The following is a 72,089-nucleotide window of genomic DNA, read 5'->3' on the forward strand; positions in this document are numbered from 1 at the left end:
TATATATAATCAAAATCCTTAAAACATGCTAAAATTTCCTTTTGGTCCATGTTAAAATTGTTATTTTTAAAAGACATACTCCATAAAAATTTATAAATTATGTTTGTACTAATATCCCATTTTAAAAAGATGTTTTTATTTGAAGTAAGAAAAGAATAAAAGATTGAAGACAATATATATAGTTTTTTTTAAAAATATATTTTAAAATGTCATATTTTTATAAATAATTTAAAAATAATATTATTTAAATCAAAAATCCAAATCACCCGTTGCTGATTTTTTAAATAACTTCATCCATGAACCCAATCCAGTTAAAAATTATGGTGATTAAATATAAGAACAAATTTGAAAAGTAAATCATTTTTAGACTTCATTTTTCATTTATTTATTATTAAACACTAAAATTTAATATTTAATTTCTAGTTTATCAACCACCACTTTTAGTATATTCTAACGTTTTGTTTTTAATTTGTCTTTTAATGTCTTATGAATAAAAAAAATGCTACATGATGCAATAATTACAAAGTCATGTTTGGAATCTGAAAATGGAAAATGAAATAGAATACTTTATTTTAATTTCTATTTCTTTGTGAATATGAATAAATTTAATGATTTCAATTTTTGTATTTGAATGCACCTTGTAATATAAGGTTGAAATAATTTTATTTTTTTATTTCAATATTTGATAACACTTATACTAAGATTGAGAAAAGAAAGAAATAAATGATGATACTCTTACATATAATTTTAAATAATCTTTTATTTTAATTTAAAAAAATATCTTTTGAGAGGTTTTTTTTTGCTAGATAATAAAATTAAGAAAAATAATATTTATCCAGAAATAAAAATTAATCATAAAAAACTTATATAAGCATAATGAAAATAAATTGCTACTAAAATAATTTTTTTATGTTATTCCTATCACCATTTTTAAGTCATATAAATAGGAGAAACTATTTTTTAAAGTGGTTGTAGTTGTTAAACATTATATCTTATTAATGTTTTATAATTTTAAAATTTAATAATCATATTTGATAACAAATTTCTATCTATAAAAAACGTTTTAACCTGTGAAATCTTTTTTTTTTGGATATATTTGTATTTTTTAAAAAATTTATTACCTTTATATTTTTATTTTCTATTTGTAAAATTAAAGTTGTTAAAAATAAAAGAGAAGTATATGCCAACTTACATCAATTAAGAGGAAATATATTGAGCAAAAGAAAGAATTAAAAAAAAAAAAAGAAAAAAGATAGTGATAAGATAAGTCATGTATAAATTAGTATTGTGTGTTAATGGTTTACATTGTTAGATTGTAGCAAATATCTTCATTTTTTTTTAAAATACATTTCATGGTGGTGTATGATTTTTTTTTTCTTTTTTGAGTAAGCTTTTTTTTCTTTTTAATATACAAATATAGTTGTTTTTTTGTCGGTGAGATTTTGTTGTGTCGATAATTCAAAATAAATAAAAATTATTTATCCCAAAGCACTTCAAAACTAAAAATATTACAAGTATTTATTTAAAACTTTGATTTTCTTTAAAAAACAAAGTAAAGCCAATATGATTAAACAAACTAAATTTAAGGTAGTATGGTCTATAAATATCAAAACAACTTCAAAGAGAACATTAACTTATAATTTAATTAATCATAAGTTTAAATTCATGACTGTAGATTAAATTAATCACAAGCATGTAAAATTTTAAAAAATTAATTTGTATGCTATAACTTCATATCAATTCATGGAAATGTTTTTATAATTGAGCTTAAATTTAAGTTTAACTTAAATTTTAAAGTTGAGAAGTCAAATGATAAAATATTTTCATCCATTTTAGGAGTGGTTAGTTATTTTAATTTAAACCAATTTTTTAAAGTATTATTAATATTTATTACGGTAGGTAAGCACTTTATTTTAATCTAAAATTAAGGTTCGTATTGATCGCTCCCTTCATACTTCGCTCCCCCTTCATAGCTTCGACAACTCCAATGCGCCCTTCATACTTCGCTCCCCTTCATAGCCCTGACCAGGACACTCATAATCCTGACATTCCTCAACATATACTTCGACAACTCCAATGCGCGGATCCGCAAATAAATATTGACCTCCCTCCACAAGTAAGATCTACAGCCCATCTTCCTCAACATACTTTGACAGAATTCCTCAACATACTTCCTCTCTCTTACTTCGAACTTCAAAGTAAGATCTACAGCCCCAGCCCCATCTACCTTCGGGCTTCCTCTCTCTTCATGGCTAGAAGACCAAGGTATGCCATCTTCTCTCCTCTCCTGCTATTTTATGGTTGCCCAATCATGCCACACACATGATTGCTACTCTCTTCCCCATCATTTTCTTGCATCAAAAGCCTCAACGGCTTTTCCCTCATGCCCTTTTTCCATTTTGTTCGCCGAGCCACCTCGATTTTGTTTTTAATGCTCTCTAACTTACCTGACCCATTTGTTGAATTCAATCACTCTCTTTTTAAATCATTTCTTTCAACTTTTATGTTTCCCAAGTAACTCTGCTTGTCCCTTCATTTGATATATATATATATACCCATTTAAAAGTATATCTTAACCAATTAAAATTGTCTTTCATGTATGGTTTCAATAAAAATAATACCATTAGACATTTCACCCTTTTCCCTCAATGCTTTTCTACTCGTGGGTACTCAATTTTTCAAGCTTAGTTTTAAGTTAAATCTCAAAATAAAATTAAGTTATTATTTCAATTATTTGCTTCTCACATATACATGTTGGATGTTAGGTGTTTTATCCACTAAAACACTACTCTTCATATTTTTTTATGTACTTTTAATATTCTAAAAATAAAATTATTTTACATGAAACTGTATAATATTCTCTAAAATTAGATAAAAGGGTTGATTTGATCATATTTACTTAATTTTTTGAATTGATGCCACTAGTTCCTTATTTTCGTAAATCTAATTAAATTTTCTGTTTGTTTTTATTTTATTTTATTGTTTTCATGACAAAGCTTCATCAGTTTTCATCTTTTTTTCTTCCGATTCTAGGTTCAAATGTCCTTGCAAAATACAAAGGTGAGAATGTTCCTCCGTTTGCCCAACACATAGTTAAGTGAATCTCTTTGTTTGCAATATTTATATATTTTATGATAGTTGTAGTTTATGAAATCCTCAATGGTGATAAAACCCCCAAAATTGAAGACAGAAGACATTCCTTATGTTGGGTCATATTAGGTTTTTGAACTGCAAGTTTGTTCTTGTTGATCCTAATCCCATATTTTGGATGGCTACTCCTTATCATATGAATCATGTTCTCAGTGAAAACCGCATGCTATTAGGATGAAACATTTTACAACTTTGATATGTTCAAGATCAAGAATCAAAACAACATGAGAGATAGGGAAGGAGGGTAAGAGCAGTAGTTACCCTCCATTTAGAATTTGTTGAGTTGTTTTGGCCCATTGGAATAATAAATATTTTGTTCTTATAGTTTTTAAAGTGGTGTCATCCTATACTCTCGTTAGAAGTGTTGTTTTAATATTAGTTAAGTTATTAAAAAAAAAAAAAAAAAGGTAGTATCTTTATTTTTTTCTCTATATATTGGTAATTAGTCTTCCCCTTATCCATATTTAAAGATCAAATGCCCACCTGTCTAATGACAGGTTTCATTGTAAACATGGTTTTATATAATAGAATTATGAAATTAATTAATAAAATATATTGTCTGCATACTGTTTAGATAAGCCTCCCAACTACCTCTCCATAATATCATCTAAACATAGAAAGTATAAACTAATGGCAGTTGCTAATCTTTCCCATTCAAACACAAAATAGAACCAGGAAAAGGAATATTTAGAAGTTGCATTTTCTGTGTTCCCAAACAATAGAAAGTCCCATATATGGCATTTCACTTTCTATTTTTCTTCCCCACATTTTCTCATAACCCAAATTTCTATCTAACCTTGTAGATGATAAATGTATTTAGGGGAGGACCTTGAGTCATTTAACTATAACACAACACTGGATTCGGATAATTATTTCCACCATCACATACTCACTCCACAAATATAGGTATTAATTAATTAAATTTAGCATTGTATTTGTGCCTTCATTATTGAGAAGGCTTTGTGTATTTTCTTGGTTTATTATGAATTTCATTAATAACTTGCTTATTAAACACTCGTTTCATTAAATGTGATCATGAATCAAAGTAATTTCATTTTCTTGGCATCACAGAGCAAGATCAAGTTTCCGCATTGCATTTGAAGCTTATGTACTCTTCCTTTCAACGTTGGGAGTCTTCATCCAAGTGAAATTTCAAGCCAACAGTGTTTCCCCATTTGAAGATGCCACAATATCTTCTTTTGTTGTTGTTATTTCCATCTATATGGGAACAGTTATTGTTGGCAAGAAGTTTAAGTTTATTAGGCCCATTCAACTCCTCTTTGGCGCACTTGCCCCAATCTTATTATTGCTGATTTTAGTTCCAATATTTGGACGGATGCTGCTTGGTTTTTGGGTCATCCTTACAGTAAAGATGGCATGGGACTACTTACACCAACTTTGTTTCCATTTTTTATACAAAATAAGTCGTCTAGCACTCAACTTAATTGCTATGCTCATGACTCGTAATCCCATAATTGTAGAGGGATTACAAGAGCCTCCAGTTTAGACTCCATTTCTCCTAGGTTTGAAGCTCAAAACGCTCTAACCACTTCAGTTTTAAATTGTTGTCATATTTGTTTGGCACTTTTAGTCTTGCAATGAGGAATTTCAAGCTGTATGAATAAGATAGAATTGAACTCATATTCATTGATATTCAAGAATGTGTAATTCACATAAATGTTTTAGTTAGAATATATGCATCACCCTATATGATATATATACAACAAAAATTTAGTCCTTAACAAGTGTATGTTGGGTTCAGATTGATAATACTATTACCAGTATGAATATGAATTATTTATTCATGTTAACCATGTACTCACTTCCATCATCTATCCAATTCTATGTATATGTATGCTACTTGAATAAACTATTTTATCACTTTGACATGTTCAGGACTTAAAACAACACCAGCGATGGAGGCACAGAGGACAAGAGGAGCAGTTACCCCTGTAGGCCATTACCAAAGGAAGATTACGTAATTTGTCTTTTGTACTATCTTAGAAATAACGTGCTTCTATATTTAAAGGGTTACCCTAAATGTTCTCTATACATAAGATCAAATTCCGATATGTTTCGTTGTAAATATGGTTTTATATAATAAAATTATGATTGATTTATATAACATATTTTTTATGTATTATTTAGCTAGGCCTCCCAACTACCTCTCCGTAATATCCTCTGAACATGGGAAGTATAAACTAATAGCAGTCGCTAATCTTTTCCATTCTTACACAAAACAGAACACAGGAAAAGGTATATTTAAAAGTTGCATTTTCTGTTCCCAAACAATAGAAAATCCCATATATATGGCATTTCACTATCCACTTTTCTTCCCTGCATTTTCTCATAAACCAAATATGTAAACCTCTCATCCCAAGATCCAACCAAAATTGAAAAACGCTTGCAACAATCCTAGTAAAAGAGACACTTTCTTACAACAAAATGAAGTGCTGAAGGTTCAGCAATTAACTGAAACAAATAAAAACCAACCTCCAGAAAACACCTGCTTAATGGAATACTTGCAGAGACACTTAAGTTCCTCCTGGAGACACTCATCAACAGCGTTGAGGAAATCTTGTGTAATACCCATTTTAATTTCTACTGGTTTAGCGTATTTAAATCCATTAAAATAAAACCGAAGATCAGTGAATAAGACAGATTTGCACATCAACATTAAACCTTATAAGCTCACAACATTCCATTGGAACAACAACACAACAAATGTCTCTCCAAATTAACAACTAAGCTGCAGAAATTTTGGAGCCACTAAAAAGCACATCATCAGCCTAAAAACTCCTGACAAACCATTGCAATATTCCAAATAAATTTATTTTCGCTTTCTTTCCTAAACTTTGAAGACAACCAAACAAAGATCCCCAATTTCTTCAGCAATCAAAACCAAAAAACTCAACATACTTTTGCCCAATTTCGAAAACCCTACAAAAAATGAGATTCACTGACCAGAGATTATGGGAGATCGCCGCCGGCGAGATCTGGAGAGAAAGATCGAGATTGGCACTAGGACAGGGTGTTGACCACACTCTTAGCCCCTTTTCGTTCGGCTTCTCTCGGGTTCCCGTCCCTCAGCTTCAAAATGAGGCCAACCAGGGTGTTAAATGCATTTCATGGTAAGGATTTTTAATATATATATATATATATATATGTCTTTGACATTTTGAATTCAAAACTCAAAATATAAGAAATATTTACTTCTTTCATCTGCTTTCCATTCCTAGAAAAGTTTGAAGCGGCACGTTCATTCGCACAAGTAGTAAAGAAATAAAAATAAAATAAATTTATTATTATTTTGCATTTTACTTCTTTTCTTTTAAATAAAAAAAAAAGTATAAAACATAACACCTACAAATTTGATTGAAATATAAATTCTAATCATTTTCAAAATCAAACCTTGTAATATCTCTAGAAAAATTTAACCTCCAAATGATTTGATTTGATAATAATTATACATATTTAAATCATAAATTATACATAAAAATAAAATAAATTCTTTTTATTATTTTTATCATCAATTATTCACTTATTAGGAAATGATAGAAAATATGATAAAAGATTAGCTATGTTGCATACTTTTAAATAAAATAATAAAAATATTTAAAAAAAATTAATAATAGATGAGGAAGTTTTAGTAAATTTACAAGTTCATAAATATCAAGGTAAATAATAATATGATGGGAGAAATTGTTTTTAGAATGATTTTGGTGACAAAAATTATATCTTATTATTCATTTTCAATTTTAAAACTTAATAATAAAATTTGATAACAAATTTCTATCTATCAAAAAAAAAAATTTTAACCGTGAAATCTTTTCTTCCACATCTGTGTCTTTTTTTTTTTCTTTGATTATTGAATTAAACTGGACTATCTCTAATTCAGTCTCTGATTCCATGATTTGATTCAGATGGTGGAGGATGCACTGATGATATAGTCAGGATTCACGCGCTCAAATTGGACTATCTCTGATTCAGAGTGGCTCCACGCGCTCAAATTGATAGATAGAGATGGTAGAGTCAAATGGGATGGAAAATGGAGAAATTTGACTAGATAATGGATTGATGGATGTACAATACAAATATGAATTCGATCTCCCCTAGGACCCCTACAACCTACAGCCTGCAGGCCTTATTTCACTTACTGCTATTATATTATATTATATAGCAGTTGACTGTTGACTGTTGACTCTTGACAGTTGCAGGCATTAGCATTATATTATATTATATAGCAGTAATCTTAGTATCTTACATAACCCAAAGTCCGTAATTAATCACTAATCATTAATTAACATTGAGTGTAACCAATTAATTAAATAATTAACAACTCGTCCAACAAGCCCATATAGTGTACACTTCATATATTCTTGTGGTATTCGAGACTTGCTTCTGAAGGATTGGGACCACTTCTCCACTAGCCTTCATCTCCATCTCCATCTCACTCTCACTTAGTCTTAATAGGTTGAGCCTTAAAATAATGAGGAGAGCCAATCAGATTATAACTTGGGCATTAAGCCATTCCATGTGGGTGGAACCCATCTCATTTCACGCGCCCTATACAATCTCTAAGAATTCAGCGCCAAATTCTGAGGCCCTAGGATGATGACACGTAGCCCATGTTCAACCGGTCGAACGAGGCTTTTTCCACCCACTCCACCAGCTTCCCCCTTCTATCCTTGCCTACACCCAAGAGAACAAAGCATGTCAGTCACCTTATAATGCTGACCTAACTTGCAACCGCGGGAAGACAGGGAGCAACTTATTCATACCTGGGGCCTTCAATGACTGGTTGGGAGCGAACTGCTTGCCCGGATGCACCGTCAAGCCCGCCCATGGGCCCTTGACCAGCACATGTCCTCGGGCGGCCCCCTTGGTCGAGTCAAGAAGGCCAGTCACCAACTGAAGAAATGGAATGCTGGCGACCAAGCTATAGATATCATTCTTCCCCTTCTTGATGGAGTAGACGAAAAGGACCTCCAGTAGGGACAGGTCCAAGCTGAACAGCATGTCCAGAATGCTGCAGCCCATCAGTACCCGGACAACGTTGGGATGGATCAGAGCCGGGGGAATCTGGGTGTAGTGGAGGAATTGCTTGAAAAGTGAAGGAAGCGGAAGACAAAGTCCCGCATTGAACTGCTCCTTGGAGAAGCAAATGGAGTTGTCCCCCGACTTGGCAGTAGACATGGCATCGCCCTCCAGCAGCTGAATGGACACTCCGTTTAGGATGCTGAAGCAATCTCGAAACTCCTTCTCGTTTAGGAGCTCAGTACGATTGGCTCGCCCGCCCGAACCGCCTTGCCCGACCGCACCAGTCGCCTCTTTTCCCTTCTTCGAAGACATCGTCGATTACACAAAACCTGCGTTACAAGAAAGCATCGGTCAAAGCGCATTCGATGCAAGTCGCATCGTAAAAACCCTAAACCCATGAACCCTAACTCGAAGATTATAGCAACACCTCACAGACCCGCCAGAAAAACCATTCTCTCGGCAACCTCACATTCAAAGAAACCTATGAAAACCCCCAAAATACATCAGGAGCACCTTGTCAGTCCCCAGCGTAACCCGGCCTCTTCAAGACTCGGACTCTAACAAAAACTACCTATACCGCTCACTTCTACCAACCCAATCCATCCCCTCAAGGGCAAACAAACAACATCGCAAGCAGCAAGGTGAAAGAGAAAGAAAGAGTGAAATAGCAAACCTTGCAAAAATTTCTAAGGAAAGTCGAAGACCAATCGCCGCACTTTCGAACTTTTTCTGAAGAGTTTTTGGAAGCACTTAGGAGGCTGGAAGCAGAATGAAAAGTATCAACAGAGGGCCCTGGGCCCCTATTTATAGGAACAAAGCCTCGAGAATCCCCCCAAACGACATGAAACCTGATTACACCAAGTTCCGAAACGACACGCCAACTGGTAGAGTTTTCGAAGTCGGCGCGCCTCACTAGCTCCCACAACGAGAGAGCGCCACGTGCCATTGTTGTCCATATGAAAGAGAAATTTTGTAAAGGTAGCATTTTTATCCCGCCTTTTCTGACCGGGCCAGACATGCGATATAAAAGGGGGCATTGTGGGATCCTCCCTAAAAAGTGCCACGTGGCTCCCTCTCCCTTGGACACGCAAACGGCCCCCCTTGCGACATGTGGCATCGCTCATTCCACCCGGACGGAAATTCTCACTCATTCCACCCGGGCGGAAATTCTGCACGGCCGACGTTCCGCCTTCTCCGGATATTTCTCAGCCGGCGCCTGCCGCCGGATGAGAGAGAAGTGTGATTCAACTTCCCCGGACAGACATGTCCGGATCCTCTGGTAACGCTTATCCGGAGAACACCCGCAACCGACGATTCAGATTCCCCGGACAGCTTGGCTCGTCAGACACTTGCGACTCGCCAGATCCATTTCCGCCCACAATCAAAAAGCAAACTCCAACAATACTGACGACCAAGTCTCCTGAACTGTCACTCATCTTTAATGCAAGATACACTCGACAAGACATTCCCAAATCTTCTCAGATTGCTTGACACATCCCCGATACCTAAAATCATAAATTAAGGCGACAACCGCCGCCTGAATACCCCCCTGACAGCCGCCACCTCACACCAGAAACGTCATGATTGCTTCGCCACCCTATGAGCCGCAATCATGACGATGGGACCCGCTAGAACAACGAGGCCATACTCTCTGACTCATATATAAACTCCAAGGAGACTCTCAGGAAGGGAAGCATCCTTGACGAAAATCACGGAGCAACTCTTCCAAAGGAAAACTCTATTTTCCAACAACTTCCAAAATACTAACTTAATCATCGGAGGGTGTGTCTGGACAACCCATCCGGACATCCTTTTTACAGGAGGAATGAGGAATTACTACAACGCGTTGATCGAGATTCTGTTGCTGGTGATTACTATTGCAGTAGGGGAATTTCGCCATCAACAACAAGCATACCGGAATTGATTTCTATCCAATCTACTTTTATAAGGCCCAAATATATTGCTTACCTGCAGTATAAACGTATCTTCAATGGATTGTGCTTATATGATGTTCAAATGTTCTGTACATATGAGGGTTTTTTGCTTCTTAGAAATAAATTTTAACAAAATCTGATCAAGTAATTAGCTTCTTTGCATGTCAAAGTGCTTGTTGGGTCGTCATATGCATAGCTATAAGATGTAGGACAAGAAGCCTTGAACATGTTAGAATACTCTGTTGGCTCGCAGGTTTCAGGAGTACTGTAGGCTCTAGAGCAACAGTACTCAAGTTTGTTGAATGCCATGCATGCACTGTTACAAGCTACAACAGTACCATTCCTTAGAACTTGCAGGTCCTTGGGGCATCTGTGATTCAAGTCTGAAACACATGTCACTGCCTTGCACTCACCAGACCCACTGGAAGGGAATATTGACACTGGCATGTTGTATCCATCAACTAGGCTAACATCATAAAAATCTACAGGGCTATCGAGGGTAAACTCTGCAAGTGTTGCAAGTGGTGCACCGCCTGCCCCAACACATTTTAGCACACCACCACAATCACCTCTGACATAGTTTCCCTTTCCTGAGTTGTCAAATGAACAGCTACGGGGGCCCCAAAAATGGCCTAACCACCCTTGTGAGGCATTGATATCTACCGATTGACCTGGTCTTAATTCAAGCCCACCATCCATTAGTTGAGGTTTTCCAGATCCAGGTGTGATCCCCGGCCATATAGTTTTCCTCCATCTATTTGGTAGTGTGAAAATCGCCGCATCAACACCTAAGAAGAATAAAGAACATAATCCAACATTAATACTTGTATTTAGATGTGTAGATCAACCAAGTGTCACAGGAAATGGAAAGTTAATTAGTGTATCTGCTAGTACCAAAGACACAAAAAACCAAGAGAAGGTGAATACATGACAATGCCATTGGAGAGCATTGAATGTAGGTTGTGGAATTTGATGTCTCAATTAAAAAAAATGACTCGAGATTTATATAGGGGGAGGATCAGCAACACACCACCCTTAAAGGGGGGTGAGCTAGTTTTCTAAATTAAGGTGTGGGGGTGAATCTCTGTTATGATATGTGTTCTATTTTTCATAGTGATATAAAATAACAGATTACCTAGATTCTGTTTTGAGGGTCAAAACTGCCCTGAATTTAGTGTACTTGATCTAATCAAAGTGGCTAGCCAGGTCTTGTTATTTAGAACAACAAAAGAAGCCTAGGATTTTCCCTTTAGAAATGGATGTTTAGAGAGGTGATCTGTTGCCATCTGGCCTGCCTTTGGTTGTTGGATTTTTGAGGGTTGTCTTGGCTTGAATTCAATATTTCTAACCATGCACTTGGCAGAAATCAAATGTCCTTTTTAAATTTAGAATTGTAACCTTCTAATGCCTGTTGTTTCAAAGAATGTGCAGTTTTAAAGGTATCTACGATATAATGTTTTTAGAATGTTTAGGCTTTAACGATAAGCCCATCTTGATGAAGTCTTTCTGGTTTGTACAAAAGATTGAATCCCCAACTCCATTGAGGACAAAACCTCATGTGGCATGCTTTTTTCTTTAGACCAATAGGGAATAAATGTTTACAAACAATTTAGGTGTAATGGAGTCATCAATTTGATTGGAAAAACTTTTCAAATTTGTTTTGGTTCTACTCCTTTCGTAAGCATTGCTTATTCTACTTAATTGTAATCTTGGCCTCAAATTAAAGAGCTTTACTTATTGTATCGTATAAATCCTAATAACGACCTTTTTTAAACAAAAGGTTGTCTAACTCTAGACAATGAACATTAAGGGTTTCCAAAGTTGGTTTAAATTATTGTCTTTTCCTTGGAACCTTGTGGGAAATGGTGAATCAATAGACTTCTGGAATGACTATTGGTTTCCAACTAGGTGATATGATTCGTAGCAGAGGCTCTGGAGTCTTATAGTCAGCCTTGGCTGATCAGCCAATAACATACTATAAGAAACTATGTCTTGTTATATATAATTCATTATTAGTCATGGAACAACTGTTCAGATATAGCTAGAAAGCATTGAAACACTTGGGACATAGATGATAATAGCATCCGTTGTAGAATCAAATACCCAGATAAGTCCCTCAAAAGGGTTACAATTAACTATGGGATGACACATGAATGAGTGAACCATGCTCAAGGACATGCCTGGCTAGAGTGCATATCAACTTAGCCCCATGTCCAACTCCACCAACCTTCTAATCAAAGCATTGAACAGTAGCAATCATAGTATGCATCAAACTAGATACCAACAATGTCCTTGGGCAGCCTCTCGCACCGCCAAATGGGACAAAATTGATGTTTTTTCTTTAGTGTTTGTTCAAAATCCACTTGTTCTTTTGAGGAAACCAAGAACACCTCTAGTGGAACTCATTAGGATCATCCCATTTCTTACAGTCTTTCATGCTAGCATAGAGATTTATCGCTACTGCAGTTTTTTCAGGTATATATATATATAAACTAATTATACAATTTTGCAGTGTTTCTCCTTGTCACAGGTCATGGAAGGTACAGTCTAAGTGTTTCTTTCACAACTGCTTGCAAGTAGGGGAGGTTTGAGATATTTGGTTCTGGTGGCAAGTTTAGGAAGTCAAATCAATTTTATTACTGCAATTGATATATTTTAGGAAGGTTCATATCTTCTTTTCTGTTTTTATTTTTTAGAGATATTATTTCCTAATCTTCATGACAGATTTTAGGGAATCAGTTCCTATTTTCCATCTACCTTAACTGTACATATCTATGTAGAGACTCATTCGAATCAATATACAAAATTCATTTTTACTACAGATTCGTTAACAAGTCTAGTGCCTCCAACTACTAAATCTATTTCTTCTCTGACCTTGAATGCATCAGGATAGTTAATGAACTTTGCTATTGCCCATTGCATGCTTCCTGCTGAGGTATCAATGCCTGCATCAAATAGATCCTGGCACAATGATAGTCTATATGAGATATGAAGTAGATCAAGCTAGTGTAACTCAGTAGTGTCTAACTTGAAAAATCTGGGGAACATTTAGGATCTATTTTCTCTCCTCTTTGCTCAAGGAATACTTCCCAGAGCTGAATATGCTCTTTTTAAAAATTCCAAACTCCAATTTCTTGAATGTTGTTTTAAGTAAAAGCTTAGAAAAAGGTCATTTGGAAGAATATGGTGCATAACTTGATACTTCAACTTGGAAGCTTGATCTGTTTTGAACCGTGTAGATCACTTTCAGCGGTTGAGTAACTTTTGAAGTTTGAGGTTTGAGGTTTTGAGCTTTCCAACAGTATTCTAACAATAAGTTACATCTTAATCCTTAGGAAAGCAGAGCAAAATTAGTAACAAAAGATAAAAAGTCTGCATGTATGGATGGTGGTGTCCTACACTTCTTAGGTGTAGCTAGGTTCCATTGTGATGATGGTGCAAATCCCTTGTACTTCGCAAGTGTTGAAAATTTTCAAAATTTCAAAATAAATATAATAATAATTCAATGTTAAACTAATGAAAAATGAATTAATATAAACATATCTTATAGAGCTGTTACTGAATTAAATTTCAAAAATAAAAATAAAAAATGAAAAATGAAAAATAATAATCCAATATTAAATTAATGAAAAATAAATTAAGATAATAGTTGCAACTAAATTAATATTAGTAAATAATATTAATAAATTTAAAATAAATTAATATTAACTAAATTAACAAATTTCCAAATTTGGGGGTAGCATGTTAAGTTTTAAATAAAAAATAAATTAAGATTGTTGCAATTTAAAATAAATAAATAAAAACAAAATAAATCTACTAGAAATTTCATATTCTTTTGTGTCATAACAAGCATTGCACTAACTTTTTAGTTTGTACTTATTTTTATGAGGGAGCTCTTCTATCAAAATATGATTAAGAAAACGTGTGTTTACACAAAATAACATAGTGATCAAAATCTTGCTATTTATAACATTTGTCTATTCCATGGTAGTTGTCATTGAGAAAATTTCAATCTCAATTCACATACTTTCTTACTATTTTGAGCAATATTAGATTTTTAAATCAACTCTCAAATCTCAAACCACAAGCTATTTTCAAATCTATACTCATTTGGAAATAGTTTCAAAACTATCATATTTTAATAAATATTTTATAAAAAAAGACGTTTTTTTTTTTTTTTAATCAAAATCCCTTGTTTAATATGTTCATCTATTTCCACAGCAGGAAGTCAACAATGGTGACTGGCGACAAGAAAGGTAGGAGTCCCACCAAATTCCATCCTTAAGTGGAAACAATTGAAGGCGTAACCATACATCATTCATGGACATGTGCCATTATATAAGAACTTTGCTCTTGTTCTTTCTGCTTTCAAATTTTTTATAAAAGCACGGTGGTTTAAAAAAATAATTCCTAGCCTACCGTGCAAAAATAATTCCAAATTTATTTTAATTTTTGTTAATTAAGAAATAAAAAATAAAAATCATATTTTCAAAAGATAATTTCTAAAATTTCTTTAGAAAAAATTTATTGACTAAAATAATAAGAGATCTGTCAAAACAAAAAAATAAAAATAAAAAATAAAAAAGCAGACACGAGGAAAAAAGAAAACATGTCATTAAAAAAATTTGTGGGAGAAATTCTCTTAAGGGACTATTTCTATAAAATTAAAAATAAATAAATAAAAAGGAAAACATCTCTTCAAAAGTGGATTTTCAAAAATTTATTTTTCAATAAAATTAATTAATTTTAGTTACTAAATTTAATATATAAAAATAATTATAATTATTGGGATATTTATCAATAATAATATTTATAAAAATATAAATTATTTTTAATATTAATATTAAAAAATACTATTTTATATTAAGTTATATATTGATTTCAAAAATATTTTGGTATTTATCTCTAAATTTATTTTTAAATTAATTAAATTAACTATAACTATAAATAGAAATTAATTTAGTTTTATATTATTTTTTATTTATAAGATAAATAATATTATATATTTACTTTTTGTTTCTTTCACTCTCAGATTTTAAAAAAAAAAAATCTATTGATAATATGAAAATTGAGTTTTTAAAAAACTAAATTTATTATTAAATTATTTTTAAATTTATTAAATAATTATTTAATTTTAAATTTTAAATTAATTTTATTAGATAAATTTTAAATTTAAAAATATTATTCTTTAATTTCTCTCTAAATTTCTTCTTTCTCTTAAATTGTTCTTTTTTTTCAAAGACGATTTTAGTTTGTAATTCAAAAAATTTTAAAAATCTTTTTTTTAAGAGATGTTTTTCACCTATAATTTTTTTAAAAGATGATTTTTATTTTTTTTTTCTTAATCAATAAAAATTATAATAAATTTAAAATTATTTTTTATAATGGTAGATTAGGAATTATTTTTTTTTTAAAGTACCTAACTTATATAAAAATGTCCTGCTCCTTTCTCTCTCCATCCAACGAAGGCACTAATGCTCACGTGTCTATTTCAAGACCAAAAGAGATGCCAACTTACATCAATAAAAGATATATTAAACAAATGAAAAAATAATTAAAGATGAAATAAATAACTTATTAGTTAGTATTTCACGATTTACTTTATTAGATTGTAGCAAAGATTTTTATTTTTTATTTTTTATTTTTTTGTCTATAGGGTTTTTAAGTTATAATATGATTTTTTTTTTTTTTTTGAGTTAACTTTCTTTTTTGTTATATAGTTATTTATTTTTTGTTTCTCATATTGTGTTACGTGTAGTTTTAAAAGAAATGAAAATTACTTATCCCACATCGGTTCAAAACAAAAAATATTATATATATTTATTAGAAACTTTTATTTCTTTAATAAATGCAAACACAATCAATATGCATGTAACATCATCATCCCCTCTCCCCAGACTAAGACGCTGCCCAGAGTGCAAGGCTGCCCGACTGCCCAAACGCTGTCAGCCTTTGCACTCTGGGCAGCGTCGGGCAGCCTCTTAGTCTGGGTAGAGGGGATGATGATGTTACATGCAGTCGGATGTTACGCCATAAGTCGGGTTTGGCTAACATAAAGTCGAATGCAGTCGATAACATAAGTCGGGATGATTAATATAGAAGTCGGGGGCAGCGTTTGGCTAATATAAAGGAAGAGACATACGTCGGGTTTGGCTAATAACATAAGTCCGGGTTTGGCTAACATAAAGTCAAATGCAGTCGGGGTTTGGATAACATAAGTCGGGATGATTAATATAGAAGGGGTTTGGCTAACATAAAGTCAAATGCACTCGGGGTTTGGATAACATAAGTCGGATAACATAAGTCGGGATGTTTGGATAACATAAGTCGGATAACATAAGTCGGGATGATTAATATAGAAGGGGTTTGGCTAACATAAAGTCAAATGCACTCGGGGTTTGGATAACATAAGTCGGGATGATTAATATAGAAGTCGGGGGCAGCGTTTGGCTAATATAAAGGGAGAAGAGAGCAGTCTGCGTTTCACTACAGACGTTTGGCTAATATAAAGGGAGAAGAGAGCAGAAGAGAGCAGTCTGCGTTTCGGGGGCAGCGTTTGGCTAATATAAAGGGAGAAGAGAGCAGTCTGCGTTTCACTACAGACGTTTGGCTAATATAAAGGGAGAAGAGAGCAGAAGAGAGCAGTCTGCGTTTCACTACAGACGTTTGGCTAATATAAAGGGAGAAGAGAGCAGTCTGCGTTTCACTACAGACGTCAAAGTAAGAGTCTGTAAGAGCTACATCTGCGTTCCAGACTTCTTCATGGCCAGACAACCACGGTATGCCATCTTCTCTCCTGCTATTTTATGGTTGCCCAATCATGCCACACACATGATTGCTACTCTCTTCCACACAATTGCTGCTCTCTTCCTCATCATTTTCTTGCATCAAAGGCCTCAACGGCTTTTCCTTCATAACCTTTTTCCATTTTGTTCCTCGAGCCATCTCGATTTTGTTTTTAATGCTCTCTAACTTACCTAACCCATTTGTTGAATTCAATCACTCTTTTAAATCATTTCTTTCAATTTTTATGTTTCACATGGTACCTCTGTTTGTGCCTTCATTTGATACATACCCATTAAGTATATCTTAATCAGTTAAAACTGTCTTTCATGTATGGTTTGAATGAAAATAATACCACTATTGACATTTCACTCTTTTTCCTCCATGCTTTTCTACTTATCGCTACTCAAATTTTCAAACTTTAGTTTTAAATTAAATCTCAAAATAAAATTGAGTTATTATTTCAATCATTTGCTTCTCAAATATAATGTTAGGTCTTTTATCCATTAAAACACAAAGCACTACTCTTTATATTTCTGATGTATTTTTAATATTCTAAAAATATAGTCGATTTACATAAAATTGTATAGTATTTTTTAAAATTAGATAAAAGGATTAATTTAATCATATTTACTTAATTTTTTGAATTGATGTTACTAGTGCCTATTTTCATAAATTTAATTGAATTTCCTGTTTTTTTATTTATTGTTTTCATGATAGAGCTTTATCGATTTTCATCTTTTTCCTCGTGAATCTAGGTTGAAATGTCCTTATAAAGTATGAACATGAGAATGTTCCTCCGTTTGCCTATGCGAATCTTTTTATTTGCAATATTTATATATTTCATAGTTGTTGTTTATGAAATCTTCAAATACGATGAAAACCTCAAAATTGAAAACAAAAGACATTTCCTTATGTTGGGTCATATTAGGTACCTGAGTGGAATTCTAGCTGCAACTTTGTTATTGTTGATACTGATCCCATATTTTGAATGGCTACTCATATGGATCAAGAATCAGTACAACACGAGAGATAGGGAAGAAGAGTAAAAGGGGCAGTTACACTTGGTTTAGAGTTTGTTGAGTTGTTTTGGCCCATTGGAGTAATAGATATTTGGTTCTTGTAGTTTTTAAAGTGGTGTCATCCTATACTCTCATTAAAAGTGTTGTTTTAATATTAGTAAGTTATTTTAACAAAAGATAGTATCTTTGTTTTGTCTCTATACATTGTTAATTACTCTTCCCCTTATCCATATTTAAAGATCAAATGCCCACAAGTTTATGACAGGTTTCATTGCAAACATGGTTTTATATGATAGAATTATGCAATTAATTAATAAAATATATTTTCTACATACTGTTTAGATAGGCCTCCCAACTACCTCTCCATAATATCATCAAAACGTAGGAAGTATAAACCAATGGCAGCTGCTAATCTTTCCCATTGAAACAAAATAGAACCCAGGAAAAGGTATATTTAGAAGTTGCATTTTATGTGTTCCCAAACAATAGAAAGTCCCATATATGGCATTTCACTTTCTACTTTTCTTCCTCACATTTTCTCAAAATCCAAATTTCTATCTATCAAAAACTTTTGAACTGTGAAACCTTATAGATGATTAATGGATTTAGGGAAATTTAGGGAAGGACCCTGAGTCATTTAACTATGACACAACATTGGATTCAGATAATTATTTTCACCATCACATACTCCACAAATATAGGTATTAATTAATTAAATTTAGCATTGTATTTGTGCCTTCATTATTGAGAAGGCTTTGTGTATTTTCTTGGTTTATTATGAATTTCATTAATAACTTGCTCATTAAACACTCGTTTCATTAAATGTGATCATGAATCAAAGTAATTTCATTTTCTTGGCATCACAGAGCAAGATCAAGTTTCCCCATTGCATTTGAAGCTTATGTACTCTACCTTTCAACGTTGGGAGTCCTCATCCAAGTGAAATTTCAATCCAACAGTGTTTCCCCATTTGAAGAAGCCATAATATCTTCTTTTGCTGTTGTTATTTCCATCTATGTGGGAACAATTATTGTTGGCAAGAAGTTTAAGTTTATTGGGCCCATTCAACTCCTCTCTGGCGCACTTGCCCCAATCTTATTGTTGCTGATTTTAGTTCCAATATTTGGACAGATGCTGCTTGGTTTTTGGGTCATCCTTACAGTAAAGATGGCATGGAACTGCTTACACCAACTTCGTCTCCATTTTCTTTACCAAATAAGTCGTCTGACAGCCTACTTATCTGTTGTGTTCATGACTCGTAATCCCATATTTGTAGAGGGATTACAAAGGCGGCCTCCAGTTTAGACTCCATTTCTCCCAGGTATGATGCTCAAAACACTTCAACCACTTCGGTTTTAAATTTTTTTCATATTTGTTTGGCACTTTTAGTCTTGCAATGCGGATTTTCAAGTTGTATGAATAAGATAGACTTGAACTCATATTTATTGATATTCAAGAATGTGTAATTTACATAAATGTTTTAGTTAGAATATATACATCACCCTATATGATGTATACAACAAAAATTTAGTCCTGAACAAGTGTATGTTGGGTTTAGATTGATAATACCATTACCAGTATGAATATGAATTATTTATTCATGTTAACCATGTACTCACTTCCATTATCTATCCAATCTTCTATGTACATGTATGCTACTTGAATAAACCATTTTATCACTTTGATATGTTCAGGACTCAAAACAACACCGGCATTAGAGGCACAGTGGACAAGAGGAGCATTTACCCCTATAGGCCATTACCAAAGGAAGATTATGTAATTTATCTTTTGTACTATCTTATAGAAATGATGTGCTTCTATTACCCTAAATGTTCTCTATACATAAGATCAAATTCCGATATGTTTCGTTGCAAATATGGTTTTATATAATAAAATTATGATTGAACTAATAAAACATATTTTTTTACGTATTGTTTAGCAAGCAAGGCCTCCCAAATACCTCTCCGTAATATCCCCTGAACATGGGAAGTATAAACTAATAGCAGCTGCTAATCTTTCCCGTTCTTACACAAAACAGAACACAGGAAAAGGTATATTTAAAAGTTGCATTTTCTGTTCCCAAACAATAGAAAATCCCATATATGGCATTTTAGTATCCACTTTTCTTCCCCGTATTTTCTCATAAACAAAATATGTTAACCTCTCATCCCAAGATCCAACCAAAATTGAAAAACGCTTGCAACAATCCTAGTAAAAGAGACACTTTCTTACAACAAAATGAAGTGCTGAAGGCTCAGCAATTAACTGAAACAAATAAAAACCAACCTCCAGAAAACACATGGAATACTTGAAGAGACACTTAAGTTCCTCCAGACTCCAAGAGACACTCATCAATAGCGTTGAGGAAATCTTGTGTAATACCCATTTCAATTTCTACTGGTTTAGCGTATTTAAATACATTAAAAAAAACCGAAGATCAGTGAATAAGACAGATTTGCACATCAACATTCCATTGGAACAACGACACAACAAATGTGTCTCCAAATTAACAACTAAGCTGCAGAAATTTTGGAGCCACTAAAAAGCACATCATCAGCCTAAAAACTCCTGACAAACCATTGCAATATTCCAAATAAATTTATTTTCGCTTTCTTTCCTAAACTTTGAAGACAATCAAACAAAGATCCCCAATTTCTTCAGCAATCAAAACCAAAAAACTCAACATACTGTTGCCCAATTTCGAAAACCCTACAAAAAATGAGATTGACTGACCAGAGATTATGGGAGATCGCCGCCGGCGAGATCTGGAGAGAAAGATCGAGATTGGCACTGACCACACTCTTGAGTCTCTTTTAGTTCGGCTTCTCTGGGGTCCCCGTCCCTCAGCTTCAAAATGAGGCCAACCAGGCTGCCTTTATTATTGTATTATTATTTTCTTTGCCACGAGATGGGGATATTTTCTCAATTCAAAGCTTCCAAGAAGTTCTCAAATTGTAGGTGTGTACAGTTGTCAAAAGTGTGGGGAGTGTAGATTGTTTGTTTGCTGTTGAGTATTAATGTCTCCATTTATTGTTACATGCTAAAAAACTCACTCACTATTTTATTTAATTTTTTAAAAAATAATTTTCAAATATCTCAAAATATCAAATTTTGTTATAATAATTTATTACGTAATTACTAGAAAATTAAATATTTAGATAATAATTTGGATAACAACTCTGATATATAATATAAGAATTTTTTTTTTATTTATTTGTATTTCATTATGAAGATTAATTCATTAATTTTTATTTAATTTATGAAAGAGTTCCAAATCCTATTTTTTTATTTTTCAAAATTAATTGGAATAGTTAATTACAATGGAATTTTTTTCTAGTGTGAATCGTGTTTTGAAGTTCTAATTAAAAATTTTCATTGGAATTAAGTATTGATAGTTTGTTTTGGTTTTATTATAGAATAAGAAGTTGAATTTTAAAAATTTATAAGAAATTCATTTCTAATCTAAATTTTGTCATTTTTAGGAGGAACCTAAAGAAATTTATAGAAGTTAAATTTCATGAAAATTTTATGAATTGTAAGATGAAAATAGTGAGTGTATGGTAAAATTTTGATTTTGGTTATAAAAATAAAATCTATTTCAGCCATATTGGTTTTTTGGGATGATAATTTTACTAATTTATAGTAAATTTATTTTTCATTTTAATTGTACAAAATTTAGATAATTTTAACTAATTTTTGAAACTAAGGTTTTTTTTTTTTTTTTTTTTGGCGTTGTTTATAATTATAACAAAGTTAAAAATTGAAAGAAAAAAAAAAGAAAAAGAAAAAGGACAAAGCGATGTATTTTCATGTATCATATCAGTTATGGAAACCAATAATTGGATTTGCAACATTGGCAATTTTTAAATATTTATATAAAAAAATTAATTTTAATATCTTCTAAAACAATGAAAATTTAAACAATTACTTTTATAGGAGGCATTTTTTAAATTTAAAAAAAAAACATTTATACAATGAACCTTATACGGATCTAACTTACAATATATCGGCATAATATAATATTTAATATATTACTTTAAATAAGGTATACACAAGTTTATAATACAATATTTTTTAAGAGGTATTCTAATTCACAACTACGGTGATTAAATAAAGAACAAATTTGGAAAATAAATAGTGTCTAGAAATTAATTTTTTTATTTATCACATAATTGAATACTAAAATTTTAATATTTAATTTTAAGTTTTATTAAAACATATCCTTTGTGTTGTCCTCCAATGATTTAAAAATAAAAAGAAAATGCTAATTGGTGCTCTACTGTCACCTTCACTGGTACCTTATGCAAGGGTATCAAATGCTTATAAGTGATAGAAAAAAAATAAATAATAAGAACAAAATGTATTCATTGTTATTATTCTGTATTTTGACTCTATTCACCTATTAATGTAAGATAAAAAAGATGATAAAAGATTATCTATGTTACATAATATCTATCTATCTTTATTATTTTAAATTAAATAACAAAATTAAAGTACTTAAAAATTATTTTTTATTATTTTATGTTTTACCTTTTTTTTAATGGAAAAAGACCATGAAACAAAATACTTATAAATTTAATTGAAAAATAAGTTACAATCATTTTTGAAACTAAATTTTGTAACATCTTTAAAAAAATTTGGCCTCCAAATGATTTAACTCCTATTACAAATATCTTTCTTAATTAAATAATTTGCTATTCTATTTGTTTTCTTATAAATAGGATGAAATTATAAATATTTAAAAAATGAGATAACTTTCAAATATCCTTCATTAATAATATGATAAAATTAGAAATATTATTATTTTTATTATAACAATCCATTACTATTATTCTTGTTATTATTTTTATCATCAATTATTCACTTATTAGCAAATGATAAAAAAGATGATAAAAGATTATCAATGTTGCATACTTTTAAATAAAATAAAAAAAATGTTTAAACAAAAAAATAATAATAATAGATGAGGAAGTTTTAGTAAATTTACAAGTTCATAATAACATCGAGGAAAAATTTGGAGTGATTTTGATAATAAAAATTATATCTTATTATTGATTTTCAACTTTAAAACTTAATAATAAAATTTGATAACAAATTTCTATCTATCAAAACAATTTTAAACTGTGAAATCTTTTCCTCAACATCTTTGTGTCATTTTTTTTTCTAAAAAGCACATCATCAGCCTAAAAACTCCTGACAAACCATTGCAATATTCCAAATAAATTTATTTTCGCTTTCTTTCCTAAACTTTGAAGCGGCACGTTCATTCACACAAGTAGTAAAGAAATAAAAATAAAATAAATTTATTATTATTTTGCATTTTACTTCTTTTCTTTTAAATAAAAAAAAGTATAAAACATAACATCTACAAATTTGATAGAAATATAAATTCTAATCATTTTCAAAATCCAACCTTGTAATATCTCTAGAAAAATTTGACCTTGAAATGATTTGATTTGATAATAATTATACATATTTAAATCATAAGATAATTTCTAAATATCTTTCATCAATAATATAATAAAATTAGGAATATTATTATTTTTATTATAACAATTTATTACTATTATTCTTTTTATTGTTTTTATCATCAATTATTCACTTATTAGGAAATGATAGAAAATATGATAAAAGATTAGCCATGTTGCATACTTTTAAATAAAATAATAAAAATATTTAAACAAAAAAAATTAATAATAGGTGAGGAAGTTTTAGTAAATTTACAAATTCATAAATACCAAGGTAAATAATAATATGATGGGAGAAATTGTTTTTAGAGTGATTTTGGTGACAAAAATTATATCTTATTATTGATTTTCAATTTTAAAACTTAGTAATAAAATTTGATAAAAAAATTTTATCAATCAAAAAAAAATTTAAACCGTGAAATCTTTTCTTCCACATCTGTGTCTTTTTTCTTTTTTTTTTCCTTTGATTATTGAATTAAACTGGACTATCTCTAATTCAATCTCTGGTTCCATGATTTGATCCAGATGGTGGAGGACGCGCTGATGATATAGTCAGATTCACGCGCTCAAATTGGACTATCTCTGATTGAGAGTGGCTCCACGCGCTCAAATTGATTGATAGAGATGGTAGAGTCAAATGGGATGGAAAATGGATAAATTTGACTAGATAATGGATTGATGGATGTAGAATATAAATATGAATTCGATCTCCCCTACAACCTACAGCCTGCAGGCCTTATTTCACTTACTGCTATTATATTATATTATATAGCAGTTGACTGTTGACTGTTGACTCTTGACAGTTGCAGGCATTAGCATTATATTATATTATATAGCAGTAATCTTAGTATCTTACATAACCCAAAGTCCGTAATTAATCACTAATCATTAATTAACATTAAGTGTAACCAATTAATTAAATAATTAACAACTCGTCCAACAAGCCCATATAGTATACACTTCATATATTCTTGTGGTCTTCGAGACTTGCTTCTGAATGGAGCTTGCTCCACACAGGGTTGGGACCACTTCTCCACTAGCCTTCATCTCACTCTCACTTAGTCTTAATAGGTTGAGCCTTAAAATAATGAGGAGAGCCAATCAGATTATAACTTGGGCATTAAGCCATTCCACGTGGGTGGAACCCATCTCATTTCACGCGCCTTGTACAATCTCTAAGAATTCAGCGCCAGATTCTGAGGCCCTAGGATGATGACACGTAGCCTATGTGTCTAAATGTTACGTGGGGACGACGTTGCTCCACGGTGGTGAGCAACCGGGCAAACTCTCCTTCTAGAAATCTTTGCGATGATTATCGTGTGTAGTCGCGGACTATACAGCAGTGGATTATTGTATTGACAAGTGATAAGGAAATTAAGATGTAAATGGAGGACATGATTTGGGTTCAGCATATTTGTTGGGCCCAATTAATGTGAAGATGGGCTGGACGTTGGGCCTCCAGTCCAGTTAAGCTGAGGGTCAGCCCATATATGAACTACAAAGCCTACAAGGATGAAAATAACGTGGAAGAGGCAGAGCATGGGCAATGACAAGTAGCGGTCACTAGCCGCTAATATCAAATCGTCCATTAGAAGATGAAGAGGAGCAGCAACCTACTAGTACCATGAAGGCAAAGGTGGAAGAGCAAGAGGAGTTTCGCGGCCGCAAAGCCCTAGATTCTTCCGACGGCCCATCCACCCAACAACTCGCCAACTCCTTTCAAGCTCAAGGAGACAAGCTTTCCGAGGTACTCGCTGATATTTTCCTCTTTTTCCATTTTGTTCTTCTTTTCATCTCCGTTCTGTTTTTAATAATATTCAGACTTACTTAACCCATTTGTTTAATTCAATACTCTCTTTTTTTAGAAATCTTTATATATATTGTGAATTTTATTATCAACATGATATTTATTTTCTATTTATAAGATTAAAGTATAAAATTAAAACTGTTAAAAATAAAAAAGAAGTAAATCCCAACTTAAATTAATTAAGAGAAGATATATTAAGTAAATAAAGAATAAAAAAAGATTAATAATAAAATAAATTACTTATAGGTTAGTATTTAATAGTTTATATTATTAGATTATAGCAAGGACTTTTTTTTTTTTTGTATAGGGATTTTTAAATTGTAATATGATTTTTTTTTTTTTGGATGGAGTTTTCTTTATCATATATAGTTATTTGCTTGTCTTTATACTGTATTATCTGTTGTTTTAAAAGAAATGAAAATTATTTATCCCACATCTTCTTGAAACTAAAAATATTAGATACATTTATTAAAACTTTGATTCCCTTATATAATGCAAGTTCAATCAATATGCAACCATTGTACCCTGCTGTGATGGCCTTTTAGGACGGAGGGAGCAATAAGAGGAGGATACCTATTTTGGAACGACAAGGGTGGGGGAGGGAGCTCACTGCTTGATACTTATTTTGGAATGACAAGGCTGGGGAGGGATCTGGTGGTTCCAGATCAACCTCAATTGGTGCTACCCACTTTTAGGGAAAAAATCATCTCATCAAAATAAGATTTTAACTTACAAATTTTTTTAAAGAAATTTTAGAAACGTTTTTAGAAATACAATTTTTTTTGTTATAAATTTTTTTAAAAGGAAAAAAAATTATTTTTTGAAAAGATTATTTTAAAAGAAAATAACGATTTTTTAATTTTCTTTTTCTTACTTGATAAAAATTACAATAAATTTTTTTAAAAAATTTCTACTACATTAGTCTAAAAACTATTTTTTAAAACTACCATATTGATTGTAAAAAAAATCCCACCGTTCGATGACCACATTACAAGAAGTATGTGCATATATTGTTTCTTAAAACAGGGATGTAATAGTTGTGTGAAATGAAATGGATAGATCAATCATTACATAAGAAGAATAAATTCATGACCTAACTCATAGTTGTGAAAGGCGCGCCTAGGCTCCAGGCGGCTCAATGCCACCCTCCAGCGCCTCACTTGATTGCAAGCGTCGTCCCTTCATGGAGGCACTAATTAGGCACACAAAGTGTTCGCCTCCTGACCAAGCGCAACGCCACGCCTTTATCCTCATCCATTGTCTTCTTCTTCTTCTTTCTATTATTCTTCTTCTTTTGGTCATTTTCTCACCATCCGATGATGAGTTGTAGAGCAATAGAGGGAGAATGACAAGAGTTTTCTTTTTTAAAATTTTTTTAAGACCAAAACGACGTCGTTTGGTTTGTTCTTTTAAAAGAACATGTTCCAAATCAACGTTGTCTTTTACATTTTTTTTATTTAAAAAAAAGGCCAAAAACAATGTTGTTTTGGCCTGTTCTTCTTCTAAAACCCAATATATGTTTGTGTTTAGACTTGTAAAACAAAAAAAAAAAAACAAAAAAAAATGCCCTAGCCTCCTGAATAATGTGAAAAAAAAAAAAACGAAGAAATTGGGTAAAAATAGAAGAAAATTTTCGAGCACTTGATTATATTATATAAAAATATTTATGTAAAATAAGGTGTGTCTCACTTCACTAAAGTCTGCGCCTTAGGTGTGTCTTTACGCCTCAGGCTCTAGGAAGACTTTGCGCCTTGGTGCGCCTTAAGCTTTTTAAAACTATGACCCAACCACTCCTTTGTAGTTGCCTCTTGATCACTTACACTATTTCTTGAAATGGATGGAATGGTTGTGTGAAATGAAATGGATGGATCAATCATTACACAAGTTCTTGTGTTGTTTCCTGAAGTAGATCCATCCAAAATTCTTGACCCAATTGTTGGTGGTGAGCCAACCAAAGTCAAGTCTATCCAACTTCAAAAAAGTTAGGCGGACTTCTTCTCTGCACAAAAGGATGTCTGGACAGGTGGTCCAGGCACACCCCTCCGAAGTTTAAGTCAGACAAAGATAGCTCTAACTATTTGTGAGAAAGAATGAGTGTATATGTGTGCGTACCTTATTCGTGCTTTTTGAGGGGTTTATATAAAGCTGATGACATCATCACCGTAGTGCTGGCTATGCACTCTAATATTTCTTGTAATTATGATTGCTGGGCAATCATGTCAAATGAGGGTGGCTGATTGGTGCCATATGCTGACGTGCCAAAATCTCGAACTATGCAGCTGACTGTCCATTCATCCTACCGATGTCTAGGATTATGTGTAACAATTAATTGATATTGACTTTTGAGTGTAAATGGAGTCTCGTCTACCCGCTCAGATGTCAGGTGTCCGGGCGGGCGCTCAGACGTCAGGCGTGGCTGATCACACTTGCCAGAAGTCTTGAGGACTTGATTGGATAGATTTTGCAGTCTGAGATTCCAGCGAGCCCAGATTGTGGATTCCATCTAGCCTTGTGGAAGAAAGGAAAACTCTCACTCCTGGTGCTAGACGGAACTTGTCTTGGTCTAGACGAAGTGAACCCAGACGGGTTACATGTTTGTCCTGATTGGCCAAGGGATCTTAAGTTTGAGAATGACACATGGAGGGGAACCCCCCACAATGCCCTCTTAATTTGTCTACCTCTATTCGGACGTGCAACCGACGAGTTGAGGTGGAACGGATTATCCGTCTCTTTAAGTCTCTTGGGCACGCTTTAAAACACATGTCACTTGGAAAGGCAATGATGCGTCACATCCACCAAGGTTGGCCGTCAAACGGCGCACCTCATCAAGAAGCGTTTCCAAGCGGCTTGTCTCTTCAGATTCCTAGGTTTTTGGGCCCCTATAAATATAGGGGCTCCACACCTTTTGGGTTACTTTTTGGTCTTTTCTTTCTTCGGAGTTTTTCTTTCCCTCTTTGCGCCCTCATCGTCGCTGTGTGTGCCTCCTGTCGTCCTTTACCTTCTCACTGCCATCCTCAGGCTTGTTTCTAGTGGATTTCTTCTCGCTAAGGAGCGCTCACTTCTAACCCCGATAAGCTTCCCGCCGCTCACCATTCTTTCTGTTTGAAGTTCTCTTTTGAACCGCGCCGACGGTTATTGGGTTTAGACAAAAAATGAACGCCCTGACATCCAGATTCTAGGGTTTTTTTTTTGTGTTTTTACTTTGGAAAGGATGATTGTACCGATGGTTAGATTTAGGGCTTTTCAGGTTCCTTTTTATTCTCCCACGTTGTCAGTGCATTCAACCGTCGGTTCAAGTGTTTCGTCCTACTACCATTGCGCTGGCACGATGGGGGCGATCCTTCCTCTGTCTACCGATTTAAGAGACTTGCCCTGCAAGTTTCGTTTGGATAATCCGTTTAGACTCAAACTTTTGGTCCGTCTAGGTTTCTTGTTGTATTGCTGAGGCACCGTTGAATAGCGGTTGGGTCGGGTGATTGATTTTGATAATTGCGTTGTCCCATTTCTATTTTATTAATACTCAAAAAAATTAACTGAAAATAAGAGTAAACCAGTGTGAAAACGAAATAGAAGAAGTTCACAGTAGTCATATCTGGGAATTGCTTGGCTTTAAGCTTTACTTTCTTTCTCACAATTCAGCAAGATATCCCTCAACTTCTTTTCCTCAAACGTATATCACCTAGCTTCCTCTAAATCTTTAGCTCACTCTCTTAAAATCCATATCCTCCTTCCTCTGCTCACAACTCCCTTATCAACCTACACAACCCATAGCTTTTCTTACATCATTTTCTCCCCTCCGCCCCACCAAATTGCTCCAACTTTCACCCAGTTCTTGCTTCTCCTCCAAGCCTCCCCCAACAGTCTCTTATTGCTTACCCTTTTCTCTACTCTCCCCGTTCAAAAATGTGTCCATCTTAACCACCACCATGCCAAGGTAGTAGTGTCATTTTCTCACGTGTCTCTTGCAACCCACTCACTTTTATAGGTTTCCCCCACTCTCTTTTGTAGAGAAGGTTTCACTATCCTATAAAAAAAAACCAAACTCTCATGAGGCGGGAAAGTGGGTAAGAGGAAAAGAAAAAAAAAAGAAATAAAATATAATAAATAATAGTAATAAAAAAAAAATAACATGTGTTTACTGGTCAAAAAAAGGTCTACAATAATATTTTTTAAAAATATTTATAATATAAATTTATAAATTATTTTGGTTCTGCTAGTTTAGCATAATAATAATAATAATAATAATGCGGCATTAAAATAAGTCTTTTTAGCATAACTAATTTTTTTTTTAAAAAATATTCTAAGGATTGTTATGGATATATTTTAAAAAATATATATATTTTTCAAAAAATAATTTGGATATAAATTTATATTATGTTTATATTAAAAATATACTCTTAAAATAAAAATAAATAATAAAAGATGGTGTATCAGTCATCAACAAAATGGTTTTTTTTTTTTTCATAATGACTTTTATTTGTAAAATCATTTTTAAAATATTTGGCTTTTCTTGTGTTAATAAAATAAGTTTGAGAAAAGTATAAAAATGTTTGAAATATGTCATTTTTTTATTTTTTATTTTTTTTAAAAAAAAAACCAATTGAGTTTGGATACTATGTTATCCCATCCCTTAATATTATATAAATAATATATAAAGAAATAATTTGATTTAATTTATTTTTATTTTCTTACACATATAGATATAATAATAATAATAAATTATACTATTTTTAATATAATTAATTAAAATTTTAAAAAGTAAAAAAAGCTAAAATAAGATGGTGGAGTGGGCATGGATAATTCCCTTGTTTTATTTATTATTATTTTGTTTTGGATGAAAATGGAAAAAAATTGTAAATAATCCCTATTTCTAATTTATAGTAAGATTTCAATAAACACGGGAGCTTCATTTTAAGCATGAAATCATTGTAAAACATAGTTATAAGATATTAGTCATAACAAAATATTTGAGCATTATATAAATTTATTTAAACATTAAATCACATGTATAAATGTTTGAGTATATTTACACCATATATTTCATGCTACATATGAATTTAGATTAATCCATCATAATACTTGTTTTAATCAAAATAATTTCATTTGCTTGGAATCACAATGAAGAAGAGGAAGGATTAAATTCCTCATCTCCATCCTAAGCCTAAATATTAAGTGAAGTTTCAAGGAAACGATGTTTTTCTATTTGAGAAGCATAGTACCATCATATCAACTTTTGTTGTTATTGGAAACGTGGTAGTGGAGGCATGACTCCGTTATTTTTTTCTATTTGATAAAATCACTCAAATTCATTATTATTTTAATAAAATAACTATTTAATTTTTTTTTCTATTTTTGAAGCAAATAATATTAATTTACAAAAAATAATTTATCATCATAGAAATTATTTAAATTTTGGATTATATGATAAAATAAATTGGTGAAATAAAATATTATTTAAAAATAAATATTGAAAACTATTTGTTTCATAACATGATTAATTACTATCAAATTCATATATATGAAAATTGTTTTGAAAACAAGTTAGTTTTAGAACAAATTGTTTTGAAAAATAGATAAAATATAGCTCATTAATCATGATCCTTAATTAAATAATTAAGCAACAAATAAAATGATAAAATAAAATATTGACAAAAAGAACACAAATTCTTGAACGAATTTAGTTTATGCATATGATAACTAATATAGGTTAAAATGAATTTTTGAAAATTTTATTTTTGTACAAATTTATTTACCTTGATTAATAGATAAGAAAAAAAATGAGATTTTTTTTTTTACTTAATTGCAATACAAAAATTATCTTAAAATAAATTACTTTTATAAAATATTATATCAAAGAAAAAAAATTTTAAAAAATATTTCATATAGAAGATAATATGTGAGAAATTTTAAAAATATTAATATTGTAGGAAAATTGAAATTTTGTTCATGCCAAGGGATCATGGAAGATAGAACTAATTTTCACTCTCAAAATAAATAAAACGATTCATAAAATTAATAAAACATCTCCAAAATTTCAAAGAGCGCTTCCAAAATTAGTCTTGTTACTACATAAGTGTGTAATTTCACTTCAAATGAGAAATTAAAATATCATCACTTTCTACTTCTTCACGGGATAAAAAGAAAGAAATAGTACTTTTATATCACAAGTGTTCCTAACTCAAATCTAAGAAAAAAATTAGGAAATGAATGATAGTTATTTATTTATTTATTTCTTTGAAAACATTGTAAGTGTTACTAACTTGAATATAGGAGAAAAACTATAAAATAATTGAAGATGAAAAATAATTTAAATTTAGATATTATGAGTGAATATCTAATTGAGAAATTAATCTCATTCTCAAATTTATGCATCAAATAATGAATTCAAGTTTGATAATTATTGAACATTTATAAATATCATGTTGAAAAGTCAAAACACACCATGATAATGATGATCATTTTATGAAATTGTAATTTTTTTTATTTTGTTTTTGCTATCTCAAGACATTTAAAAATTAATCTTTCATTCTTGAAATTAAGTGTTTAAATGACCTTTCTAATCAAATAACCCTTTGTTAAATATATTTTATTTTTTTAACTTTTGACTTATTTTGCATTTTATTATCTTACATTCAAAACTCAACTCTTTACTTCTAGATATATTAAAATACCATATTTTTGCCTTCCAAACTTATTAAAAAGTTAATGAGCAATTTACTAAATAAAGGAATAAAGTTTAAATGTAAAGAAAAATATGTATTGTCAAGTTTAAAGCTATTATATTTCACATTCAACGGTCATTTCTTCTGAAAACACTGCTTAATGCCCTCAACCTTTCGCCAATGGAAGAACGAGAAGACTCACCTGCAACAGCCCTAACTCTAAACACCCACCTCTGTGCAAGGAGTGCAAATTGAATCTATCAAAGCACACATGCCCAGGTTGCTTTGTGTGCTCCTGTAGTCTTCCTTGTGTTAAAGCTCACAAGCAACAAACTGGGTGTACGGGTAAGAGGCAGCGGACCCAGTTCGTTCCCCTCTCTCAATTTGACGATAATATCCTCTTATCTGGTAATTTTTTTACCCGATTTTGTTTTTTTCACTACCAATTTGGCCATTCTGAAGATTTGTCATGAGTGGATTGCGGTTACCATTGAGGAAGGTTCTGTTCTTTTTTTCCTTGAAATTTTGATATGTTTCGCCATTTTGAAGATGTTCACTAAGGCTGTATTGTAATTAGCTTGAGGAATTTTGCTATTTGATCTTCATATTACAGTGTTTTCTTTTGCTGGTTTGTCCATTACTTCACAGGTATGTTTTTATTTAATAAAAAAATTTCATACCTTTTGGCTGCTTTGAAGGTTTTTTTTGTGTAGTATTATGCGATTTGTAATTGGCTTGAGGAAGTTGAATGATTTGTCTTCAAATTTCAAAGTTTCGATACAAATTTAGGGTTTCAAAGTTTTTTCATGGGTTGATAGTTAATTTATGTGAAGAAGGTTGCCACTTTTTCTTTAGATTTTGGTACTCATTTTCTGATTTTGAGTTTTTAATTATGGGTAAATTATAATATTGTTAAGGAAGTTTGTTGTGTTGTCTTCAGATTTCACTTACCCTTTTTGCAGTTTGATTTTCTTTTTTGGTAGATTATAATTTGCTCGAGGAAGTGAAGAGGGTCGCAGAATCTGCTCAGAGAACAAGAGTTAATTTGTGCGGGCATTCTCATTTTAAGATTCCATCCCATCCTCAAGGCCTTTTTTTTTTTTGATAGATCCCATCCTCAAGGCCTTAGTAATGCTTCACAGAGTCACAGGATGAAACTCCTATTTCTCCCCAGTAGAATGTCGAAGAGGGAGAAAAATAAATCTGAATACAACCAGAGGTAATCATGTATTCATGAGATAACTAGTTGTCTTTAGTTTTAAGGAAGATTACTACATGTCTACTTATGGGTTGTTTGTTAGTTGAATTTGATATGATTTATGTTTTACATGCAGTTTCTATTTTCTAGCTTTGTTTTCATATCACTGTTATTTAAAAAATTAGTAGTCAAACTAGTTTTTGAACTCAATGAATCGTCTTTGGCCTTTATTTTGTTTTTTTTTTAATAAATAAATTAAGAATTGTTTTTCAGTTCCTAGCATTACAATTTTCATATCTTTTTTGCTAGAGATAAATGCATTACTTGGACAATTGAATGACGGTTTCATTCAATAGACATTGTTTTACTCAACCATGGGTGAGCTCTCTTATCTATTCTTATCTTCAGGAGAGCTTTTATAATAGTCTTCCTACTCTATCAAATTTTATTGTTTCATTGATTCATTCAATGTTATGACAGAATAAATGAAAACTCAACCCTCTCATCTGTAATTGAGAACCATCTAAAGCCTAGGCTGTGGAATCATAACCTCAAACCGATCTGTTGATTCTTGCCTAATTGGTGTCTCAGCTGATTCGTGTCCAGCTGGTGCTCCTTGATTGAGGGAGTAATCAACAAAATTTATAACCTATTACACCATATACTAGGGTAGCAAAGACAAAGCTACTATAGCATAGTGGCTCTAGGATCGTTCACTGGGATGAGTTTTCACTTTGCATATGATATTAATTCAAAGTTGAATTGGTGCCTTTTCATTTCAAGGTTAGTTTTAAAAGAAAACATAAAGATGTTTGAATGAAAAAGATTCGGTTTTAAACTAACCAAAAATAGTAATTGATTTTACTTACAAAGAAAAGTGTTTCTTGAAATTTCAGATCACTAGGCTCAGATTCCTCATATAAAAAGGGAGTTCCGGTCACTTGTTTCTTTTCCTCGCATTAGAGAATTAACATATAGTTCCTTCTCCAACCGGTGTTGTACAGATGCTTCCCTTTAATGGGTTCAAACACTAAATCCCTCTCACTGATGCAACTTGCAATGGCTCATACCTCTCACCTAGCACTTGCCATTCAAGGTGATATTTAACTTTGGACTTCCTGTCAAAAGCTCGCAAGAAATAACTAATGGATGTCTCCTTGGAGTCCAAAAGCTTACCAAGTGTTGGCAATTCTAGAAAATCCTACCTTCAAGTCACCTCCCAGAGGCTCGCAAGGGGTAAACTAGTGAATCTCCATGGACGGAGATCACTTGCCTTACCAAGTGTTGGCCCAGGTGATTAAAAGGAGTTTTAAGTTAACTAAAAATATAAAAATCATTAACGGGTCACACTTTCTCTTCATTAAAAACTAAAACAACAAAACTTCCAATTTATCATTCAGAAACTTACCCGGCTTTCCTCACTCCAAGATATGAAGAGCCTAGCCTCTCATCCTCTGAGGAAAAATCCTCAGAGTTTGATTGGCTAGAAAGAAAACTAACGAGAAAACAAGAATATATATGAAAAACAGAGCAAGTGCTCTGTATTTTACTTCCTTCCCAAAACTGTACAAAGGATGCATCGTCCCGAGAACAAGCTCCCGAGAGTTATATATAAAGAAAATTACAAAACAAAATATCTGAGGTTATTCACCCCTTTTCCAAACTTAATAACTAAGGAATCCTATAATTGGTGGGTTACAAGGAGAAAATGGGGATTTAGACATCAAAAATCTAAAGAAAAATATCTCCAAGTGTCGGTTACAAATATCGGGAAGCGCTAAGGACCATTTCGTAGGTGAAAATGAGGTCTGTGAGATTTCGCAGATGAACAAAAAGGGCTGCGAAAATACTTCGCAGCAACCGGTTGGTTTTGCACCGATGCGAAGTGGTCTTCCAGCTTGCGGCTATCGGCTTCCAACTTGACGTGAAACTTCAGGGGGAATTCACAGCACTGTACAAAAAGGCTGTGAAATATCTCATAACAAAAGGGTGATTTCGCAGCACTTTGCAAAATCTTCCTTCAGCTTGGAGTGATCGGCTTCCAATGGCTGTAACTTCCTCATTTCAACTCCGAATCGTGCACCGTTTGAAGCATTGGATTGTTGACTTCCTGAGCTTTGAAATGGTATATAGCATGTAGAAAATGGACTTCGAGAAGTGCTCCAAAAGTGCAAAGGAAGACTGCAGCTGCTGTCCTCTGTTTTCCTTTTTGCTTTTCTCCTTGTATTCCGGATTTGCTTATGGCAAAGGATTTCAAAGCTTTGGTTCTTCATGTTTCTGAGCTCTTCATTGCTTTGCCATGGATTCCAAATAACTCTCCTCAATCTCGGATTGCTTTGGTGATCAAAAAGCTATCAAAACAGCAAAACTTAACACAATTTGATTAGAATTGATTTCAAGGGTCCTTAACATGCCAATTGAGTTAAAAGGCAATAACTACTACTCAAAAGTGTTTAAAAGAGTTAATTACAAGCTACAAAATAGCACTTTTTGAGTAGTAATCATCTGTTGAGAGCAATTGGACTGTCTCAAATTTTTCATTCGTAAATATCCAAAGGTATTTCCTTTTCTTTGCTGATTCATAGTTGTTGACTTGTTGACTGTGCTGAACCCAGCTTTATTATTGGATTGCATTGAGCTAGTGTTGAGGCCATGGGCCAAAATGCCAGCTAAGGTATAGCACATCATCCATGCACCATTTGTTAATTGGATTTTTTTACTGTGGTTTATTGTCCGTCCTCTTTGGAGATGGTCCATTTATGCTAGGCACTGCTGCTGAAATCTTTGAAATTGAGAGGCTAGGATTTGCTCAACTTGCAACATGCAATGCATTGCCAACCAAAAAATTATACTTGTCTCTCTGGTTCTCTGGTTCAAATAATGGTTTATGCTGGGTAAAATAATTGGTTCCCCAATTGGTCTATAAACAAAATACCTGAATTTACATTTTTTTTTTCCCTGGATTTGGGAAATGAGCATCCTGGGTTGGGACTGAATTGGGTTATTGGTGGATGCTCTATTTGGGTTTCTGTTGGCCTTCAATTCTACTGCACCCGTGTTACCTATGAAAATAATTTTCTACTATTCCCACCAGAACTCCAGCCATTACCTGATGTCTGCTCAAATATTTTCCACCTGTAGCATTTCCTTGTATATAACTTTCCTTGCTTTATAGTATTAAAAAAAGAAAAAAAAAAAACACCATCAAAACATTTTTTCCCCTCGTGAACAAGAAAAAATTCTATCTGAAAAAAAAATCTAATCCTTCCATGTCACTGTAGGGCCCCAAGTCACCTTTCTATGAGTTGGATATAAGAGCTCCAATAAGACATCAATTAGCCAGTTAATTTATTCTGGAGTACCCTCTGATTCATGTTTTCCTCCCTTCACATAGCTATGATTTCAATGTCATTAAATATGCCAATCCCTGTCGTCATCAACCAGAGCTTAAGAAGTCTATTGCCATTGATCACCCAAGTCCAGAAGGCATTTCATTTAGGGAAGAGGAAATAGAAGAACATGGTGGTTCTTCAGATCCTCATATTCTAAGATCTCATGAAGCATATGACATCGACAGAAGCTAATAAGCCACAGTCCAACCCCCCAGAAGAAGGAACCAGGCGAGAACATGGATTTTGATTTTGATCAAGTCTTGCATGATGCATACTCTGATATAATTGCTCAAATTAATCCTGATGATTTTCTTGATTGGGAAGGTTACTTTTCCAAGGAAGTGAAATCTGAAGAAAGAATAGATTGTTTAGATCTTGGTAGAGTTTTTCCAATGGAGGAATTAGAGGAAGGGGAGATTCCTGGGTGCTGAACAATTGAATGCTCATTGATCTGTTCAAGACGAATAAGAGCTCAAAATTGAAGAATCATTTCCCTATTATTATTTCTAAACATTATGAAGTGCAAAGTCCTCAATTCTCCATGCATGACACATTCCCATTTAGATAGAGCCTAAGGAGGCTGTGAATTGAGTGATTGTGGGCACTATACCTCCATTGCTTTGTGATCAATGGCAATTTTTATGGTTGAAACTGCAGTCTCTGTTGATGGGGTTTCTCAAGTTCTGAAACCGCCTGGCTTCTTGATCATCATCGGATTTCTTAAGAGGGCCCACACATTGATGTCTTGGAGCAGCACTTACTGTAAGTTATTTATGGTCTTGTCATTTTGTTTCTCTCCAGTGTCAAACTTTCTCTTCTTCCAGAATGTTGTTACTTCAAACAATTACTATGATTCATTTATACATTAATTAGCTATAGTACCTTTTATCTCATTTTTGACCTGTTGATTTTAGTTTGAACTGGTCCTTATCACGTGGAATCCACCAAACAATCTTATAGGTTTTAACCCAAAAGTCATAGGCAGTATCTTGACTTCAAAGAATTGAATTTTCTCATGATCTACTTAGATTCTAGCAGTTTTTCAGTGATCTGACAAGAAGTTGGATTATTTTGTCTAAAATTGAGTTCATCTCTACTACACCAAATCCAATGCGATCTAGGGAATGATTTCAACTTTGCAATAGAGATAAACTCATCACCTCTATTATTACTCATGTTTTAAATCTTAATTAACCATTCTACTTCATCTACCTTGAATTCATTTTGATTAAGGAAATTACCCTATAAATACTCCAGATATCTCTCTTGCATGATGGTGGTTTAGGATTATTCGTATTGGTTTCATAATGGTAAAGACAACTACAACAATTAGGATCTATTTTCGTCTCTCTATGCACAAGCAATGACTTGCCAGAAATGAATACTCTTTCTGACTAATGATAAAAAAATGCCAAACTCCAATTTCTTGAATGTTAATTTGAATCATAGAAAAACATCCTGAGAGAAAGAAGCTTAGCAAAAGGTACTTTGGAAGAATATGGTGCATAACTTTGATACTTTAAACTTAAGAGTTTGCTCTGTTTTGAACTATGTGGATCACTTTCGGCAGTTGTTTGGGTGGTTGAATAACTTTTGAGGTTTGAGGTTCTGAGCTTTTCCAACAGTATTCTACCTATAAGTTACATCTTAATCATTAGGAAAGCAGAGCAAACTTAATAACAACAGAGATAAATCCCAAGTAATAACCAGTCGATGATCCATAACAATAAGAATCATGAATCTGGGTTTTCTTTGTGTTCACAAGTGTACTGGAATTCATTGCAATCCAATCTACTTTCATAAGGTCCAAACGTATTGCTTACCTCTAGTATAAACATATCATCATTGGATTGTGCTTATATGATGTCCAAATGTTCTGTACATGTAAGGGTTCTTCTTTTCTCAGAGTAATGCGACATAAATTTTAACAAAATCTGATCAAGTAATTAGCTCATTTGCATGTGAAAGTGCTTGTTGGGCGCCATATGCCTAGCTATAAGATGTAGGACAAGAAGCCTTGAACACTTTATAATACTCTGTTGGCTTGGAGGTCTCAGGAGTACTGTAGGCGCCAGAGCAGCAGTATTCAGGCTTGTTGAATGCCATGCATGCACTGTTACAAGCTACTACAGTACCATTCCTTAGAACTTGCAGGTCCTTGGGGCATCTCTGATTCAAGTCTGAAACACATGTGACTGCCTTGCACTCACCAGACCTGCCGGAAGGGAATATTGAATCTAGCATGTTGTATCTATCAACTAGGCTAACATCATAAAAATCTACAGGGCTATCAAGGGTAAACTCTGCAAGTGTTGTTGGTGGTACACAACTTCCCTATCCTGAGTTGTCAAATGAACAGCTACAGCGGCCCCAAAAACAGCCTGACCACCCTTGTGTGGCATTGATATCTACTGATTGACCTGGTCTTAATTCAAGCCTGCCATCCATTAGTTGAGGTTTTCCAGATCCAGGTGTGATCCCCTGCCATAGAGTTTTCCTGCATCTATTTTGTGCTGTGAAAATCGCTGCATCAACACTTGAGAAGAATCAAGAACATAATGCAACATTACTACTTATATTTAGATGTGTAGATCAACCAAGTGTCATAGGAAATGGGAAGTTAATTAGTGTATTTGCTAGTACCAAAGACATAAAAAACCTAGAGAAGGTGAATATATGACAATGTCATTGGAAAGTACTGAATGTAGGTTGTGGAAATTTGGTGTCTCAAATAAAAAAAGGACTAGAGATTTGTATAGAGAGGATCAGCAACACACCACCCTTAAAGGGGGGTGAGCTAGTTTTCTAAACTAAGGCGTGGGGGTGAATCTCTGTTATGATGTGTGTTCTGTTTTTCAAAGTGGCTAGCCATGTCTTGTTATTTAGAACAGCAAAAGAAGCCTAGGATTTTCCCTTTAGAAATTGATGTTTATAGAGGTGATCTGTTGCCATCTGGCATGCCTTTGGTTGTTGGATATTTGAGGGTTTTCTTGGCTTGAATTCAATATTTTTAACCATGCACTTGGCAGAAAATCAGATGACCTTTTTAAATTTAGAATTGTAACCTTCTAATGTCGGTTGTTTCAAAGAATATGCAGAAGTCAAGGTATTTGGGGTACAATGTTTAGGCTTTAACGATAAGCCCCCCATCTTGATGAAATCTTTCTGGTTTGTACAAAGATTGAATCCTCAACTCCATTGAGGACAAAACCTCATGTGGCATGCTTTTGTCTTTAGACCAATAGGGAAATAAATGTTGATAAAAAATATAGGTGTAATGGAGTCATCAATTTTATTGGAAGAGCTTATTTCAAATTGGTTTGGGTTCTAATCTTTTGTAAGCATTGTTTGTTCTACTTAACTGTAATCTTAGCCTCAGGTTTAGAGCTTTACTTAGTGTATCATATAAATCCTGACAACATCCTTTTTTAAACAAAAGGTTGTTTCTAACTCTAGGCAATGAACATTAAAGGTTTCCAAAGTTGGTTTAAATTATTGTCTTTTCCCTGGAACCTTGTGGGAAATGGTGAATCAATAGACTTCTGGAATGACTATCGGTTTCCAACTAGGTGATATGGTCATGGCAGAGGCTCTGGACTCCTTTAGTCAGCCCTGGCTGATCAGCCAAAAACATACGATAAGAAACTATGTCTTGTTATATTATAATTCATTCTTAGACATGGAATAACTGTTAAGATATAGCTGGAGAGTATTGAAGCACCTGGGACATAGATAATAATAGCATCCATTATAGAATCGAATGCCTCAACTTATATCCCTCAAAAGGGTTAAAGTTAACTTCGGGATGACATATGAATGAGTGAACCATGCTCAAGGACATGCCTGGCTAGATTGCATATCAACTTAGCCCCATGTCCATCTGCACCAGCCTTCCAGCCTTCCAATCAAAGCATTGAACAACATCAACCATAGTATGCATCAAACTGGATACCAACAACATCCCTAGGCAGCCTCTGCTTACATCGCCAAACAAGACAAAATTGATGTTTTTTTCCTTAGTTTGTTCAAAATCCTCTTGTTCTTTCGAGCAAACCAAGAATCCTTTTATTAGAACTCATTAGGATCATCCCATTTCTCATGGTCTTTCATGCCAGATGTCACGGGTCATGGAAGGTACAGTCTGAGTGTTTCTTTCACAACTGCTTGCAAGTGGGGGATGTTTGGGATATCTGATTCTGGTGGCAAGTTTGTTAAGATTACCATTCATTTAGGAAGTCAAATCAATTTTATTACATGCTGATATGTAATTTATGTATTTTAGGAAGGTTCATATATTCTTTTCTGTTTTTATTTTTATTTTTTTGACATTTTTTACTGATCTTCAGGACAGATTTTAGGGAATCAGTTCCCATTTTCCATCTACCTTAACTGTACATATCTTTGTAGAGACTCATCTTTCAAATCAATATACAAAATTCATTTTCACCATAGATTTGTCAACAAGTCTAGTTCCTCCAACTACTAAGTTTATTTCTTCTCTGACCTTGAATGCATCAGGATAGTTAATGAACTTGGCTATTGCCCATTGCATGCTTCCTGCTGAGGTATCAGTGCCTGCATTACATAGATCCTGGCACAATGATAGTATATATGAGAGATGAAGCAGATCAAGCTAGTGTAACTCAGTAGTGTCTAACTTGGACAATATGGGGAACAATGAGGGTCTATTTTCGTTCCTCTTTGCTCAAGAGATACTTCCCAGAGCTGAATATGCTCTGTTTAAAAATGCCAAACTCCAATTTCTTGAATGTTGTTTTAAGTAAAATCATACGAAACCGTACTGAGAGAAAGAAGCTTAGAAAAAAAGGTCCTTTGGAAGAATATAGTGCAAACTTCAATACTTCAACTTGAAAGCTTGCTCTGTTTTAAGCTGTGTAGATTACTTTCAGTGGTTAAATAACTTTTGAAGTTTGAAATTCGAGATTCTGAGCTTTCCAACAATATTCTGACAATAAGTTACATCTTAATCCTTAGGAGAGCAGAGCAAAATTAGTAACAAAAGATAAGAAGTCTGCATGTATGAACGGTGGTGTCGCAAACTTCGTAGGTGCTAGGTTCCATTGTGATGATGGTGCAAATCCCTTGTACTTCGTAAGTGTTGAAACATTTCAAAATTTTAAAATTAAATATAATAATAGTCTATCGCTAAATTGATAAAAAATAAATTAATATAAACATGTGTTATAGATTTGTTATTTAATTAAATTTTAAAAAAATCAAAATAATAATTCGATATTAAATTAATGAAAAATAAATTAAAATAATAGTTGTAACTTGAAAAAATAAAATAAATACTAAATGAATATTAGTAAAAAAAATAGTTGAATATGCTTTACCTCCTCATCCTTTCCACGTGTTTTACGCTTTGTCCCCTCCTATTTAAAACATAACATTTTGCACCTTAAATTGTTAAAGACAACATTTTGTCCAATTACAAAGCCTTCATAAAATTATAAAAATGATTACATTTTTTCATAGTTTGGTTTAAACCCTAATTTGAAATTGAGTATGTCTTCAAAATATAATAACTACTGATTTTGATTTTTGATTTTAAAAAGTTGTTTGCATGGTTATTTGTGATTTTTTACATATGTTACTATGTATGACAACTTTGAACTTGTATAACAGGTATTTTTCTTTATATTTCAAAATTTTTTTTAACTTAATGAATGAATTGTTGATTGAATTTTTAATAAATTTGGGAGTGAAATGTTGCTTTTTAATAAATTTGGACGGTAATGTATTGAGTTTTAAATGAAAAATAAATTAAAATAATAGTTACAATTCGGAAAAAAATAGAAATAAAATAAAAACTATTTGAATATTAAATTGATTTTAAGGAAGATTTTATTTATTATTTATTTTAATTTTTAGAGCAATATTTGAAAATATGACAATTTAATAAATATTTACAAGTTTACATACTTTGAAAGAATCTAATTGAAAGTTATGTTGAGAACTTTTTATCATAAATTTGGAAGTGGTTTTAAAATTGAGATATTTTAATAAATATTTTACAAGGAAACTGTGTTTCTATATAAAAAAAAAATCCCAGTTAATCCACAGTGGGACGTCAACCCACGAAATCCCATTCTTGATCCAACGGTGGAAACAATTGAAGGCGTTACCATACGTCATTCATGGGGGCTTTTTTTAACTTTTACGGCTATTTTAAAAAATAATTCCTAAAAAAGTGGTACTTTTCAAAATAATTCTTAAAATATGGTACTTTAAAAAATAATTTCAAATCTACGACACTTTTTGCCACTTTGAAAGGTGTTTCTTGAATAGACACCTTTTATATTTTTTATATCAACTATAAATATTTAAAAAAATTGAATTTACACTAAAGGTGTCTCAAGAGACACCTTTCATAATTTTATGAAATTGAATTTATATTAAAGGTGTCTCTTCAAAAGACACTTTTCTATTTTTTTTTTTATTAGTTATACATGTTAAAAAAAAATTGAATTTATACTAAAGAAATATCATTTCCATAATACCATAAAATCAAATTAATACTAAAGGTGTTTCTAGAAGAAACATCATTGATAATTTTCATATCAGTCACACAGTGAAAAAAATTGAATTTACATTGAAAGAGTTTATACAATTCCACAAAAATTGAATTTATACTAAATGTGTCTTTTGAAGAAACACTTTTCACAAATTTTATATTAGTCACCTATCAAACAAATTAAATTTATACTAAAAGTGTCTCTTAAAGAAAAACCTTTCAATATAAATTTAATTTTATGAAATTGTGGAATGTGTCTTTTGAAAATACACTTTTAGTATAAATTCAATTATTTCAATGGATCATTGATACAATTTAATTTTATGAAATTATAGAAAATGTATCTTAAGAAGACATCTTTAGTATAAATTCAATTTTTTTATTATGAAACTAATACGAAAACTGTGAAAAATGTCTATTTAAAAAACACTTTTAATATAATTTTGATTTTATAGAATTATAAAAGGTGTCTCTTGAAGAGACACTTTCAATGTAAATTCAAATTTTTTTAACGTGTGTTATTGATATAAAAATTGTGAAAGGTGTCTATTGAAAAGACACCTTCAATGTAAATTCAATTTTATGAAATTATGGAAGGTGTCTCTTCAAGAGATACCTTTAGTGTAAATTCAATTTTTTTTTTTTAACATTTATGATTGATATGAAAAATATAAAAAGTGTCTCTTCAAGAAACACCTTTTAAAGTAGCAAAAAGTGCCGTAGATTTGGAATTATTTTTCAAAGTATCATATTTTAAGAATTATTTTGCAAAGTACCATTTTTTAAAAATTATTTTTTAAAATGACCGTAAAAGTTAAAAAAGCCCCCATTCATGGCACGGTGGGAAGTGGGAAACTTACCCCACAAATCCTATGAGAGATGTGGTATTATATAAGAAGTTAGCTGCTTCTTCCTTCTTTCCCGTCAATTTCAAAAAAAGATTTTCCAGGGAATCATTTATTTCATTTTAAACTTTAAAGTTTATTAATTGGACTATTCTCCTTTTGGGTTTAGTCCCAAATATAATTTTACATTCCAATTTTTTAAGTTTTATACTGAATAAATTGAAAATTATGACAGTTAAATAAAAGAAAAAATTTGAAAAATAAATAGTTTTTAGACTTTATATATTTATTTATTTATTTTTAAACAGCAAAATTTAATATTTAACATTTTGTTTTTTATTTTGTCCTTCAATGTCTTATGAATAAAAAGAAAATGTTAAGTGATATATTATTATAAAGCTATATTTGGTACGTGAAAATGGGATATAAGATTGAATATTTTATTTCAATTCTTATTTATGTATGAATATGAATGAATTTAGTGATTTTAATTTTTGTGTTTTGTAAGATTACTTAGAATGATTATTTATTTCTACGCCAATGTTTGGTAACAATCAAAATGAGAATGAAAAAAAAAAATAATAATAATACTCTTAACACATAATTTAAAGTAATTTTTTATTTTTATTTTAAAAATATCTTTTGAGAGTATTTTTGTTAAATAATAGAATTAAAAAAATAATATTTACTCAATAAATAAACTAGCCCAAGTAAATTTCTCGACTCAATACACTTCCTACAATTCTACCAAAAGGACTCAATTTCTCATTACATAATTTACATTCTCATTGAAAAAATGAGAATAAAAACAGAATCAAGTTATGACACAAAAGATATATTTTTTTTTTTTAATTCTATCAAAACCTTAAAAAAATGAAAATAAGTAAAACAAAAAGATGAGTTATAAACCAAGCACACCAAAAGTAAATCCAAAAGTGGGATAGTTGGCTAGGGATAATAATCTAAACAAGTAGACTTATCAATTGTTGAATCTATAAAATTTGTAATCTCCCTGGATATTATGAATTATAGTCAATAATTTGAATTTCTTATACTGTTGGTGGGAAAGTTGATTCTTCTACATGACATCAGCCAAGAGGGATTATGAGACATGTACGTGCTTTTTAAAAGACAAAAATCTTAAGAAACATAACCTATTAAGAAAATTTAAAAATAAGTAATTTTTAAAAATATTATGAACAACAATTAAAAATATGAAAAATATTTTTAAAAACTTTTCTCGTACATGTAAATAAATAAAAGATAAGATGAGAAAATTATTTTTATATTCTGATATGTGAAATAATTTTATTCCTAAAAATAATTGAAAAGCATTTTTAAAATCTGCTATAAAAAAACTATTAGAGATGTTTTTCAAAATATTATTAGACAAGCCTAGTATTGTCCTTAGTATTTTTTACTTATATAAAAAATTAATTTTTAGTGGTTGGAAATTATTATAAGTTTAAAACGTGTGTATATTTTCTTTTTACTTAATTTAAAAGAATTTATCCCACATCAATGGGGACAAAATATTTTTTCCATTTAATATTTTATCTCATGGTGTGATGTGTTTTTACTTTTCTTAAGCATTACAAAATTGTAGTGGGCCTAAATCTCATTTCCCTTTACCTTAAAGAATCAAGTGGGCCATTGTTAGTAACTTCATCCACCATGGTTATATTATTGATATCTTGATGGGAGAAGCTATTTTTAATGTTGTTTTGATAGTAAAACATTGTATTTTATTATTTTGTAAATTTTATCATCACTCATATATTTATTTTTTTATTTAAAATTAAATAAAAAATTAAAATTCTTAGAAAATACAAAAAGAAAGTATATCACAACTTATATTAATTAAGCGTTTTTATTTTCTATTCTAAAATGAAAAAACAAAATTAAAGTTATGAAGAAAAAAGTGCATTCCAACTTACATTAATTAAGGGATGATATACTACGCAAATAAAAAATAGGAAAAATAATTAAAGGTTAAACAAATCACTTAATAAGTAGTATGGGTTGATGGTTTCATTATTAGACTATAATAAGGATTTTCATTTTCATTTTCTTTTTAAATGCATTTCATGGTGGTGTAGAATTTTTTTGTATAAGGGTTTTTAAATTGTAATATATATATATATAGATGCATAGTTGTGTTTTGTCCTAAATTCCGACTTCCAAGTTCCCTAACATTATATAAAAATCCCTAAAATCACCTATTTCTTAAGTTTTCTAACATTATATAAAAAGCCTTAAATTCACCTATTAGGAAAATGCTATTTGGTGCACTACCATCACCATAACCTCAACCTCGTGCAAAGGTATCGAGTAGTTACTAATAGTAAAAAATAAATAATAAAAACAAAATGTATTCATTATTATTATTATTATTATTATTATTATTATTATTATTTTGTACTTTTACCATCCATTATTCATATCTTAGCATATGGTAGAAAAGATGATAAAAGATTAGTGTATAATTTTAAGTAAAATGATCAAAATATTTAAAGAAAAAATTAATAATTGATGAAGAACTTTTGGTAAATTTATAAATTTGTAATAAATATTAATAAATGATAAACAAAGTAGTTTTTAAAGTGGTTGTAGTAGTTAAACATTATATTTTATTATGATTTTCTACCTTCAAAACTTAATAATAAAATTTGATAACAAATTTCTATCTTTTTTTTTTTTATACAAAATAACAAATTTCTATCTATTTAAAACTTTTGAAATGTGAAATCTTTTATTTGATATCTTTATATATACATTTGTGAATTTTATCTTTATTTTTCATTTATAAAAGAGAAGTATATCCCAACTTACATCAATTAAGAGAAGATATATTAAGCAAATTAAGAATTAAAAAATAATGATAAAATAAATCACTTATTAGTTAGTATTTAATGATTTACATTATTTGATTGTAGCAATGAGTTATATTTTTATTTTTGTGTATAGGGGTTCTTAAATTGTAATATATATATATTTTTTTGAGTTAGTTTTCTTTTTTGATATATAGTTTTTTTTTTTTTTTTTTTGGTGTTTGATATTGTGCTATCTGCAATTTTAAAAGAAATGAAAATTATTTATCCCACATCGTTTCAAAATTAAAAATATTATATATATTTATTAAAACTTTGATACCCTTAAAAAAGCAAATAAGCATTAAGCTAGACGCACAAAAATTCAACATCCATCCAAGCATGGCTCCTTCGTAGCCTTATATGGTTCGTCAGACAATGACACTTTCCCAAAAAAAAAAAAAATGTTACATATGGCTCCTTCCTCTTAGTCGAAGCTACAAGGGGTCATCAACATCTGCTCACAAAAAAATTCAACAATTCAACTGACAATGACACTTCCCCAAAAAAAAAAAAAGCTACATATGGCTCCTTCCTCTTAGTCGAAGCTACAAGGGGTCATCAACATCTGCTCACAAAAAAATTCAACTGACAATGACACTTCCGCAACTTATAAAAAGAGCATCCAAAAAAATAGCTACCCCACATACGATGACTTCGTAAGAAGCTCCTTCGCTCATAAATTCGCTTCCCCTGAAATTCCCCTCTTCCCAACCGCACACTGCATTCCCCTCCTTCCTCTTAGTCGAAGCTACAAGGGGTCATCAACATCTGCTCACAAAAAAATTCAACAATTCAACTGACAATGACACTTCCGCAACTTATAAAAAGAGCATCCAAAAAAATAGCTACCCCACATACGATGACTTCGTAAGAAGCTCCTTCGCTTATAAATTCACTTCCCCTGAAATTCCCCTCTTCCCAACCGCACACTGCATTCCCCTCCCTCCCATCCCTTCAGGCTTCAAAGGAAGAGCAACAGCATCTACAATATCTGCCATGGCCACACAACCACGGTATGCCGCCTTTTCTCATGTCCTGTTATTTTATGGTTGCCTAATCATGCTATACACATGATTCCTACTTTCTTCCCCATCATTTTCTTGTATCAAAAGCCCCAACGGCTTTTGCCTCATGCCCCTTTTCCATTTTGTTACTCTATTCATCTCCATTCTGTTTTCGATATTCTTTTACCTTACTCAACCCATTTGTTTAATTCAATATACTCATTTTAAATCATTTCCTTCAACTTTTATGTTTTAGTAATTTTCACCACAAGTATTCATCAATTAAATTTAACCTATGCGTGTGCCTTCATTTAATATATACTCATTTGAAAATATATCTTAACCCATTAAAATTCTCTCATGTATGGGTTTCAATAAAAATAATACCACCGTTGGCATCACTCTTTTCCCTCAACGCTCTTCTACTTGTGACTTGTGAGCACTTAATATTTCAAACTCTAGTTTTAGGTTAAATTTTCATCTCAATTATTTGTTTTTCAAATATACTTGTTGGATATTACATGTTTTATCCACTAAAACACAAAGTGTTGTTCTTCATATTTATGATGTACTTTTAATATTTTAAAATTATAATTGATTTAGATGATACTATATAATATTCTCTAAAATTAGATAAAAGGATTGATTTGATCATATTTATCTCATTTTTTTAATTAGTACTACTAGTATCTTATTTTCACAAATCTAATTGAATTTCCTACTTATTTATTTATTTTTTTCATGATAGAACTTCATCAGCTTTCATCTCTTTCCTTACTATTTTGGGTTCAACTGCCCTTGCGAAATACCAATATGAGAATGTTTCCCCATTTGCATAACACAATATAGCTATGTGAATCTCCTTTATTTTAATGAAATATTATATTCGAACAATTAAAAATATGATGAATTCTCTAAAAAAATTTGTATTATATATATATATATATATGAGTAAATACATAAGTTGAAAATTTTATTTTCATATTTGAGTTTTCAAATAATTTTATTTATAAAAATAATTGAGAATTTTTTTTTTTAAAAAACTATTATAAAAAGGCAATTTGAGAACTATAATGTTGAATGGCTGTAATATTTTTCTTCTTAATTTTTTTTTTCATATATAAAATTCCCATGTAGTTTACATCATTTAAAAGAATTTATCGTAAATCAACCGGAAATGAAATATTTATCGACTTATATTTTATCTCATCAAAATATGTGTTTTTTTATCTCTTAAGCATTACAAAATTGTAAAGCTTTCGGTAATTCTAAATAGAACTTTAATTCTTAATAATATTAAATATTATGTTATTTGTTTTTTAAATAATTTATTTTTATTGAACATTAAAAAGTAAAAAAAACTAACATATTACTTTTTTTATTTAGAAAAAGTCAAATATTTTGATTTTTTTAATTAAGAAAAAAGCTTATAACAAGTTATAAAAAAAAGAGTAAAAAAACAAACAATGCAAATTCTAAAAACTTATTACTTTCAATAAAAAGTTAAAAAAAACAAACATTCTCTAAGTCTCATTCTTCTTCATCCTTCTAGGAAGTAGGAACAAGTGAGACTAATGTTAATAACTCCATCCACCGACATATGCTTTTAGTACGTGGAACCCGGTTCAATTAAAAATTATGGTGGTTAAATAAAAGAAAAAATTTTAAAAATAAATAGTTTTTAGACTTTATTTATTTATCATTAAACACTAAAATTTAATATTTAATTTTTAGTTTATCAACCACCACTTTTAGCATATTCTAACATTTTGGTTTTATTTTGTACTCCAATTGTCTTGTGAATAAAAAGAAAATGTTAGGTGATACAATATTATAAAAGCCATATTTGATATATGAAAATGAGGCATAAAATTGAACATTTTATTCCAATTCTTATTTATCTATGAATATGAATAAATTTAGTGATTTTAATTTTTGTGTTTGAATACACTTACAAGTTAAGATTGCTTAGATTAGAATGATTATTTATTTTTATAACAATGTTTGGTAACAATCAAAAGAGAATGAAAAAAAGAAATAAATAGATAACAATACTCTTACACATAATTTAAATTTTTTTTTTTTTAAATATATCTTTTGAGACTTTTTTGTTAAATAATAATATTAAAAAAAAAAATCATATCTTATTATTGTTTTCCAACTTTAAAACTTAATAATAAAATTTAATAACAAATTTATATTTATAAAAAACGTTTTAAATTATGAAATCTTTTCTTGGATATATTTTTATTTTTTATAAATTTTATTATGAATGTATCTTTATTTTCAAGTAGTAAAATTAAATGACACAATTAAAGACGTTAAAAATGAAAGAGAAGTATATCTCAACTTACATCAATTAAGAGGAGATATATTGAGTAAATGAAGAATTAAAAAATGATTAATGATAAAAATAAATAATGTATAAATTAGTATTATGTGTTAATGGTTTACATTGTTAGTGTGGTAGAGATTTTTATTTTTTTTATAAATACATTTCATGGTGGTGTAGAAATTTCTTTGTATAAAAGTTTTTAAATTTTAGTATGGATGTTTTTTTTTCTTTTTCGAATGAGCTTTTTCTATATGTGTGATGTTTGACAACCATGGTTCCTTTGTTTGTGATGTTTGACAACCATGGTTCCATGTAGTCGACTATAGTTGTGTGACTGACTGCCACGTAACCTCAGGTGAGAGTAATTAGATTGACTAGATTGGCGAGAGAAGCAGAACTGAACCAAGGCAGAGACACGCCCGCAGGCCACGGAGGCAGAGAAATAGGTTCGACTGAATAACAGATTGGCGAGAGAAGCAGAACTGAAGCAGAACTCTGTTTCATGGCGGGAGAAGCAAGGTATGCCTTACCTTATCTTCTTGTATTTGGCATTGTCACCTCTACTTCCAGCTTTATATATCAGACAAGTTGTCTGTGTTCCCTTTAGATACCTTAGTATCCATTTCAAAGCCTCCCAATGGGTCCTCCCCGGGTTTCCCATGAACCTACTAACCAAACTCACAGCATAGGCCAAATCGCCATAAACTTCTCCTCTTATCAGTACTTGGAGACTCAGATGATGTTAGCTTAAAATGATGCACCATGGGTTTAGCATCTTTCATCCCAAATCTGTCAATCACTTTCTTAATATAAGACCTCTAAGAAAGATAAAATTCACCTTTCTGTCTATCTCTAGTTATCTCCATCCAGTAAAATCTTTTGAGCAGGACCTATGTCCTTCATCTCAAATTCAGCTTGCAATAGCAACTTCATGATTTCAATTTCAGAAATATTCCCACCAGCTATTAGCATATCATCTACGTTAAGTAACAAATATGCTAAAATCTGATCATTCTTAAATTTGATATAAACACAACTATCAAACTTACTCCTAGTGAAACCAATATGCAGCATATACTCATCAACACGCTTGTACCACTGTCTAGGACTTTGTTTAAGTCCACATAAAGACTTTCTTAATAACCATACCTTGTTTTTGTCCTTCACAAACCCCTCGGGTTGTTGCATATAAACTGTCTCTTGCAGTTCACCATGTAGGAATGCTGTTTTGACATCTAGCTGCTCCAATTCCATATTTCTATCAGCAACCAAAGCTAAGATCATCCTGATTGAAGAATGCTTCACCACTAGCGGGGCCTTCTCCATTTGACTTTTCTATTACTTCGAACTTCTTCTTCAACTCTTACGAGTTTAGTGCTGCCTGAACCTCCTCCAATGTCTCTCCCATACAACATTGCATCAACAAAATGTTCGTATGACTTTGGTAGAGCACTCAGAAGTATTATTGCCTGATCTTCCTCTTCCATCTTCACATCTACATTTTCAAGATCATCAATAATCTTGTTAAACTCATCCATTTGATCTTCAATGGATTTTCCCTCTGCCATCCTAAAAGAGTAAAGCCTCTGTTTCAAATAGAGTCTATTGGCCAGTGACTTCGTCATGTACAGCTTCTCCAACTTCAACCATATAGCAGCTGCAGATGTTTCTTTTGACACTTCTCTAAGGGCCTTATCTCCAAGACTCAGGATAATGGCACTTTGTGCCTTTTCAAGAATGTCATTCTTCTCCTTTTCTGATAAGGTTTTCGGTAGATCTTTTTCACCTTTCAAAGCATCTTGAAGACCTTGTTGAACCAGAAGGGCTTTCATCTTGACTCTCCAGAGACCGAAGCCGCTTTTTCCAGAGAACTTTTCAATATCGAACTTCGCAGATCTCATTTCTTGAACCACTCTGATACCACTTGTTGCAATTTCTAGTCTTCTAGATCAGCTTTTCTTTGATAGATCTTGTTCAAGAAAGCTTCTCTTTATCAAGCCAAAAATTTATTGCATTTCGCTCTGTATTTTCTATATGATTTTCCCGACACTTCCTCTCTTTACACAAAAATAAAAAAAAAATGCTGTCTCAGAATTACACACAAGAAATGCACTCTCTGAAAAAATCAAAGCTCTCCTCTCTGTTCTCTTTCTCTTTCCCTGTATATAGTTCAGGTTACAAGAGAAAATAACAGAAAAAGAAACTAACTAACCAACCATTTCAGATAACAAGTGGCAGAAATTTATGAGTCACACTCATAGCAGTATTTGTGCCTTCATTATTGAGAAGGCTTTGTGCATTTTCTTGTTTCATTCCTAAATTTCATAAATAACTTGTTAATTAAACACTCAAAATAATTTCACTTTCTTGGCATTGCAGTGAGCAAGAGCAAGGACTAAGTTCCTCCATTGCATTTCAGGCTTATGCATTCTTCCTCACGATGCTGGGTGTTCTCTTCCAAGTAAAATTTCAAGGCAACGGAGGTTCCCCATTTGAGAAGCACAATGCAATCATATCTTCTTTTGTTATTGTTCTTTCCATCTACGTTGGAACAATTATTCTTGGTAAAAAGTTTGAGATGAAGACTATTGAGCCCATTCGACTCCTCTCTGGCGCAATGGCACCAATTTTATTGTTGTTGATTTTAGTTCCAATATTTGGATGGTTGCTGCTTGTTTTATGGATCTTCTTTGCTGCAAAGATGGGGTGGGATTACTTAAAGCAACTATATCAGAAAATTCTTTTCCAAGCGATTGATCGACTATTGAACATACTCGGACTCATACTCATGACTCCTAATCGCCCAGAAGAGAGGTCACAAGAGCTTCCAGTTAGAAGTCCATCTCCCCCATCTCCCCCATTTGAATAGCAGGTATGATGTTAAACGTACTGTAACTGTTATATTTGTTTGCCACTTTTAGACTTGCAATGTTAGTTTTCAAGTTGTATGAATAAGATAGAATCAAACTATTATATTTATTCTTAAGTTCTTAGGAATGATAAGAGATTCAAGAATGTGTATGTTATAAAATCAACTTGCATAAATATTTTAGTTAGAATATACTTTTTACTTCTATGCAAATGCAAATAATATACTTTTAACGAAGATGAAAACAGCATATGATGGACTAAATTAAATAGGACACTCACTTAGAATATGATTGTTGGGTTCAAACTTCAGATGAATATATTATTTGTTATTATGATAACACAAGTCAATTTTATTTTATTTTTCAAATAATTATCAAGTAAATGTATCATTTCCAAAATTTATCACTTACTAAGTTTCATATATTGGGTTTCACTTATTTTTCTTTTTATTATTTAATTATATTTCACCCATTTTCAATTTTCAATTTTTGTAAGAGACAAACATTATACTAAAACAATTTTTTTTTAAAAAAAATTGCACAACTTATGACCCAAGGAAAGTGAGAGGCGTTGGAGCAATTCCAGAGGCCCACTAAGCCAAGCTAAGAATGGCCCAGGCCAGCATGGTCCGTTTACACTTTTTTATTATAGGCCCACTTAGTTGCATCTCCCAAGAAGTGAAAGACAAACTCACCCAAATAAATTTCTTTTATAATTTTACCAAAAAAGACCCAATTTCTCATTACATAATTTACATTCTCATTGAAAAAAGGCTCAGTGAGCCCTTTCTTACGTGATGAACTGTTGGCACCAGTCCTACATTTTGTCTCTGTGGACCGAGGAGAAAGGGGGCTCAGCGGGAAGAGGATTGTACCATGAGAGAAGCAAGGAGGTCAACCTCTTCTCTTTCAAATATACAACATGGATTCTGACAATGCAATGTAGTTGGACTCTCATGTCGATCCGAATGAATCATCTTTTCAACGGAGGTAATGCCTGCTAGGTAAGAGGATAGCAAGTTACAAATTCTGTCTCGGAAGGAATTTGTCCATTTTTCGGGGTCTCAAAGGGGCGTGGAAACACATAAGAACTCTTGAATGGAAATGGAAAAGAGATGAGTTACAAACTAAGCGCACCAAAAGTAAATCCAAAAGTGGGATAACTAGTTAGGGACAATAATCTAAACAAGTAGGCTTATCAATTATTGAATCTATAGAATTTGTAATCTCCCTATACATTATGAATTATAGTCAATAATTTGAATTTTTTATCCTGTTGGTGGGAGAGTTGATTCTTCTGCATGACATCAACCAAAAGGGATTATGAGACATGTACAATCTACTATAAAAAAAACTATTTGAGAGATGTTTTCCAAAATATTATTAAACAAGTCTAGTACTGTCCTTCGTATATTTTTACTTACATAAAAAACAATTTTTTAGTGGTTGGAAATTATTATAAGTTTAAAATATGAGTATATTTTCTTTTTACTCAATTTAAAATAATTTATCCCACATCAATGGGAACAAAATATTTTTCCATTTAATATTTTATCTCATTTTTTACTTTTCTTAAGCATTACAAAATTGTAGTGGGGCTTAAAATAAATCTCATTTCCCATTATTCCTCAAAGAATCAAGTGGGCTAGTGTTAATCACTTCATCCACCATGGTTAGATTATTGATATCTTGATGGGAGAAGTTGTTTTTAATGTTGTTTTGATTGTAGAACATTGCATTTTTATTATTTTGTAAATTTTATCATCACTCAAATTTTTATTTTTTATTTTAAAATTAAATAAAAAATTAAAATTCTTAGAAAATACGAAAAGAAATTATATCACAACTTATATTAATTAAACATCTTTATTTTCTATTCTAAAAATGAAAAAACAAAATTAAAGTTATTGAAGAAAAAATTGCATTCCAACTTATATTAAAAGTGTGTTTGGTAGTAATTTTGGTAAATGTTTCTAGTCTTTTTAACACTTAGTAAATTTTTATCTTTCATATATTAAAGATAATAGAAATACTTCTTAAAATCACTGTCAAACACACTCTAATTAAGAAATAATATACTATGCAAATAAAAAATATGAAAAATAATTAAAGTTTAAATAAATCACTTAATAAATAGGTAGTATGGGTTGATGGTTTCATTATTAGACTATAACAAGGATTTTCATTTTCTTTTTCTTTTTAAATGCATTTCATGATGTTAAATTTAATTTTTTTTTAACAGAATATATAGCTATGTTAAGGCAGAAAAAAAAACCTTCAACGAAATCTAAAGGTATGTGATCAAGCCAAAAGATATCCTCCCTACTTATTTTTCTATAAGTTGGAAAATACCACAAAAAGTTTATTATCTTCATCAACACATCGGCAACCGAAACGCAAGTAATTTGAAATGCCCGTATCAACACTATGCAACAAAACAACCAACTTCTTAGAAAAATCTTAACAAAGCCAAAATTTCTTTCTTTGCATGTGCCTCTTGACAACTAAAAAAGGAGGATAAAAAACTTAGCACCTACCCACATTTTATAAAGTAGAATTTTCAGGTCCAAAGTCATCATCTAGTCAAGAAAGCAAAGAACAAAGAGAGAGAGAGTTAACCACCAGAAATAAAAAATTTAACTGCAAATCCATGTATCAAAATGTCCCAAACCAAACATCCAAATGCAATCTAAATTATAGAACAAATCCAAGAAACGACTTGTGAATTATTTGATGATGACAAAAATTTACCATTGGACAAGCGAATTGAAACATATGTGAAACTATTATTTTTCTTGAAATACAAGTCATGAGAGAGAATTGAACTAAATAACCTTATAATATAAAATCAAAGCATTGTAGGCATTAAAACATTTCGAATCCAAAAGCATAAATTAAAATAGATCATAACATGTTTTTTGACATCAAAGATTCTTTTATTTTCTCAACACAAATCAATGGTCTAAATTCCATGGCAAAGTGAAGAGGAAAAAGAATAACATCCACATATCTTCACAAAAAACTAACCTCAAATCATATGATCCCTACACTATATTTCTGTGCGCAATGGCTCGAAGCCTGCAATCACAATTTGGTGAGACAGTGATTAAGTCCTTGCAGCAAAAATAGCTCGGTGGAGGAGTGCTTATAGTCCACTAGGGAACTACACAAACAGAGTAGCCTTTTGCTTACCTACAGCTACTCTTCTTTCTCCACAACAGAAACTATCCCTCTCGAAGATTTAAACTTTATACCAAATAAAATAGTGACAACACAGATCTGCAAATCAACACAAACCCCTGTAAGCTCACAACATTCGATTACAACATGCCCACATCAAAACAAAAAATGTGTCTCCAAATTAACAACTAAACTGTAGAAATTTTCGAGCCATTAAAAACCACATTTTCAGCCCCAAAACTCCTTAAAAATCATTGAAATATTCGAAATAATTTTGTTTTCTCTTTCTTTCCTATGCTTTGAAGAGAACCAAATAAAGATCCCCAATTTCTTCCCGAAAAAAATTCAACATACTATAACCCTAGACTGAAAATGAGATTGACTGACCTCATTTTATGAGAGATCGCCGCCGGTGAGATGTGAAGAGAAAGATCGAGATTCGCAGTGGAACCAGGAGTCGAGCACTCTTAGTCACTTCGAATAGGCTGCTTTATTATTATTATTATTATTTCTCAATGGTTTTCAAACCATCATCTTCAATAGAATGTTTTTGTTAAAAAAAACCTAAACAGTAGACGAGGGAGTCTCTGTACCAGAAAGCTAGATTCCAAATTATTGGCATAATCATCCCTTTCTGCAAATATTCTGTTAAAAAAGTGCTTAAATTATCTAAAGTCCACCATTGCTGAGACACATAAGCACCGTCAGTGCAAACTAGGCATTGACTTGGCACACTGTCTGGCCCAGTGGTTCCCCAATCTTCCTACATCTTACGTGGGACACCCCCCACCCCCTCCCACTGCGACTCCACCTCAAAGTGTGCCCCACCTCAGTTTAGGAAACCATATAAACCTTACCATTCCTCAAAGGCGTTCCTACAGAAGCAGCCCCAGGCCATCTCTTCCAACATTCTCAAAAGCCTTCTCCCACCGTCCGCCGCCACTTCTTGAGCCATCCGATAAGGCCATAACATTCTGCCATCAGAAAAACGAGCCATGAGCTACAGGTAAGGGTTTAAGTGAAAATTGAAAATTTTGTTAAATTGTTCTAACTTAATCAATCATCATATTAATTTGATTTTCTAATGATTATAAAAGTCGTTTGATTTGAAAATTTTAATATAACGGACATTTTCAAACTTTTATCTTGTGATATATAATTCTTCATGATGATTTTTTTCATATTTATTATTATATATGTTTTATAAACTATATTAAATAATAGATGATAATTAAATTAATTTTTAAATGCCTTCACAGTACTTTAAACTTTAAATCAATTTGAATTTTAATTACTTTTAAAAACAAATTAGACTTAAAGCTAAAATTAGCTTGTATCTGATTTATCATTTTAACATAATCAAACCAGCCTTGAATAACTTGATTTACTTTGATTTTTCCATCACTAAAATAACCCAAAATTATTTTCAAGGTTTAACTTGTTTTCCCCTAATCCCACAATGCATGCCACAAGTAAATTGACCCATTTATTTTTTTCTTTTATTAGTCTAACAATATTATATATATATATATATATATATATAATATATATATATATATAATATATATATATATATTTATAATCGTTGGTGTCCTGATCAACTTACGCTTACCTAGACTGATATTTCGGAACCCTAAAGTTAATAGTCGAGTAAATCCTCCAATGACCCTAAGGGGACTCAAATTGATAATCATTGGAGAGCAAATAAAAAATCAGACTAATTGAGTTACCCCTCAAGGTTTCACTTATTCGTGTATAATGACCAATAGTTTATTTGCTATTGAATTGAATGTCAAACATCCAAGTCCTTATTTCAAAAAATTGCTTGTTAAATGTATTTTTGCCTATGTATTTTATTAATTTATATATGTCAAATATTTTCATGCATTAATTAACCATTTTGCTTATTTAACATTTCCTAAAATTAGAGAAAGAATCAATCTCATCTACCTCACTATAAATTTTTAGACATTTATAATATTAAAACTATTTAGACAATATTACAAAATGACATGTTTTATATTTATTTTAATGTATTTTCATTGAGGCTGTATTTTGTTTTTTAAAACACATTCCTTTATTTTGACTTTTATTATATTCAATTTATGTATTTTAGTTTAAACATTGTCATTTTTATAAATGAATATTGATGGGCTTATATCATCCATTTAAGTAGAAGATACCATTTTTTTTTTTGTTTCTTTAATATTATTGCATATATCTTGTTGCCATGAATCTAAACAATTTGTTTTTTTTTGGTCCTGTTACAGTGCCGCACCTGCTTTCTTATTTCTTCTTACTTTCATGGGTGGAGCTGTCATTGCAAAATACCATCATCAAAATGGTTCTCCATTTATACAACATAACATAGCTATGCGAACATCGATCTTTGCAGTGTTTATATATAGCATAGTCGCTATAATTTATGAAACCTTTAATTCTCAAATCATGAATTAAAGGAGACTCTTATCTCCTGGAGGGGCTCATTTGTAGGGAAGAAAAAGAAAAAGATTTGGAAATCCATTCCGTTGTGTATTTTTTGGACGGTTTGGAAGGAGAGGAATAGATTAGCCTTTAGGGGGGGTGAGTTGAATATTCAGAGATTAAAGAATTCTTTTGTTTGTAACTTGTGGAATTGGGTCAAAGTGTATTTAGGTGAGGAGTCTTTCTCCCTTATAGGTTTCTTGGAGTGGATAGCTTCCACTTGAGGGGAGGTAGTTCTTTTTGGTCCTTTTTCTTTTTTTGAGGCTATAGCCGTCTTGTATACTCCTTGTATGCTTTGTGGCGTTTAGCATTTTCTAATGCATATCTTGCTTACTTATCAAAAAAAAAAAAAATTCTCAAATCATGAATTATCTCAGCCTATTGGGCAATATTAGATTCTTGAGCTCTTACTTCGATGTTGGTTCCACGTTTTGGTTGGTTATTACTTGTAACATGGAGCCTGTTTTTAGTAAAAGTGGCTCAAATTTTGCACAAACCATTTTATCAATTTGATATGCTCATGAATCAAAGCAACGGGCACTGGTAGCACTTAAATTGCTTGCAACAATATTGAGGATGGAGGATGGGAGTAGCATTCGGCACCACTTAGAATTAGTTTGGCTCATTGAAGGTCATCTGCATAGTATTTTAAAAATAAGTTTTCTTGTATTTTGGTAGGCTATTTGTAATCCTATACCTGTCATGATGGATACCGATGTATGCTATTTGGTACGCTATGGTTTTGAAAACATTGATATTTAGAAGTTGCATTTTATGTGTTCCCAAATAATAGAAAGTCCCATATATGGCATTTCACTTTCTATTTTTCTTCCTCACATTTTCTCATAACCCAAATTTCTATCTATAAAAAACCTTGGGTATTCTCATTTTAAGATTCCATACCATCTTCAAGGCCTTAGGAATGCTGCACAAAGTCACAGGATGAAACTCCTATTTCTCTCCAGTGGAGTGTCGAAGATGGAGAAAAATAAGTCTCAATACAACCAAAGGTAATCATGTATTCATGATAACTAGTTGTCTTTAGTTTGAAGGAAGATTACTACATGTCTACTTATGGGTTGTTTGTCAGTTGAATTTGATATGATTTATGTTTTACATGGAATTCCTATTTTGTAGCTTTGTTTTCATATCACTGTTATTTAAAAAATTATTACTCAAACAAGATTTTGAACTCAATGAACTGTCTTTGACCTTTATTTTTATTTTTTAAATAATTTGAGATTTCTTTTTTTCTTTTTTTCAATTCCTAGCATTTCCCTTTTCATATATTTTTTGCTAGAGATAAATGCATTACTTTACGATTGAATGTCGGTTTCATTCAACAGACCTCGTTTTACTTAACCATGGGTGAGCTCTCTTACCTATTCTTATCTTGAGAAGAGCTTTTATAATAGCCTTCCTACTCTATCAAATTTTATTGTTTCATTGATTCATTTAATGTTATGACAAAATAAATGAAAACTCAACCCTCGCATCTGTAATTGAGAAGTGAGAACCATCTAAAGCCGGGGCCATGGAATCATAAGCTCAAGTCGTTCTGTGCAGAGCAGCTAGACTGTCTCAAATTGTTCTTTCATAAATATCCAAAAGCTATTTCTTTTTCCTTGCTGATTCATAGTTGTTGACTTGTTGATTGTAGAAACCTGAGGCACCAATTTTAAGCCTCAAAATATTTCTTGTTTTTCCGTAGAAATATGACATAATGAATTGTCTTTGGCCTTCGTGGAGCTGGGCCATCTTGTTTAGGAATCCAACTATGCTGAACCCAGCTTTATTGTTGGATTGCATTGAGCTAGTGTTGAGGCCATGAGCCATCATCCATGCACTATTTGTTAATTGGATCACTGTTTTTTTACTGTGGTTTATTGTCTGTCCTCTTTGGAGATGGTCCATTTATGCTAGGCACTGCTGCTGAAATCTTTGAAATTGAGACGCTAGGATTTGCTCAACTTGAAACATGCAGTGCATTGCCAACCAAAAAATTATACTTGTCTCTCTGGTTCCCTGGTTCAAATAATGGTTTATGGTGGGTTAAATAATTGGTCACCCAACTGGTCCATACCAAAATACCTAAATGTACATTTTTTTTTTCGTGGATTTGGGAAATGAGCATCCTGGGTTAGGACTGAATTAGGTTATTGGTGAATGTTCTATTTGGGTTTCTGTTGGCCTTCAATTCTACTGCACCCATGTTACCTATGAAATTTTTTTCTATTATTCCCACTGAACTCCAGCCATTACATGATATCTACTCAAATATTTTCTATCTTCAACGTTTCCTTTTATATAACTTCCCTCTCCTTATAGCATTAAAAAAAAAAAAAACTATCAAAACTTTTTTTTTTCCCTTGTGAATAAGAAAAAAATTTATATCTGAAAAAAAATCTAATTCTTAAATAATACTATTAGGGTGAATTCACAATATTCCAACAAACATTAGAATTTTTCTACCATTTCTTTGTGCAAAATTAAATAGACACTAGCAACTAGCAGCAATAAATAAATAAATAAATAAATAAACTCATACAACAGAAAAAATAAATCAGACACCGGAATTTTTACGTGGAAAACCCCCCAATGCAAAGGGAAAAACCACAAGATCTAGTCAAGTTCAAACTTCCACTATCTGCAATAATGGGTTACACTTGTCTTTTCTAAAATAATCTCTAGAGGCTGCCAAATACATCAAGAGTACATATCGCCTTGGATTATACAATCTCTCTTAACAAAAGAAACAAAAAAAAAAAAAAATGGAGAAAGTATACCAAAAACGTTGTTACCGTTCACAGGTAGCAACACCGGTTTCCGAGCTCAAAATTTGATCTCCATTGTTCATATTGTAGCTACTCGAGTTTCAAACTTCTCCTTCAAATTTCAACTCGATCGAACCACAGATGAAGTGGGATTGGCTTGTTGATGAAATCTGGGCAGATATGTTTTTTTTTCTCTCTTCTTTTCTCTCTGTTTTTCTTTTTCCCAATTTTTTTTTTTTAATGTAATTGACTTGGTCCCCAAGTATATGGGGCCCACGTCCTCACATACAAGGGAGTCCAACAAATCTCCCCCTCTCGACTATGTGAGAGGCTCTACCAAGACTGCTTGCTTTCTACATAATTGTAGTTTCTCTATAGGTATTGGTTTTGTCATCATATCTGATCCATTCTCATTAGTATGGATGTTCTCAAGGCAACACAATTTCATCTCTAGTGCATCACAAATCTAATGATATCTCACATCAATATGCTTGGATCTAGAGTGAATAGTTGGATTCTTACTGAGATGAATAGCATTCTAACTATCACAGTAGAGTAGATACCTTTCTTACTATAAACCCAATTCTTGTAGGAACTTCTTCATCCACGGTAACTTTTTGCTAGTTTTAGTTATAACAATATACTTAGCCTCTGTGGTCAACAAAGTAACACATTTTTGTAACCTTGATTGTCATGACACTGCTCCCCCTGAAAATATGATCAAATAACCAGAAGTAGGCTTTCTGGAATCAACATCCCTAGCCATATCTACATCTGTGTATCCTACAAGCATAGGTTTGTTGGTCCCAAAACATAAGCATGTCTTAGAAGTACCCCTTAGATACTTGAGAATCCATTTCACTACAGCCTAGTGTTCTTTGCCAAGATTAGAAAGGAACATGCTGACAACTTCAACAACATGAGCAATATTAGGCCTTGTGCACACCATGACATACATCAAGCTACCCACGGCTGATGCATAAGGCACCTTTCGCATTTTTTTTTTCTTTCTTACTTGAAGGACTTTGTTTGGAACTTAGCTTTAGATGACTTCCAAGTGGAAAACTCACTGGTTTTGCTTTGCCCATGTTGAACTTGTCTAAAACCTTCTCAATATAGCTTTCTTAAGATTGCCACAATTTTCCGTTCGTCCTATCTCGAGAAATCTTTATACCAAGAATTTGACTTGTAGACCCTAAGTCCATCATTTCAAAGGACTTGCTCAACTCCTTTTTCAGTTTATTAATTTTATTAGTATCATAACCAACAATCAGCATGTCATCCACATATGGCAAGAGAATAATAAATTCTCCATCAGAGAATTTCTTCACAAACACATAATGGTCAAAAGCAATTCTATCATACCCATGCTCAACCATGAAGGAATCAAACTTCTTATACCACTGTCTTGGTGCCTACTTGAGACCATACAAGATTTTCTTCAATCGACACACTAAGTGTTTCTTGCCTTTGATTGTAAACCCTTCTAGTTGCTTCATATATATTTCCTTTTCTAAGTTAACATTGAGGAAAACAGTTTTCACATCAAGCTATTCAATCTCTAGATTCATACTGGCAGCTAAGCCTAATACAACTCGAACCGAAGACATCTTAACCACGGGTGAGAAAATCTCTTCAAAGTCAATGCTTTTCTTCTTACTAAAACCCTTCACAACTAATCTTGCCTTGTACCTTGGTTGTGATCTGTTTGGTTCAAGCTTCCTTTTTAGTACCCATTTATTCTTCAATGCTCTCTTACCCTTAGGTAACTCCATTAATTCATAAGTGTTGTTCTTATGCAAGGATTTCATCTCTTCATACATACTCTCAACCACTCTTTTTTCTCATCATGCAGCAGAACCACTTGATATTTTTTGGCTCTTCCCCATCAGAAAGTAACAAATACTCATCACTAGTATACCTTCTGGAGGGTTAACACTCTCTAGTAGATCTTCTTAACTGTGTTTTAGTAGGCAACTCTGAAGTAGCTTGTTCTTGTTGTTGTTAAGCCATCATTCTCAATTGTAAGATTTTCTTCTACATCATCAATTGCAGACTCATCATTTATGTCAACTGTATCAACCTATTCTTCTTGCACAACTTCCATGTGTTCATTATGTCCCACAGAGTTAGGAGAGACTGGACCCAAATCAACTTGTTCTTCACTGAAAGACTTTGGCTTCTTAACCTGATCCAAGTCTTCAATGGTTTAATTTTCAAATAAGACAACATCTCTGCTTCTTATAATCTTTTTGGTAGCTGGATCTCATAACCTGTATCCAAACTCTTCATTTGAATAACCCAGGAAGATACATTGTTTAGTCTTGCTGTCAAACTTGGACCTCTCATCTCTAGGAACATGAACAAATGCCTTACATCCAAACACTCTCAAGTGCTCAAAGGAAACAAATTTTCCTGTCCAAACCTTCTTTGGAATGTCACCCTCTAAAGGATATGATGGAAACAAATTAATCAAATCAACAACTATCCTCATGGCCTCACCCCAAAAAGACTTAAGCAATCTTACATGAGAGAGCATACACCTGATTCTATCACAGATGGTTCTATTCATTCTCTCAACTACACCATTTTGTTGTGGGGTCTTAGGAACCGTCTTCTCAAGCTTGATGCCATGACTTCTGCAGTATTGCTCAAATGGCCCCCTATATTTACCACCATCATCTGCTTTGACAGATTTTAACTACTTGCTAGTTTGCCTCTCAACCTTCACATGAAAATCTTTGAATACATCAAGTACATGATCTTTGGATTTCAAAGCATATGCACACACATTTCTTGAATGATCATCAATAAAAGTCACATAATAAAGTGGACCACCAAGAGTATTACTTTGCATAGTACAAACATCAGTGTGAACAAAATCAAGAATATCTGGTTTTCTATATGAAAGAAATCTACAAAATGCAACTCTACTTTGCTTTCTAGACAGACAATGCGTACAAGGTAATAGTGACGTACCTTTAATTGGTAGAAGCTTCTTTCTGGCAAGAACCTGAAGTCTCTTTTCACTTATGTGACCAAGCCGCTTATATCATAGCTTAGTAGAGGCTTCATTCTCAACAATGTTCACCTCTCCCTTGACTAGTCTCGCTTATGTCTTGTAGAGGGTATTGTTTTTCTTTCCCTTAGCTAAAACAAGAGAACCCTTAGTAATCTTCCACTTACCCTCTCCAAGGTGACTTGGTAGCCCTCATCATCAAGTTTCCCAACAAAGATCAAACTAAAGCGCATTTTAGGAACATGTCTAACATCTTTTAGAACCAATATGCACTCAATGCTAGTTTCTAGCTCTACATTTCTCATGCCAACAATTTCACATTTTGCTTCATTTTTCATCTTAAACCAACCAAAACTGTCACTAGTGTAGGAAGAGAAGAAATCTCTATGTGCAGTGATATGAAATGACGTTGTTGTATCAACCACCCAAGTGGAATCCTGGCATGCAAGGTTTACACACGCATCATCACAAACAATCGTATCACCATCAGATGCAACTGCTGCAATGTCTTTGTCCTCTTTCTATTCTTCACATTTTCCTTTAAACTGTTCTCTTTTGGATTTTATGCAATCTCTCTTAATGTGCCCTAGCTTGCCACAATAAAAACACTTTAACTCTTTTCGGGACTTTGACTTTCCTCTTGACTTGTCATAGTTATAATCATTGGAAGGATTTCTGCTTTTACTTCTCTTCTGCCTCTCTGTAACAAGTGCTTCTGTATTAGAGAAAATACCTAACTCTTTTCTTCTTGCTTCTTCATTAAACATGCTAAATTTTACCATGTTGACAGTTATCACACCATTTGAGGTTGAATTACTTAAGGATACCACCAAATTTTTCCAACTGTTTGGTAACGAACTCAACAAAAGTAAAACATGTACCTCATCATCTAGCTCAAACTTCATGGTAGACAACTCATTTAACAGTCCCTGAAAATTACTAAGATGTTCTGCAACACTATTACCATCCTTGTATTTTAAATTCCCAAGCCTTCTTATCATAAATGCTTTGTTATGTGCAATCTTTCTCTCATAAAGACTCTCTAATTTCTGCTAAAGACTATATGCATCAACTTCCTTGGCTACATGATGGAAGACACTCTGATCAACCCATTACCCAATCTGTCCAATGGTTTTCCTATTTAATTTCTTCCACTCATCCTCAGTTGTAGTAGTTGGCTTATAACTCCTGCATTCAATAGGCTTAAACAACTCTTTGCAATATAGAATATCCTTCATCCTAGTCTTCCAAATTGAATAATTGGAAGTTGTGAGTTTAATCATTTCAATGCCAGCCTCCTCCATTTAATCCACATAAGAGATCCAACTACTAATCAACTTGGCTCTAATACGACTTGTTAGGGTGAATTCACAATATTATAACAAACACCATAATTTTTCTACCATTTCTTTGTGCAAAATTAAATAGGCAATAGCAACTAGCAACAATAAATAAATAATTCATGCAATAGAAAAATAAAATCAGACACCATAATTTTTATGTGAAAAACCCCTCAATGCTAAGAGAAAAACCATGAGACCTAATCCAATTCAAACTTCCACTATCAACAATAATGGGTGACACCTGTCTTTTCTAGACTAATCTCTAGAGGCTGCCAAATACATCAAGAGCACATATACCCTTGGATTATACAATCTCTCTTGGCAAAATAAATAAAGAAAAATTGGAGAAAGTATACCAAAAACGTTGTTATTGTTCACGGGTAGTAACACCAGTTTCTAAGCTCAAAATCTGATTTCCACCGTTCAGATTGTAGCTACTTGAGTTTTAAACCTCTCCTCCAAATTTCAACTAGATCGGACCATAGATGAAGTGAAATTGGCTTGTTGATGAAATCTGGGCAGATGTTTTTTTTTCTCTTTCTTCTTTTCTCTCTGTTTTTCTTTTTCCCGATCTTTTTTTTTTTTTTTTCTTTTTTTAATGTAACTGACTTGGTCCCAAGCATATGAGGCCCATTCCCTCACATACGAAGGAGCCCAACAATTACTGTAGGCCCCATGTCACATTTCCATAAATTGAATATAAGAGCTCTAATAAGACAACAATTAGTCAATTTAGTTATTCTGGAGTACCCTTTGATTCATGTTTTCCTCATTTGACATAGCTATGATATCAATTAAAGGTGCCAAACCCCATTGTCATCAACCAAAAGGCATTTAATTCAGGGAAGAGGAAATAGAAGAACATGGTGGTTATTCAGATCCTCAAGTTCTAAATCTCATGAAGCATGTGAAATCGACAAAAGCTAATAAGCCACGGTCCAGCCCCCAGGAGAAGCAACCAGGTGAAAACATGGATTTTGATTTTGATCAAGACTTGCTTGATGTATACTCTGATATGATTGCTCAAATTAATCCTGATGATTTTTTTGATTGGGAAGGTGACTTTTCCAAGTGAAATATGAAGAAAGAATAGATTGTTCAGATCTTGGTAGAGTTTTCCCAATGGAGGAATTAGAGGAAGAGGAGGTTCTGGGTGCTGAACAATTGAATGCTGAGATATTATTTCGGGTCATCGATATTATTTAAGAGCAAAGATAATTTCAATTTTTTTTTCTTTTAAGAAAGCAAATTTTGGATTTGAATTCTTACTATTTTGATTTGAAATGAGAATATTGCTTTAATTAAAAAAACCTCCAACCTTATCTAAAAATGAAAATTTTCCTGAACTTTTAATCAATAGGGATTTTTATTTACAACTTTACTTTAAAAAAGAATTTTTGCCTTTTAAAGAGAATTTCGAAAAGTTAATCTAAAAACAAAATTTTATCTATCTTTTAATGATTTCATTTAAAAAAAAAAAACAATTTTATTTAGAAAAGCTTTGCAACTTATTTTTTCTGAAAAAGAAGTTATTTTCAGTTTTATATAAAAATATAAATTAATTAATTAATTAAAATCATGATTTTCGGATTTTATTTTTTTATTTGAAAAGGTTTTTCTTATTAAAAAGGTTTTTATTTAAAAAAAATTAGCTTTATAGAATTGAGTTTATCTATTAAAAAAAATTATCTTGTTGACTCTCCTTTATATTTATTTACTTTTTAAGACAAAATTTAATTCATTAAAAATGTATTAGAAAGGGATTTTGGTTTATTAGAATTATGAATTTCAATTTACTTAAAAAAAGTTATTACAAATTGTTAAATCTTAAAAAAGCTTCAGTTTTGTTATATATATTATTATAAAATAAACAAATAAACCAATAGATAAATTTTTAAAAAAGTTCATTGAAATAATCTACAAATAAAAACATTATTATTTATTTATTACCAGATTTATACAACAATCTAAAAATTAGAAACAACACAAAATAAATAAATAAATAAATAAATTACTCTAATGCATACAAAACAATAACCAAATTATCATAAATTTAAAATATTTATAAGAATATGAAAGGAAGTGAATAAAAATAAAGAGAAGGACAGGGATATAATAAAAAATGGTGGTGGTGGTGCTGAAATGGGAGGAAAGGAGGCGGGAAGAGATATGAGCACGAGGGAAAGAGAGATGGTGAGAATCGTGAGATGAGTCTCACGAGCTTGGGGTACGGAAAAAAAAAAACATAAGAAGAAAGAGGAAAAATAGATAGAAGCAAGAAAAAATGGAGAAGGGGAGAAGAGGTGATCGGGGCGGCAACTATGGGGGAAGGATTGTTTGAAATACAGGTAAACATTATATAGATTTTAAAAAATATTATTGAAGTGAAAATTATTTAAAATTTAGGAAATTTTTTTAAAAAGTAATAAAATAAGAAAGAATATACATATTAAAATTATTTTATAATTGTAATTGATATATGTATAGTAAAAGATAATATTTATCATTTTTTTAGAAAAAATTATTTAAAATTTCTTTAATATATTTATATTCATTTATTTTAAAAATTAACAACTACTTTTATTAAAATATGTTTTATTATATTTTAAATAAAAATATATATATATTTTTTAAGATTTATATAAAATATTTTATTTGAGATTTAATTTCTAAAATTTTGTTATTAATAATTTTTTGCTATTGATATTAATTTATTTAAATAAATTAAAATTATATTAATAATTTATCTCATCAAATTAATTTTAATTTATAAAATATTAGAACTTCATTATTATTATTTTTTATTTTAGCACTTTTTGAATAAATTTATATTTTTAATATTTTAAAATAAAAACATTAAAAATTATATATGATTTTTTATACTATTTATATTTTTAATATTTAAATGGTTTTTATACTTTTAGTAGTCAATTAAATAAAATTTAAAATAAAATAAGTAGAATTAAGTTATTTATTAAAGTATTTTTTTTAATAATGGATTTTAATATAACTTGTGCCCATATATTAAACGGGGCGAATTAGCATAGGTGCTAGTTGGCCTACAACCCGGAAGTTCGACTGGGAGCCGGCTGTGTTGATTGGCAAGAAAGATGGGGCAAGGGTGATGTGTGGGTTGTGAAATAGGAGTAGGAATGGCAACGGGCGGGTTCGGGACGGTCGCCTCCATTCCAACCCTGCCCAGTTTATTAAAAATAATTCACATTCCCGTATCATTTAAAAAATTAAACGGGGTGGGGCGGATATGAGAAATTTTCATACCCGCCCCGTTTAGCTTTTTAATTTCCCATACCCGCCCCGTTTAGCTTTTTTTTTTTTTTTTTTTTTTTTAAATTACTTTTAAATTTTTTAAATACATTAAAATAAATATATTTTATAAATAATAAAATTATTATATTTTTTATAACTTATTTTATTAAATTTTTTATTATTATCTATATATTAAAAATAGTAAAATAAAATTTTAAATTAAATTAATTTTATATGTAAACGGGACGGGACAGGGCAGGGCAGGGCGGGATGGGGCCATACCCGAACCCGCCCCGGGTTTTAAAAAAAAATCTTATACCCGTTTATTAAATTTAAACTCCGTCCCATTAGGGGCGGGGTGGGTACCCGATAAAACCTGTCCCATTGCCATCCCTAAATAGGAGAATACATCGTAGGGTATAAAAAATGAGTGGTTGAGATGAAACCTTGAAAATGAAAGGCTTAACCCTAAAATTGAGCTGAGCCTATAAAATACTAATCAAATGGGCCTGAGAGTCAAAGATGAAAATGGGTCAAATAAAAGGGCAAAAAAAAAATGATTAAATTCATAAATTTGGAACCAAGAAATGAGGTCAAAATTGGTCTAAAAAACAAATAATAGTAAAAAAAAAAAAAAAACTCTGTGCAAATTTTGATTTTCATAAAAATAATTTTTTTATTTTTATTCTCGTCCTACACAACAATTTCAACATATTTAATAAATAAAAATAAATATGATTTGTCATTCCTATTATCTATTTTAATGTTCTAAACATGACCCAAATGTATTTTGGTTCTAATTATAAAACATATAAATTTATTTTTCAACTCAAAGTACCTACCATCATATTTTAAAATAAAATTTTAAAACTTGATGATAATAAGAGAATGTAAACTAAATTTTTTAAGTTATATCAAAACAACTTTAAAGAGAACAATAACTTATAATTCAATTAATCATAATTTTAAATTCATGATTGTAAGTTATAATTAAACTTGTAAGTTATTAATAAATTAATATAAATATGACCTATTAAAAATTTCAAAATAAAAAATAACAATAATAGAATGTTAAATAATGAAATATAAACTAAGATAAATAGTTATTATTTAATTAAATTATAAAAATAAAAATTTTCAAAATTTTAAAATAAAAAATAATAATAGTGAAACGTTAGATTAGTGAAAAATAAATTAAGATAAATAGTTGTTATTTAGTTATATTTCAAAATTTCAAAATTTCAAAATAAAAAATAATAATAATCCAATGTTAAACTAATGAACAATAAATTAGTATAAACATGTCTTGTTATTTAATTAAAAATAAAAAATAAAAAATTATAATAATTGAAAAATAATAATAATCTAATGTTAAATTAATGAAAAATAAATTAATACAAACATGTTTTATACAATTGTAATTTAATTAAATTTTAAAAATAAAAAAATTTAAAATTACAAAGTTTCAAAATAAAAAAAAAATCCAATATTAAATTAATAAAAAAATAAATTAAGATAATATTTGTAGTTAGGAAAAAAAAAAAACTATAATAAGGTTTATGGGTTCATATGCTGGGTGTGGGATTGTGGAAGGTGGAAAACCTTGAAATTGTAGAGGGTGTGGGAGTGTGGAAGGTACATGAAAGCTCAATTTGTTAATTTGTGATTTGTTTATGGAAAACAATTCTGCAATTTGCATTTAGTCTAATATGGCAATACCTCGCTTCTTTAAGAAAATCAAAGTCTTATTAAATATATCAAATATTTTTAGTTTTGAAATGATGTGAGATAAATAATTTTTATTTCTTTTGAATTACTGAGATAACAAAATATGATAGACAAAAAAAATTATATATATATATATATATATATATATATATATATATATATATAACTTACTCAAAAAAAAAAATCCATAATAAATTTAAGAACTTTTATACAAAGAAATCTCTACACCATCATGAAATGTGTTTACAAAATATATATATATATATATATATATATTTGCTACACTCTAACAATGTAAACCATTAAGATACAATACTAATACACTAATCTTTTTTTTATTATTCTTTCATTTGCTCAATATATCTCTTCTTAATTGAAATTGGAATATATTTCTCTCTTATTTTTAATAATTTTAATTTTATCATTTAATTTTACAAATAATAAATAAAGATTTGTTGATAATAAAATTTAGAAAAAGAAAAACAAATATATCCAAGAAAAGATTTCACAGCTTAAAATATTTGTTATAGATAGAACTTTGTTTTATTATTAAGTTTAGAAGTTGGAAAACATTAATAAGACATAATGTTTTACAACTAAAAAGACGTTGAAGAAAAAATACATTAAAAATTATATTGAAGTTACATGTTGACTACTCTCGTTCGTGTAGAGCAAAAGTTTTAATAATATATGTAGTTGAAAATAAATAAATAAATAAATATATATATATCTATATATATATATATATATATATATATATATATATATATATATATATATATATATATATATATATATATATATATATATATAATCTTGAATTTATATCAACATTATATACGCCAAGTCAACTTTATGTAGAATGAAGTTGTTGTTTTTCCCCATCAAGCCAACTTTATGCAGAATGAAGCCGTGTTTTTCCCCCACCAAGTCGGCTTTATGTAGAATGAAGCCGTGTTTCTCCCACCAAGCCAACTTTATGTGGAATGAAGCCACGTTTTTCCCCACCAAGTCGGCTTTATGCAGAGTGAGGCCGTGTTTTTCCCCACCAAGTCGGCTTTACTTCGGCTTTATGTAGAATGAAGCCGTATTTCTCCCACCAAGCCAACTTTATGTAGAATGAAGCCGTGTTTTTTCCCACCAAGTCGGCTTTACGTCGGCTTTATGTAGAATGAAGCCATGTTTCTCCCACAAAGCCGGCTTTATATAGACCGAAGTCGTGGGTATGTAGAGGAGACCCACCAAGCCAGTTTTATGCAGAGTGAAGCCATGTTTCTCCCACCAAGTCGGCTTTATGTAGAATGAAGCCGCACCATAGTCTAAGCAGTAAGAACCAGAGGCGAGTACTCTTCAACAGAGATGGAACCCACTAT

At 31.4% G+C, this 72,089-nt stretch overlaps 2 protein-coding genes, 1 long non-coding RNA gene and 2 pseudogenes across 5 annotated transcripts; 3 read left to right on the forward strand and 2 right to left on the reverse strand.

Annotated features, from left to right (window-relative positions):
• Positions 1 to 1,979: 1,979 nt before the first annotated feature.
• Positions 1,980 to 5,205, forward strand: LOC117932412. 3 transcript variants are annotated; one of them, XM_034853653.1, is made up of 3 exons: positions 1,980 to 2,265; positions 3,034 to 3,060; positions 4,222 to 4,667. In XM_034853653.1, the coding sequence occupies exons 1-3, from the start codon at positions 1,988 to 1,990 to the stop codon at positions 4,655 to 4,657; spliced, it is 741 nt and encodes a 246-aa protein (XP_034709544.1). In that variant the 5' UTR covers positions 1,980 to 1,987; the 3' UTR covers positions 4,658 to 4,667. The 3 variants fall into 3 exon arrangements, 2 of the variants coding, with proteins under 2 accessions (XP_034709544.1, XP_034709545.1); XR_004654169.1 differs by lacking the exons at positions 3,034 to 3,060; positions 4,222 to 4,667 and adding an exon at positions 5,047 to 5,205; XM_034853654.1 differs by lacking the exon at positions 3,034 to 3,060.
• A 4,927-nt stretch (positions 5,206 to 10,132) lies between these two features.
• LOC117931913 (pathogenesis-related thaumatin-like protein 3.5) lies at positions 10,133 to 17,069 on the reverse strand. The gene is made up of 5 exons (XM_034852986.1): positions 16,956 to 17,069; positions 16,619 to 16,820; positions 12,999 to 13,069; positions 12,305 to 12,354; positions 10,133 to 10,947 (listed from the first exon to the last, which is right to left on the reverse strand). The coding sequence occupies exons 1-5, from the start codon at positions 17,067 to 17,069 to the stop codon at positions 10,251 to 10,253; spliced, it is 1,134 nt and encodes a 377-aa protein (XP_034708877.1). The 3' UTR covers positions 10,133 to 10,250.
• A 14,958-nt stretch (positions 17,070 to 32,027) lies between these two features.
• LOC117931914 lies at positions 32,028 to 33,632 on the forward strand (annotated as a pseudogene).
• A 1,941-nt stretch (positions 33,633 to 35,573) lies between these two features.
• On the forward strand, positions 35,574 to 37,349 carry LOC117932415. The gene is made up of 2 exons (XR_004654171.1): positions 35,574 to 35,738; positions 36,459 to 37,349. It is a non-coding gene; the product is annotated as an uncharacterized LOC117932415 (long non-coding RNA).
• Positions 37,350 to 38,445: 1,096 nt separating this feature from the next.
• LOC117931915 lies at positions 38,446 to 45,515 on the reverse strand (annotated as a pseudogene).
• Positions 45,516 to 72,089: the final 26,574 nt, after the last annotated feature.

Source organism: Vitis riparia, chromosome 15, assembly GCF_004353265.1.
Source record: "Vitis riparia cultivar Riparia Gloire de Montpellier isolate 1030 chromosome 15, EGFV_Vit.rip_1.0, whole genome shotgun sequence".
NCBI classification, from domain to species: Eukaryota; Viridiplantae; Streptophyta; class Magnoliopsida; order Vitales; family Vitaceae; genus Vitis; species Vitis riparia.

Excerpts from the sequence above, each read along its gene's own strand:
- LOC117931913 (XM_034852986.1), bottom strand. The coding sequence starts at position 17,069 with ATGGCTCGAGGAACAAAATGGAAAAAGGTTATGAAGGAAAAGCCGTTG. Across the intron at positions 13,070-16,618 it reads TCCCTTTATATTAGCCAAAC|GCATTGATACCTCAGCAGGA; the intron begins GTCTGTAGTGAA and ends TATTTGATGCAG. Across the intron at positions 12,355-12,998 it reads ACTATCCTGATGCATTCAAG|AAGGTTGGTGGAGTTGGACA; the intron begins GTCAGAGAAGAA and ends TGCTTTGATTAG.
- LOC117932412 (XM_034853653.1), top strand. The coding sequence starts at position 1,988 with ATGCGCCCTTCATACTTCGCTCCCCTTCATAGCCCTGACCAGGACACT. Across the intron at positions 2,266-3,033 it reads TTCATGGCTAGAAGACCAAG|GTTCAAATGTCCTTGCAAAA; the intron begins GTATGCCATCTT and ends TTCCGATTCTAG. Across the intron at positions 3,061-4,221 it reads TGTCCTTGCAAAATACAAAG|AGCAAGATCAAGTTTCCGCA; the intron begins GTGAGAATGTTC and ends TTGGCATCACAG.